At 34.5% G+C, this 70,645-nt stretch overlaps 8 protein-coding genes across 12 annotated transcripts in view; 5 read left to right on the top strand and 3 right to left on the bottom strand.

Moving 5' to 3' along the window:
* The window catches only part of LOC117930731 (T-complex protein 1 subunit zeta 1), an 8,826-nt gene extending 8,715 nt beyond the window's left edge, over positions 1 to 111 (top strand). The window contains exon 15 of the mRNA XM_034851397.1: positions 1 to 111. This exon is cut by the window's left edge and continues 375 nt beyond it. The gene's annotated coding sequence lies outside the window, so the exon portion shown is untranslated.
* Positions 112 to 16,741: 16,630 nt separating this feature from the next.
* Positions 16,742 to 23,355, bottom strand: LOC117929646 (uncharacterized protein DDB_G0275933-like). The gene is made up of 3 exons (XM_034850002.1): positions 23,216 to 23,355; positions 18,753 to 18,900; positions 16,742 to 17,363 (listed from the first exon to the last, which is right to left on the bottom strand). Exons 1-3 carry the CDS (start codon positions 23,268 to 23,270, stop codon positions 17,285 to 17,287), a joined length of 282 nt encoding a protein of 93 aa, XP_034705893.1. The 5' UTR covers positions 23,271 to 23,355; the 3' UTR covers positions 16,742 to 17,284.
* Positions 23,356 to 30,028: 6,673 nt separating this feature from the next.
* On the top strand, positions 30,029 to 34,504 carry LOC117930823 (14-3-3-like protein A). The gene is made up of 5 exons (XM_034851573.1): positions 30,029 to 30,133; positions 31,844 to 32,357; positions 32,491 to 32,613; positions 33,495 to 33,606; positions 34,207 to 34,504. The coding sequence occupies exons 2-5, from the start codon at positions 31,872 to 31,874 to the stop codon at positions 34,272 to 34,274; spliced, it is 789 nt and encodes a 262-aa protein (XP_034707464.1). The 5' UTR covers positions 30,029 to 30,133; positions 31,844 to 31,871; the 3' UTR covers positions 34,275 to 34,504.
* A 2,104-nt stretch (positions 34,505 to 36,608) lies between these two features.
* LOC117930124 (ultraviolet-B receptor UVR8-like) lies at positions 36,609 to 51,607 on the top strand. Its single transcript, XM_034850596.1, has 10 exons — positions 36,609 to 37,029; positions 37,134 to 37,244; positions 37,354 to 37,414; positions 37,891 to 38,009; positions 45,383 to 45,468; positions 45,606 to 45,807; positions 46,486 to 46,539; positions 49,251 to 49,361; positions 50,288 to 50,344; positions 51,099 to 51,607. Exons 1-10 carry the CDS (start codon positions 36,853 to 36,855, stop codon positions 51,306 to 51,308), a joined length of 1,188 nt encoding a protein of 395 aa, XP_034706487.1. The 5' UTR covers positions 36,609 to 36,852; the 3' UTR covers positions 51,309 to 51,607.
* Positions 51,608 to 52,007: 400 nt separating this feature from the next.
* On the bottom strand, positions 52,008 to 58,909 carry LOC117930123 (RHOMBOID-like protein 9, chloroplastic). Of its 3 annotated transcripts, none has more exons than XR_004653848.1 (8): positions 58,764 to 58,909; positions 57,435 to 57,954; positions 56,789 to 57,005; positions 56,480 to 56,645; positions 55,803 to 55,973; positions 54,441 to 54,595; positions 52,406 to 54,154; positions 52,008 to 52,321 (listed from the first exon to the last, which is right to left on the bottom strand). XR_004653848.1 is itself a non-coding variant. In XM_034850594.1 (7 exons), the coding sequence occupies exons 2-7, from the start codon at positions 57,946 to 57,948 to the stop codon at positions 53,917 to 53,919; spliced, it is 1,461 nt and encodes a 486-aa protein (XP_034706485.1). In that variant the 5' UTR covers positions 57,949 to 57,954; positions 58,764 to 58,909; the 3' UTR covers positions 52,008 to 53,916. The 3 variants fall into 3 exon arrangements, 1 of the variants encoding a protein (XP_034706485.1); XR_004653849.1 differs by having other exon boundaries at positions 52,008 to 52,745; positions 52,829 to 54,154; XM_034850594.1 differs by having other exon boundaries at positions 52,008 to 54,154.
* On the bottom strand, positions 52,199 to 52,961 carry LOC117930439 (membrane protein PM19L-like). Its single transcript, XM_034851102.1, has 4 exons — positions 52,829 to 52,961; positions 52,568 to 52,745; positions 52,406 to 52,454; positions 52,199 to 52,321 (listed from the first exon to the last, which is right to left on the bottom strand). Exons 1-4 carry the CDS (start codon positions 52,959 to 52,961, stop codon positions 52,199 to 52,201), a joined length of 483 nt encoding a protein of 160 aa, XP_034706993.1.
* Positions 58,910 to 66,863: 7,954 nt separating the features above from the next.
* Positions 66,864 to 67,931, top strand: LOC117929607. Its single transcript, XM_034849941.1, has 2 exons — positions 66,864 to 67,276; positions 67,356 to 67,931. Exons 1-2 carry the CDS (start codon positions 66,872 to 66,874, stop codon positions 67,752 to 67,754), a joined length of 804 nt encoding a protein of 267 aa, XP_034705832.1. The 5' UTR covers positions 66,864 to 66,871; the 3' UTR covers positions 67,755 to 67,931.
* A 1,808-nt stretch (positions 67,932 to 69,739) lies between these two features.
* Positions 69,740 to 70,645, top strand: part of LOC117929990 — a 14,653-nt gene continuing 13,747 nt past the window's right edge. For all 3 annotated transcript variants that reach the window (XM_034850440.1, XM_034850439.1, XM_034850438.1), the window contains exon 1: positions 69,740 to 70,027. The gene's annotated coding sequence lies outside the window, so the exon portion shown is untranslated. The remainder of the gene's footprint in view (positions 70,028 to 70,645) is intronic.

Below are 70,645 nucleotides of genomic sequence, written 5' to 3'. Positions count from 1 at the left end.
CTTCTGTCAATTTTATGTTTGGGAGACAATAACTTTTTAACAATAGGCGATGAGGCGCCTTTTGTATCTGGATTGTGAAAATCTCTTGATGTTATTGTTACAATTTCACCTTGTTATAGTCTAAAATTTTTTGCGCTTAAAATCTTCATTTATTTTCTCCAAAAATATGGGTAAATAATGTTATTAAATAGGCAGCGAATTTAAAAATGGAGGCCGTGATTTTAAAAAATAAATAAAATAAACGCGGCAGTGTGACCAAATCCTTGGTGCGACTCTTGATTTAAACTTGGGGGTGGTGGGGGTTGGCGATGAACAATGGTATCTGATACGGGATTTATAAGCGTTTAAAACGGCTGATAACAAATTAGCTATTTTTGTCATAAAAACTGAACGTAGAAAATTGCATAAGATTCGCAGAAACTTCCAATACGTATTTTGTAACTTGAGCTTGTTTTGATTCTTGTGTAGAATCATTGGTTCATGTTCAGGAGGATTCTAGCTGGCCGCACATCCGTGTATATTATCTCCTATCTCGTAAAGTCTTTCATGCGGTAAATCCAATTCCCTGCTTCTGAGCAAATGGAATTTGTACAAGAAAGATTGAGCCAAACACCCACAAGCTCAAATAAGTGTTAAAAGCGGAGAAAAACGCTAAATTTTTCATTGAAATTCCCCAACTCTCCACCACATTGCTGAAGATAGGTAAGGCAGTGTAACTGGTAAATTCATAAAACTCAACCAAAGCTCTGCAAATATGCAATCCTACAGTGAATGTTTTTGTGATTTCACCTTTTTCAAATGACTCCCTTTTTATTTCCAGAAAATAACTACAGTTCAAAGTACATTTCAGAGATGCAGGGAAAATCAATAGAAGCCATGAGCACTGCTCCAACAATCAAAAAGTGTTATAGACATACACACCAATAGACACGATCTGCAGTCCAGATGCTGATTTTGCTGATTTGAGTCGCTTCAAAGAACAGGTCATTTCCCCTGCCCTTGACCCATGTATTCTTTCTTCATTTTTTCAAAAACGGTGTCATTGTTGCTGCAAACAAAATTATGTGTAAGATTTTCAATCAACAAGTAATCAAAGTTAGTCGCAGTCTTGCTCACATTTTACAACAGAACTTGAGCATGAAGGCAATAATTAATATTAACAGAACTACCTACCATAAAAGAAGAGCAAGTTATCCCTAAAATTTTCCTTTTTTTGGGGGGGATTTCTTTTCTCTGAAGAAGGTTGCAAAGGCGAGGAAAGTGATAGCATACAAACCGAAACCACTAAAGCCAGTCAACCCACCTCCAAAGTCACAGCCACAAAGCCAACTCATTCCCTAAGGAAATGTGGAGGTAATCAACAGGCACTGCCATTAGGCTGTACTTGCTCCACTAGTCACTGACATCAAAATCCACAACCTAAGACATGCATGGGTAGGGTCTGGCTCCTTTTAACAAGCTTAAATTTCTGCTCCACTTGTTCTTGGCCCCCTAGATGGCAACAAAATTGTATGTGGCTCCAGTATCGACTGTAGCCAGTATTCTCTGTTGACAATTGTTTTCAACAATATGAAGCTATTTGGAGCAACGACCTTCTCCAATCAGCTGTAGTCAGGACATGTTCTTGCTGTTAAATTTTTAAAATCCAATTGCTACACACTCTAACTCTGTCCATACACTTAACGCAGGAACTCATCTCACCCTCATCCCATGGCACAAAATAATTTGTTTGTCCAAATTATGATTGCCTGAAAAACCTCTCACAGTGCCAAACAACTTGCAACTTTCCTTGTTCCATCAACCATCAAGATGTTCTTTTAAGAAACTTTAATCAGTCTAGACAACAAAATGGTTGGAGGCCTCCTGCATCTCCAAATACAATAGGAGCCTAAATGGTTATCGCAAGGTTTAATCATCTTAGGCATCAGTATCACCGAACTCTTGATTTAAAACTAGAAGCATGATAAAAACAATTCTGAAATTACGCGGGAATAAATGGGCAAAAGTTTGAATCTTAACGACTTTGACAATCAATCCTAATATTTCTACAGAAACTTCCTGAGGAAAAAAGGGGAGGATCTTCTCAAAAATGAATCCGTCAAACTAAGAAAACTATGTCATAGAGGGTAAAACTCAACCAAACATTTTGAGAGCTAAAGTAACACCCTAGAGTCTAGAAGCTAAGGGCAGCCTATGGAGAGATCCAAGTGATTTGATTATTCAGGAACCTTTCAGAATGTAGCTGATGTATTAAGAACACATGCATGTGCCTGTATGCATTAACCACACTCCAGTAAAAGAAACTTCTAAGGAAAACCATGTTTTCTATCTCACGAATTTATTTTATGAACATACATTCATCTACTTTCATAACGAAGTCACCTGTAACTGCTTTAGAATCATGGTTTGCTCATACACAAGTAAGCCAAGCGTCCAGATTTGTGTCAAAACTTCATATAAACAATACGAAAATCATTTGAAAAGATAAAGAGAACTACAAACAATAATGGCACCAAACAAGCGTATGATATATAATTGAACTTACTATTGATGTAAGCAATTTTTATATTCTTTAGATTGCTTTCTACAACGCAAAATACGGACGAGGTATGGATTTTCATCTGCACATTGATCAAATTTTGAGAGATATTGCCTGCATTTCTCTTCCGCTGTCTTCTCCATATTTTTGCGTAAAGCTGGAAAATTTTTAGAAGGTATTAATATATTTTCCATGGCTAAAGATATAAGCAGGAAAGGCAAAACACAGCTATTCAAATTTATGATATATGATTGTTATGATAAAGATAAATTTTATGATTATGTCTCTTTGTACAATTTACATGCAAACTATACTAAAAGCCTTCATCAAAGACTAGTTTGATGCTAGGAAATACTTTTTTCCGTCTCTTGCTTCCTTCTGAGTTCATAAATGCTTCCTACCTGTAGGTGAATTATTGATGGCATACAACTTCTTAGATCTAATCTTTGCAAGAGAATAAGAATAGATCGAAGTAAAGTAATCAAGTGAGATTTTGTGAAAAGTCTAAGCAAGAGAATCAGAATAGATCAAAGTGTATGTTCACTTCTTGTTCAAGAACAGCCCGGTTCAAAGCCCAATCCCTCCCCCCCTTCCCTTTTTTTTTTCTTTTGGCAAAGGGTGGCTCAAAGTGCAGACCCAGCACCACGCCCCAACAGCCGCTTGCCCCTAGTAGATTAATGTGGGTTTTAAAGTCCTTTAAAGTCTTCTCATCTCATCTCTTGGGTTTCCGATGTGGGATCACCGGAATGATTGATTTTAAAGAAAAAATTGCATTTATAGCTGTGAGGGAGCGCTTGAACCACTGGTTCAAGGTAGATTGGCCCACACCATTCTGCTACACTCACCAAAAAACCTGATAAATTACATATGTTATTAAAAAAAATATATATAAATAATATATAAATAGAATTACACAATACAATTTTTCTTCCATTTTTTTTTTATATTTTCATATTTAAATATTATACATATTTTATTTAATAAAATTTAAAATATCAGTATATTTAAAACATTGATTTTTTGCAAGAAATGTTATCTATAACAAAAGCAATTTTACGCTTCATTTGTACTATGCGAGAATATAATAACAAGGATGACTAAACGTTTTAAACAGCAGCCTTCAAATTCCTTTCACAAAATTTATTAAGCAATCAAAAACTTGTTTGTTCAAGTGATAAACCAAAGAGATTCGCCTCTGGAAGATGATTTATGTATCAATTTGTTAGCTTTCCAAGAAGACTGAGAATAGGGAGTGGGGAGAAGCTCATAACCAAAAGGGACCATGCAAGAAAAATAAGATCTAAAAAAGAATAGATCCGCAGAATCGTGGGGTCGCTTGCTCACCTTGCGTTCATGCTAATACACAAACTACCCTGGTTTCAGGGTTTTGACCCTCTTTGGAACCCATGTTAGCACTTTGAAAACATCACTCAAATAAATAGTGATTATTATACATACTAGAAAATGAATGTACAGATTAAGGGCCCGTTTGGTCATTCCCTGAAAATTGAATGGCACCATTTCCGTTTACATAGATGCCATATTTTTAACACTGGGAGCTGATTTTTTCTGTAATCAGATATTTCCCATCGAAATACCATTAAAGCCAAAGCACAGTTTAAAAGAAATCGGTTTGCCACGTAAAAGTATATAACCCACATGATTCATATGACTTGAGTGTTTCTGACTCATTCCCCAAGGTCCCTTGTCACTGAATTTGCCATTGATCATAAGTTTCACTCCTACTAGCACTAATTGAAACAGTAGACAACATAAATGCACAGTTTGGTTGCTGAGAAAATGAGGGAAAAAAAAGAAAAAAATCAAAGATCATAAATTCTGATTTCTTTTTGTTTTGTTATCCCACTGTTTCTCAGTCGGCAAAGGAAGAATGAGAATACCTTTCTCCACTTCCTTCTCCTTTTGATTTTCTCCGGCTCCTTGAATGTGACCCATTTCACAACTCTTCAAAAGGAACAAGCTTTTCTTCTACTTCCGAGTCTCACAATGGACCTCTCTTTCGGTAGTTACAGGGTTATTTAGAGTGGTGACCTGTGATGATGGTGAAATTGGCCTACCTCTTAATATCGGACACATTTCCATCTTTTTTATTTTCCTCCAAAAAATACAAATCCCTAAAATTTCTATCTCACCGGTAGCCAGACCCACCTCTTAATCACAAACATGACCTTGTCTGCACACTTTTACCCGCATTTATTTTCCTCCAAAAAAAAGACAGATCCCTCAAAATATCTATCTCACGGTAATCCTGACCCATCTCTTAATCACATACATGACCTTATGTACATTTATACCCTTAATTTATTTTCCTCCAAAAAAGATAGATAATTTAAAATAACTATCTCACAAGTAGTCCTAGCCCACCTCTTCATCATAGACATGACATTACTTGCACATTTTTACCCTCATTTATTTTCCTCCAAAAAAGATAGATCCTTTGAAATAACTATCTCACAGGTGGTCCTGACCCACCTCTTCATCACAAACATGACCTTACTTACACATTTCTACCCTCATTTATTTTCCTCCAAAAAAGATAAATCCTTTGAAATACTATCTCACAGGAGGTCCTGGCTCACCTTTTCATCACAAACATGATAGACATGACCTTACTTGCACATTTCTACCATCATTTATTTTCCTCCAAAAAAGATAGATCCTTTGAAATAATTATCCCACAGGAGGTCCTGACCCACCTTTTCATCACAAACATGACAGATATGACCTTAATTGCACATTTCTACCCTCATTTATTTTCCTCTAAAAAAGATAGATCCTTTGAAATAACTATCTCACAGGTAGTCCTGACCCACCTCTTCATCACAGACATGACCTTACTTACACATTTTTACCCTCATTTATTTTCTTCCAAAAAGGATAGATACTTTGAAATAACTATCTCACAAGTGGTCATGACCCACCTTTTCATCACAAACATGACAGACATGATCTTACTTGCACATTTCTACTCTCATTTATTTTCCTTCAAAAAAATAGATCATTTGAAATAATTATCTCACATGTAGTCCTAACCCACTTCTTCATCCTAGACATGATAGACATCACCTTACTTGCATATTTCTACCATCATTTATTTTCTTTCGAAAAAGGCAAATCCCTTGAAATATCTATCTCATATGTAGTCCTCACCCACATCATAATTGCAAACATGATCTTATTTATACATTTCTACCCTCATTTATTTCCTCTAAAAAAGATAGATCCCTCAAAATATCAATCTCACCAGTAGTCTTGGCCCACCTCTTAATTGCAAACATGACCTTGTTTACACATTTCTACCCTCATTTATTTTCTTCCAAAAAAGACAAATCCCTCAAAATATCTATCTCACCAATAGTCCTAAATCTCTCAACCCATCATAAAAAATAAGCTAAGAGAAGAGAGACGAGATGAGAAAAAGATATGGTGAATATTAATTTGGATTAAATTGTATTTATTTTTACAATTTCAAGTGAAATTGTTTTTATTTTAGATGTTTATTTGGATTAAATTTAATTTATTACAAATTTAATAAATATTAATTTCATGTTGGCTTGAACCCCAAAGGAATTAAGTTTGATTTACAAAAAGCTTAACTAGGATTAAGTTATCAATTATAATGGTAACCAAAACTATACAATGGTTTCATTTACGAATAATTTAACTAAGGTCAAAATTTCAATTTCATGTACAAAGAATTTGGTTACAATGAAATTTTTGTTTTTATCTAAAAAAAAAAAAAAAAAAAAGAACTTATTAAATTGTTCATATAGATTTAAAAGTTTGAACTTAAGGCTATGTTTGGTTCCCGGAAAATACAAAGGAAAGAAAAAAAATGTTAAGGAAAATGATTTTCTCATGTTTGGTTGTCCTATGAAAAATATCAAAGAAAATCAAATATAATTAAAACTAATTAAAAACTTATATATTTTTAAATTATTTAATCTTTATATTGATGAGTTAAAATAAATAAAATGAGTTTGAAGTAACAAAAAAAAATAATTTATCAATTTTTAATCTATTTTTTTATTTTCCTTCACTTTTTCTTTCCTTCTACTTTTCCTTTGTATTTTCTTTCCCTCGCATTTTCCCTCAAATTTTCCGGGAACCAAACATAGCCTAAATATTAGATAGCCAGAATTTCATCTTCACATTTTAAAAGTTTAAATGAAAAAAAAAACTAATAAAAAAACTACAAAAAAAAAAAACCCAATAAAAGACAATCATAAAAAAAAAAAGTAAAAAAAAAAACCTCAACCAAGATCCCAATAGAAAACAACTTAAAATATAACAAAAATTTTCCATTTTCCCACTTCCACTTTTCCTTTTAGGGAGTTAGGCTCATTGTCCAGCAGTGCCTTGGGTTTGGCCCAATTTATGGGCCCAAATGTATGTTTGTGGTGGATGAATTATCTCGACTAGGATTGGGCTAAAACCAACCATGTCCAAAATTTGCTTGAATTATGAGGCTAAGAAAAGAAAATATAGGGCACTCCCTATAATTAGAAAAATAATCTCCACTTTCTAAAAATTATAAATATAACCTCAAATTCACATTTTTATCCATATAAATTTTTCTAAAACACTGTGTGGACGTGCGAACTAGGGATAAAAAATTGGCAAAGGTATTTTTGTCTAAAACGGATTATGTCATGTTTCTTAAGGATCAAGATTATTTTTTAGGATACATGATTGTTTTATCCTATTCAATGAAATAGCCCATAATAAAAACAAAAAAAACAAAAAGTTCTTGAGGGCATTGTACACACAAATTTCGTGAAATCCTACAATGTAAATAGAAAATTATACAAACAAAAATTTATTAAAATTAATAATTATATGATACAATCTCTGTATTAATATTCTTTACAGAAGAATATTTTCCAACAAATGATAATAAAGATATTTTCTTTGTTTTAAAAGTCAATTAAGGACGTAGAGTGATTTATTCTTGAATGACTTTGTCGAAAAGCGAAAAAAACATGTGTAGTTTTTCTGTGATTTCTCGAACTTCTAAGGAGATTTTGTGAAACTTTTTTTTTTTTTTTGTGAAGCCTCTTTTCCCCGTATGAAATTGTTTTTTGTTGATTCAAATAAGTCCCCTTATGGAAAGAAGTCTCCTCTATTTATTAGTGAAATTAGAAAATTAAATTTGGAATCCCCTAAAATTTAATTGTTTAATTTAGAGAATTTGATTTTTTATTTTATTTTAGCAACTTATCTTCTTTATTAAGGAAATTTGTCAACAAGAAAATATTTATTATTATTTTTAGTTCTTTTTTTTTTACTTCAATTGGAAGATTTGATTTTATTTGTAAGACCAAATTTTGAAACTTTCAAAAGTTTACCATGTGTCATCTTTTGAATATATATCACGTGTCAAATGTGTGTATGACTCATCACTTGTCGAGCTCAAATTTTATTGAAATGAGAACACTATTTTGTTTCTTTCCTTTTTTTTTTTTTTTTTTTTTCCATTTGGTATCAAAAGAGGATCTTATGTTAACACGGAAGTTTCTAATTTAAATATTCACTTTCCTTTTTTTTTTTTTTTTTTTTTTTGTAGGCATTTTTCCTTATAATTTATCCTCTCTATTTTTCTATATAAAAAGGACAAAAATTTGATAAGCCCAACTTGAACTTTCCACGAGAAGTCTTTCACCCTTAGTGGATTTCTAAGCTTGTAAGTCTTATTTCTTTTTTAGCTTTATGTTATATATATATATATATATATATATATATATATATATATATATATATATATATATATATTTATTTATTTATTTATATATACGCAAGCATACACATACATGATTGTTTTTTTTATAACCTTTTTTTAAAACACTTGTTGACTTTCATCGTTTGTAGAGACAAATTTGCTTTCAGGTAATCACATTAACACTTGAGGAAGAATTTTAATGAACTTAAATATTAAAAAACGAAAAATGAATATTTAAAGTTTAACCCTCATGTAATCAAGGTGTAATCCTAATGTAAAGTGGTATCATATTTTCAACACTCATGTGCTAAAATCTTCACCCATATGAATTGGTTTGACTTGAAATGCATAATGATGTCCAAGTTTTAACATTTAATTAAAACCAAAATTATATTTAACACTTATGCAAACAAGTTATGGCTTTGATGTCGTGCAATGTTGTACTTTTGACACTTAATGCGACTTAAGTGCTAAGATCCTCACTCATATGAATTAGCCTGGCTTGAATGCATAGTGGTGTTCAAATTTTAACAATTAATTAAAGTTAAAATTACATTTAACACTTATGCAAACAAGTCATGGCTTTGACGTTATGCAATGTTGTACTTTCAACACTTAATGCAATATATATGTTAAGGTCATCACTCATGTGAATTGGCCTAACTTAGGTGTATAATGAAATTCAAACTTTAACATTTAATTACACTTAACAACTATGTAGACAAGTCATAACCTTGACACTACACAGTGTTGTACTTTCGACATTTGATGCAGTTTAAGTGTTAAGATCTCCACTCATGCGAATTGGTTTGACTTGGGTACATAGTAATATTCAAACTTTAATATTTAATTAAAATTTGAACTACACTTAACATCTATATAGACAAATCATAACCTTGACACTGCACGGTGTACAACTTTTAGCACTTAATTAATATTAGACCCCCACTTAATATACATTTTATTTTCTTTTGTGTCATTCATAGTTTAAGCTCATGTGGGCTAAGAGTTTCATGCAATTTAGGCTTGTGCATTCAAAAGCATCACTTGTCTTGATTTGGATCCAAAGGCGATGAATACATGCTTTTTGAAACAAAGTTTAACTGAGGGTAAAAAATGACTTATTCTCAACCAAACTTATAAAAATTTTTCTAAAGTATTTTGAAGAATAAAAGGTCTTTTGAATTCATCTTGATTTTTAGCCTTTAAAGGTGGATGAATGACACTTTTGTATTGTGTTTGATATTATTCCATAAGCTCATTAAAGAATGTGTCAAGCTTAAACTTGATTTTAATTTAAGGGTGGTAAACACGTGTTGGTTTTTCATTTCCATCGTTTGTGGGGGTTTTCCATGTAAAAATCTTGTGCATCATTGCATATCTTTTTATTATTGCTTATATTCTAATTGATGATATTGATAATCTTATGATTGATTGGTTAGTTAGTTATTGAGGTTGTTGGGTTGGTTATACCTATAACCAATCATTGTTTTCCTAACTCCTCTTAGAATATATTTTGTTCGATTTGTTGAGATTGTTATTGAGTTTGTTAGGATAGTTATTCTGGTGAATATTATTATCTCTAACATATCTCAATATATATTTCAAATATTGTAATTATATTATTTTATCCTTAACAAATCACAATGTATCGATTAAACATAAAATTAAAGCTTTTATCAATAAAGATATGTATCGATTAAACATAAAATTAAAGCTTTTATCAATAAAGATTTGGGGTAAACTCTTTTTTTGGATAACCTGAATATCCCTATAATATCTTGGGATATGAAAAAATGAATATAACATATAAATCTTTATTTAAATTTATAAATCACCCATTCACACCCCCCTCTATATATTCCTTATTGGACTTTTGGTAGTTTTTCAAGTGACATCAAGGGTTTAACCATTTTTCACATACTTTGTGAGGGTCCACCATACTGCACTTTAATGGTATTAGTTATCATGTCCTGAAATAACAGTATCACTGAGGTAAATTCAATGGTTTACCTTCCAATTTGCACCAACTTAGACATATGCAATGTATCACCTAGAGATGCAATCTTTGGAAAATAAATAAGTCCTTGACTTAACTCAATCATACTTTGTACTTGTGTCTCAACCTTGCTTATGAAGGATTCTATTTGTAAATATTTCTCCTTGATGAGCTTGGTGAGTTTGGTGATGATACAAGTCATCTTAGTTTATTGTTCTTCTACGGATGTAGTGTACGTTGTCATTATCAACATAGTCACTATGAAGGAAGAAGTAAAAGAGTCGGAATGGTTGGAGGAGTTGTCCTCCTTTGACCTAGTTGATGATCCAAAGTGTGAGTCAATACTGGCATCAACAACAAAGCAAGGGGATTTATCCCTAAAGTCCTTAAGTGTTGACAAATGTTTTCCCCAACCCTAAGGACTTTGGCCTTTTACTCCTAAAGAGGTTAAGGTGATTAGCAATTGATAATTGTTGCATGTCCCTACCGATTTTAGCAAATGAGTGTGCTTACTCGCTAGCTTTGGTGAAGGTGTAGTAGTCGATTTTGCTTTACCATGAGTCATAGGGGCCGTAGAGGTGTTATGTGTTGGTTGAGTAATGACAATCTTGTCATCACCCTTGTTAACATGCAAAACTTAAGTTTTTTTAGATGTCATCGTCTTAGAAGTGATCACTTTCTTAGTGGAAGAGATGAGAGGCCAAGAAGTCCCATCAGGCATGCTAGCAATTTGTACGCACAAATTTCGTAAAGTCCAACAATGCAAGAAAAACAATAGAAAAATATGTGAAACAAAAATTTATTAAAATTAATGATTGTGGGGTTCAATATCCGTGTTAATATTATTTACAAAAGAATATTTTTTTTCTCTTATTCTTTCGCTTTGATCATAATCTAACAAATGACGATGAAGATGTTTTCTTTGTTTTAAAAGTAAATTAAGGGCCTAGATTGACTTTTTCTTGAATGAGTTTGTCCAAAGGCAAAGAAAACATGTGTAATTTTTTTGCGATCAAACTTATAAGGAAATTTTGTAAATTTTTATTTATTTATTTGTGAAGCCCTTTTTCTCATGTGGAGTCATTTTTTCCAATCCAAAAAAGTCCCCTTATCGAAAGAAGTCATCCCTATTTATAGGTAAAATTAGGAATTAAATTTGGAATCCCCTAAGGTTTAGTTACTTAATTCAAAGAATTTGGTTTCTTAATTTTAGTAAATTATCTTCTTCATTAAAGAAATTTACCACCAAGAGAATATTTATTATTTTTTTTTTTAAAAAAATTATCTTTTGACTTCAATTGAAAGATTTGATTTTATTTGTAAAACCAAAATTTTGTCACATGTTACCTTTTTAAATATATGTCATAGGTCAAATATGTGTATGACTCATCACTTGTTGAGTCCAAATTTTGTTGAATTGAGAAGCCACAATTTTGAAGATCAATTTAATGATAATTTAATTCACTAAAAATTTTGATGTCTACAGGTACTAAAATGAAGATACCCTTTTTTTAAATAACAATTTTATTTTTTGAAAATGAAAACCAAAACATTGAAAGTACTAAAACGAAGATTTTTTTTTTTTTTATAATAATTTTATTTTTTAAAATAAAAACAACCAATGTTTTGGTTTGTGATTTATTTTTAAAGCACAATTTTAAGAAATACTCGATGATCATAAAAATTACAATTTAAACTTAATGTTGACACCAAACCTAATATTTAGAATATTTAATATGTAATATTACTAAAAATAATAAATTACCTAAATCATATTACACCCGAGACAATATAACTAATCATAGCAAAATGAATAAATAAGGGAAGATAAATCATAGGATAAAATCTCCTCAATAGTACAAGCTCTCAAATGTCTCAAACCTAGGGTCATTGACTTCTCAAATGTCTTAATTCTCATTACAACTTTTAATCTTTCATACCCTACTAAATGAAAATAATAATAATAATAATAATTGAAAGTGAATCTCAATGATGGACTACACTTAGAGAGGGGTGAATAGTTGTTTTTTGAACAATTAAAAAAATAATCCCAACACAACTTATCGAACCCTAGACTTGTTCACAATTTTCTTTTCTCTTCAACTGTTTTCCAATACCAAGTAGAGATCACATGCAACCATGAATGTTGTAATACTCCCTAATATAATTCAAATGCAAGTCACATGCAAATGCATCAATACTCCCCAACATACTTAATAAGATCAGTTTTTCAATAATTCAAATTTCCATTTCTACAAAATATCTTTATCAATAATAAGTACAAAATTTTTTTAGAATAACCCAACAACAAAACACATATGTCATCCCATTGTTCTTTTATTCAATTTAAAACCACAAACATTAAATAAACAAAGCATGATTGAAAATAAATCAAAGAGAAGAGTGAGAGAGAGCAACTGTGACACCAAATTTTATGTGAAAAACCTCTGAAGAGATAAAAAATCACAGACCTATAACCGATCGAAAATGTCCACTATGAAGAATAAACACTAAATACAAGGTTTTACCTAACTCAAGCCTATTAATCATTCTCAGACCACGTAATTAGCACCTTTAACTTTCAACTGCACACCTTTTTCTTTAGGAATACACTTGGAGTCCACACCAAACTTGATCTCAACCTCTTCTTAAATCCCCATGAGAAGAAAATGAGTTTTACCCAAACCCAAATAGATCAGAAATTGAAAGATGAATGAATGAAGAATCAACCTATTTTTTTATCCAAAAAATCCATTGAAAATAGTTTGGAAAACAATAGGAAAGTTAGATTTTCTTGGCAACCAAACACCCCAAATTAGGAAAGGAAAAGAAAACTAAAAGAGGATGGCTACTATGTCTTTAATATTCTCTTTACATAACAAGAAGCAATTTTAGGGTTTTTTTAAATGAAAAAAGCCTTAGATCGAATAGTTGGAATTAAATTAAGAAAGTGTAGCTTGGATCAATCCAACCTATTCCTAGATTGATCTTGGAACAAGACATTTTTAACACTTAATAAAAAATAAAAAAAAGGCTTCCCAAGCAATGTTTTAAAAATTAGACCGGACCGACCGATCTGACCGTCGGCCGATCATGGTTCTAGCCCGGTCTTGTCAATGGGACAGGGGTCAAACCGCCTGAACTGGAGTAGGATCGCTTGAACCGGTGGTCCAATCGTTGAACCGGACTAACCGATCAATTTGGAGGGAACCGATCGGTTCAATTGAATTTAATTGAAAAAAAAAAAAAAACATCAAAATGACGCTGTTTTGGAGTGTATATAACTATATGCAATTCCAACCCTTTCCTCCTCCACCCCCCAGTTGCAGGCATGCTGCTCTGCTCGCCATCGACGCGTCGTGCACTGCGACACTCAGACAGCTCCCGTCGGCAGGCCGCGACACCTAGACAACTCCCGCTGGTGTTGGAAAACTCCCCACCCACCCCCCCGCCCCCTCCTTCTCCCTCCCGACTGGTAGCACCCCCACTCTCGCGACCTGGTACACCCCCCTCGCCCGGCGATTGGGCAAGCTTTCTTTCATTATTTCATTTAGATTGTTTTGTTATTTGTTGGACATCATTAATTGGGGTAAATCCCTAACTTGAAATTAAATAATGGCTTGGGTTATCAGATTATTGATAGATGTGATGGATACACACAAGCCGAAGCCCATTTTCTCATTTTTTTTTTTATCATTTTTGAGTTTCGTGCGTGCAAGATCTTACTACATTGCTTGGTGATTAAAAGGAACTTTACATTGCTTGATCATTTTTCTGTTTTTCCAAGTAAGTTGTTGGATATAAATTATTATTTTTTATTTTTATAATTATTTAAAATTTTAATAATTTATAAATTGTATATTTATGACGTCACCGGTTCGACCGCGGTTTGATCCCCAGTTCGACCAATGAACCATGAACCGGTAACTTTTCCAGTTCAATGACCGGTTCGGTTATGAAAACATTGTTCCCAAGCCTTCCTAACTCCTTAAAAAAATATTTCAAATAAAACAATATTTAAGTAATATGATTGGTTCAATTCCATCTAACTCCCTCAACTACATACCTTGTTAGCAAATTCAATGTCTTGATCTTCATTAGGTAAGTAGTCCGAAGAAGGATTTGGAAAAATCGAGTTAGGAGACTCTTGGGAATTTTATCCAAAATTGACAACCTAACTAAACACTCACAATAATAATAATAATAATAATATTCTCTTATAAAAAAATCTATTAAAGTTGAAAAAGAAATTAATCATATTAATGTGTGTATGATTTAGATATGTAAAAAACTATAATAAAACTAGTAGATTATATGTGATATCGCACATCAAATAGGGGAGAAAGTTTTTGGCGTTATATAAATATGAGTTTCTCTTAACCATATAAACGCATTTAAAGTTATGAGAGCCCCTTTGCGTCTAGAGCCAATAATATTTCGCAATTGGCTATGGATCGTTAAAATGGTATCAAAGCCGATTTTCGACTCCCGTGTAGGATAAAATGAGTGTTTGTCTGTTTGACCCTACAATCTCATGTGACATAACAAGGAAAGACATTATATCTGTATAAGGGGTGTTTGTTACATCTCACATCGAATAGAGGAGAAAGTTATTAGAGTTATGTATGTATAGACTCTTTTTAATCTTATACACGCGTTTTAAAACCGTGAGAACCTTTTTAGGTTTAGAACAAATGATATTTAGACGGTTGAGCGTGAATCGTTATATTATACTTGATGAAAAAGATTAGAGAAGAGAGTGAAATTTAAATTTTATGAAATATCATCACTTTTAAATTCCTTAAAATCCTTTCTCACTAAAAGAAAATAGAAGAAAATTTGGTTGGTCATGAAGTAGATTATACAGCAATCAAAGGTGGCTTTCTGACTTGCTAAATGTCTTCAAGACTAAACAAAGCATCTTCCTTTTCCATAGAAAACAAAGAGTGTCCAGTTCCAACCTATGAACCTACTCTATGTTCAAGGGATTGACACCCATGTCAACAACCATCTGTTAGTAAACTTTTGACCCATGATTGCGTTTCCTACTGCTTTTAGAAATAGTTTTTTGTTTTTAAGAATAAAAAAACACAAAATCATATTTAGTTGTTAATTGTTTTAAAACAAGATTTTTGAGAGTTACTTCAAATATTAAGTATTTTTTTAGAACATATTTTTAATTATTTTTAATTGTTTTTATTTAGTCTATAATTAATTAATTAATTTTTGCAATTTTAATTGTTCAAAACATTAATCATGTCTCAATTAAAAATCTATTTACTTAATGAGAGAATTCAAAAAATATAATTATGTATATATGAAAAAAAAAAAAAGTAAAGTCATGAATCTTAATTTTAGTCTATTATACTTTTGTAGTCATTACTTTTAAATTATATTAAAAAAAAATCAAACTGATTAATAATTTCAATACAAAGTCTTGCTTGTATTGAAATTCATTTCTAGGTAAAAAAACAAAAAACAAAAAACAAAAAAACAAAAAAAAAAAAGGAAAAATATGGTTTTAGGCAAAAGAAAAACAATAATCATTCAAGAAGAATTTTTTCCCCCCATAAATTTCTAATATTTATTAGATTACTATTTGAGTTTTTAATTATTTTTCAAGATTATTAGACTCCTTACATTAAGTTTTACTTAATTTAGAGTTTATTTAGTTAGTGAAAAAATTTACAAAATTATGATTATATATAAAAAAAAAAAAATTAGCAAAATCATTTAAAATGAATTTAAGTTTTTTACTTTCCAAAAGTAATTTGATCAATTTTGAGTTAATGAGACTTTCTAATACTAATTAGATTAATTTTTTACTTTCAAATTATTTTAAAACATTAATAACTTCTTTTTTTTTTGCATTAAGAGTTGTTTGATTTAAAAATTATTTGTTTAATAAAAAAATAAAGAAGTTAAAAGAAATTTATAAAAATATATATAATTTAGAGGAATATCATATTTTAATTTTCTTTTTATTGGTATTGGGTGATGGGAAGATAATGAAGAAAAAAAAACCTATCCTAATTTACCTTATTTTATTTCTTTATATCTTCCATTTATTTTTAAAAACAAAAGAAAACAACTCTTATTTGTTTTCTAAATAGTATTCTCCATTTCATTTTGCTTTTTTAAAATTATTACCAAAGAACAACAACTATAAACTTTTAAAAACAAATTTTTATTTTTAAAAATCAAACATTGTTTTGAAATGACCGATCAAATAAGATTTTATCATTTAGCAAAAGATAAAATAAATAAATAAAAAACATTTTAAAAACTCTCAAAAGATTTTTTTTAAATGAATATATATATATATATATATTTTCCATTTTGATTTCCATTGTTACTAACATTAAAATAGAAACAAATAATCATTCCAACCTTACATTCCTAAGTGCATCCAAACACAAAATTAGTATCACCAAATTCATTTCTATTCAAGGAAAAATAAAAATGAAAACAAAATATTCCTTCTCATTCCCCTTCCTCGTAAAACAAAAATAGCCGAACTCTTTCGTACAGTAATTCCAATTCCCTGCTTAGGAGCAAATGGAATTCGCACGAGAAACACTGAGCCAAATACCACAAGCTCAAACAAGCGTTCAAAAAAGAGAAAAACACTAAATTTTTCATTGAGATTACCCAACCCTCCACCACATTGCTGGATATAGCCAAGGCTGTATAACTGGTAAATTCATAGAACTCAACCAAATATCCTCTGCAATTATGCAATCCTACAGTCTGAATGGTTCTGTGATTTCAACTTTTTAAAATGATTGGAGTCTTTTCATAGAGGGTGAACTTAAACTATAATCTTGAAAAATAATTAAAGTCCAAAAGTACATTACAGCATCTCAGAAATGCAGGGGAAATCAATTGAAGCCATGAGCACTGCTCCAACAAGCAAAAACTGTTACAGACATACTACACAGCAATAGAAACCATCTGCAGTCCAGATACTGATTTGTTGATTAGAATCTCTTCATAGAGGGTGACCTTAAACTATAACAGGTCCTTTCCCCTCCTGTTGAGCCATGTATTCTTTCTTCATTTCTTCAAAAATGGTGTCATTGGTGCTGCAAATAAAATCATGTGCAAGATTTTCAATTAACAAGTCATCAAAGTTAGTAACAGTCTTGCTCGCATTTTACAACAAAATTTGACCAAGATGGCAGTAGTTAATATTAACAGAACTACACCATAAAACAAGGGGAAGTTATCCCTAAAATTTTCCTCTCTTTTTTTTTTGGGATTTCATTTCTCTGAACAAGGTTGCGAAGGTGAGGAAAGTGACAGTATACAAACCAAAACCACTAAAACCAGTTGACCCATCTCAAAAGTCACAGCCACCAAGCCAACTCATTCCCTCAGGGAATGTGGAGGTAATCCACAGGCACTGCCATTAGGCTGCACTTGCTCCACCAGTCACTGGCATCAAAAGCCACAACCCAAGACATGCATGGGTAGGTTCAGGCTCCTTTAACAAGCTTAAATTTCTGCTCCACCTGTTCTTGGCCCCCTAAATGGCAACAAAATTGTATGTGGCTCCAGTATCAACTGTAGCCAGTACTTTCTTTCCGTTGATAATTGTTTTCAACAATTCAAAGCTATTGGAGCAATGACCACCTCCAATCAGCTGTAGTTAGGACATATTCTTGCTGTTAAATAGAAAAAACCAACTACTATACACTCTAACAGTGTCCATACGCTTAACTCAGGAACTCATCTCAACCATGCCATGGCACAAAATCATTTGTTTGCTCAAATTATGAGTGTCTGAAATACCTCCCACAGTGCCAAACAACTTACGAATTTCCTTGTTCCATCAACCATCAAGATGTTCTTTAAAAAAACTTTAATCAGCCTAGACAACAAAATGGTTGGAGGCCTCCTGCATCTCCAATACAATAGGAGCCTGAACAATTATAGCCAAGGTTTAATCATCTTAGGCATCAGCAACACCAAACTATTGATTTAAGTCTAGAAACTTCCTGAGAAAAAAAGGGATCCTTCTTCTCAAAAATGAATTGGTCAAACTGAGAAAGCTATGTTGTAGAGGGTAACCCTCTACCAAACATTTCAAGGGCTAAAGTAACACCCTAGAGTCTGCAAGCTAAGAGCAGCCTATGGAGAGATCCAAGTAATTTGATTATTCAGGAACCTTTCAGAATGTAGTTGATGTACATACATGTGCCTGTACGCATTAACCACTCTCCAACAAAAGAAACTTTTAAGGAAAACCACACTTTCTAACTGAAGAATATGTTTGATAAACAATCAACTATTTTCATAACAAAGTCGCCTGTAACTGCTTTAGAATCATGGTTTGCTCACACACAATTGAGCCAAGCATCCAGATTTGCTTCAAGACTTTATATAAACAATACCAAAATCATTTGAAAAGATAAAGTGAACTACAAAAAATAATGGCACTAAACAAGTGTCTGATATATAATTGAACTTACTATTGATGTAAGCATTCATTTAATTCTTTAGCTTGTTTGCGACAATGCCAAACAACAGATATTGTTTTTCCCGCTGCACATTGGGCATATTTTGAAGCATATTGATGGCATTCCTTTAGTGCTTTCTGCTTCATTTTGCTGCGTAAAGCTGGAAATTTTTTAGAAGGTATTAGCATATTTTCCATGGCTAAAGATACAAGCAGGAAAGGCAAAACGCAGCTATTCAAATTTATGATATATGATTGTTATGATAAAGAAGAAATTTTTTTTTGCAAGTATGATGTCTCTTTATACAATTTACATGCAAACTATACTATTTTCTTTTGGATGATTTGGAAGGCAAGGAGGTCCTTCGACGTTAGTTAGTTTCATTGATTGGCTGGGCTCTCATTGAAGGTGGGGTTTTTTTTGTACCTCCTTGTTGACAACTGTTTTTGTTCCAGTTGGGTGGGGATTGGTGTATCTTTTTTGTTTACTTTGAGTCTCCGTTTTGGCACCTCTTTTTTAATATATTTTTCCCTCTCTTTACTTATCAAAAAAATAAAATATTATTTTTTTTATAGACAACAAGAACATGCATTAATAAGTGCCAAAAAAGGAGGGGGTGTGCCCCACGTATATAGGTTGTATACACAGAAACAACCAACACATGCCTCAAACAAAGAAAGCCCACACAAACAAACAAAGCAAAGTTAACCACAAAAAAGAGTACCTAGGAAAATCAACATAGAGGCGAAATCCAACTCCAAAGAATCCCTAGTCCACTCAAAAAGAATTTGAAAGAAGAGATCCTTTAAACCTTGGTCGGAGAGTTCTTCATCTTTGAATATTCTTTGATTACGCTCTTTCCAAACACACCAAAATAAGCCAATGGGAGCCAAGCACCAAACTGCTCTATTCTTCTTTTGAAACCCCTCAACTTTCCATTGAAGAAGGAGATTTCTCACCGAATCTGGAAATACCCAAGTCACTCCAAAGAGGGCTAATAAAAAGATCCAAAGCTCTCTTGTCTTGGCGCAATGAATCAAAATGTGATCAGTTGATTCTTCACTCTCTTTACAAAGATTACATCTATTGACAATTTGACATCCCCTCTTCATTAAGGTGTCTACAGTTAAGATCTTCCCCCAAACAGCTTCCCAAGCAAAAAAGCAAGTTCTAAGAGGAGCACGGGATCCCCAAACCTCCTTCCCAGGAAACTATACTAAAAACCTTCATCAAAGACTAGTTTGATACTAGGAAATACTTATTTCTTTCTCTTCTGAATTCGTAAATGCTTCCCACCCTATAAATGAATTACTGATGGTGTGCAACTTCTTAGATCTAATCTTTGCAAAAGAATCAGAATAGAACAAATTAAAGCAAACAAGTGGGATTTCATGAAAAGTGTAATGTAAATAACTAGATCATATATTTAAATAGTTCCCTCTTGTTCACTTCTTTAGTTGATCTGGAACAGAACATCAACCCTGTGGAAAAAATATAACCTGAAAATAGTGTTCACTGGTTATGATGGTAATGATGATCAGACTGTGATAGTTAATAGATAAATGATTTGCAAACTTGGGACCTGCAAATAATTTAAGGGTTCCTCATAAATGGATTTAGCATTACATTGGAGGTAGCAAGGGAACCAAAAACACAACATCTTTAACCTGCTGCCCATATTTCTTTGATTTAATAACTTACCAAAATATAAAGAATAGTTATGAATATTGCCATCTTACAACAGCTTTTCGAAGAATATTCAAAACTTCCATTTATTACTTGCTGTGAAAGTAACATTCCGAAAAAGTGGATCCACAAGATAATATTCTAGTCTGTTATTCATGTTCCTTTACATTGATTCTTAGCTTTACATGTTATAAATTGATTAGTGTTTAGTAATACTTTTTTTTTTTTTTCTGTATGAAAATTTATGTATGCCACAAACAAGAGAGAAATGCCTCAGTTACATTGAAAATGTACAAGAGAACAACGATGAACAGTCTGCTAGATACAAAAATACAGAACTCTAAATAGCAGTACCAGAAGCTTCAAATTGCCAACTTGCAACTATTGGAAACATCAATCCACCAAATGCCCATAAAACATAGTGTGCACAAAAAGGTAAGAGACAATGAGATGGGTAAAGAGTCCACAAAGGAAACCCCAATAAATAACACTCTGCCTTTGTGCAACTATTGGAAACATCCATCCACAAAATGCCCATATAACATAGTGTGGACAAAAAGGTAAGAGACAACGAGATAGGTAAAGAGTCCATGATGGAAACCCCAGTAAATTACACTGCCAATTTCAAGCTTCTAATTTCATCCATGGGAAATATCAATCCACTTAAAGAATTTGCACCTTCACATAAAACATAGTGCACATAGAAAACCAAGAGAGAATGGAGGGTCAAGCATGAAAAAAGGGCAGATGATCCACTGTTTTTGCAGATCTTTTGTTTATGCAACATCGACTTGGATATGATGAATACTAGTTAACCAAATCATTTGCCTTCAAGATTCCATTCCAAACTACTGCCGCATACAAATGCACAATAGAACACAAACGATAACAAAGAGGAACACCTTTGGTAGAGCTAGGGAACTCCACAACCACCTTAAAGGGGAAGAAAATTGCATCTCTTGTTCACTATCCCTCCACCAACAACCTAAATATTTCTTCAAACATAACCATATTTCTTGTATTCTGCACTCAATCTCCATTAGAACTTTTTTCTACTAGAACTCTACATCAGAATTTGGGTTGCATAAAATGCAACAAGGACAGTGGGAAAAGGGCAGGAGGTTGCATGACGTCAATCTCTCTGTTTTCTACTCGATCTTAATCAAAATTCTTTTCTATTTAGAACTCTCCATCAGAATTTGGGTTAAAGAAAATGCACCAAGAACAGATGGAAAAGCAGAGGAGGTTGCATATTCCTCTCCCTCTATCTCCATCTCCCTCTCCCTCTCCCTCTCCCTCTCCCTCTCTCTCTTTATATATATATATATAGATAGATAGATAGATAGATATAACATGTGAGTTTCTTAGTGCTTGACACACACAACTCTATATGGCAGAAAAAAGTGATGGAAAAACATATATATGATTGGTTAAGAACAAGATAGTCATTAAATATAATTAGTTAATGAATCTAGCTCCAAAGCATATAAAATACTCCAAGTCTTTATACAGAATACTTTTCCCAATCAGAAATCAGTACAGTAGGTGCTTAAATGCAACAAAATATGAAGTTAATAGCTACTATTTTATGTTTTCTTAGTAACTCATGTTTTCTTTCTTTCTGCTCTTAAAGAAGCTTTCCTTAAAATTAAAGGAATATATAATTTTTAATCATTTTCCTCTCCCAAGAGGTGATGCATGTGTGAACATGGAAATATAAACGCACACAAGCAACTATGCAGCTGTTAATATTCTAAATCATTCAGCAACACAGTTTTTCCCAAGGAATGTTATCAATAACAAAAGCAATTTTAGGTTTCATTTGTACAGTGCAATGATATAATAATAAGGATGACTAAACAAAGAGGTTGATCAATCTGCATTAAAAGTTTCAAACAGCTGCCTTCAAATTCCTTTTTTACAAAAAGTTATTTCCACTAAAGTAATGAGCATTTCAGATAATATTTAAGAAAATTCAAGCAATCAAACACTTGTTTGTTCAAGCGATAAACCAAAGAGAATTTGCCTCCAGAAAATGATTAGTGCATCAATTTGTTTTGCCTTCCAAGAAGACTCGGGATCGAGAGGGCAGAGAAGCTCATAACCAAAAGGGACCATGCAAGAAAAATAAGATCTAAAAAAGAATAGATCCGTAGAATCGTGGGCCAATCCTACTTCACCCCATCATCCCTTGCCCACCTTGCATTCATACTAATACACAAACTACCCTAGTTTCCCTCTTGGAACCCATGTTAGCTTTTTGAAAACATCACTCAACTAAATAGTAATAATTTTACATACTAGAAAATGAAGGCACAGATTAAGGGCCCGTTTGGTCATTCCCTGAAAATTGAACGGCACCATTTCCGTTTACCTAAATGCCATATTTTTAACATTTTCATCAAATTCAATCATTTCATTGAGAGCTGATATTTTCCGTGGTCACACCATTACCCATCGAAATACCATTAAATCCAAAGCACGGTTTACAGTAAATCGGTTTCCCACATATCAGTATATAACCCAGGCAGCACATTATTCATATGACGTGAGCGTTTGTGACTCATTCCCCAAGGTCCCTAGTCACTGAATTTGGCATTGATCATAAGTTTCACTCCTACTAGCACTAATTGAAACGGTAGACAACATATATGCCCCGTTTGGTTGCTGAGAAAATAAGGGAAAAAGTAAATCAAAGATCATAAATTCTAATTTCTTTTTGTTTTGTTTTCCCATTGTTTCTCAGTGGGGCAAAGGAAGAAACATAGGGTTTTTTGAGATGTGAATACCTTCTTCCACTTTCTTCTTCATTTGATTTTCTTTGGCTTCTTGAAAGTAACCCATTTCACAACTCTTCAAAAGGCGCAAGCGTTTCTTCCACTTCCGAGCCTCACAATGGGGACCTCTCTTTCAGTACTAGGTTACACTGCAAAATTTTCCATTTTCCCACCCCTTTCGGGAGTTGGGCTCATTGTTCAGCAGTGCTTCGGCTTTGGCCCAATTTGTGGGCCCAAATGTATGATTGTGGTGGATGAATTATCTCTGGGCTGCGCTTGGGCTAAGACGGCTCAATTTTAGGAGATATTTGATATCATAAAAATTTCAATCAGTCGGTTTCGATGATTTTAAAAAACGTTTTTAATTTAAAAAATTAGTTATTTAGTAAAATTTTAAAAATCACTTATAGTATTAAAAAATTATTTATAGTGTTTTTTAAATAAGCATTTGATGGATATTTCTTTTAAAGCACTAAAAACATTTTAAATAAAAACATTATCAAACATATTCTTAATATCCATACAAAACCCGATATTTAGAATATTTAGCATAAAATATTAGTAAAAATAATAAATCATATCACACACAAGACCATATAACTAATTATAGTAAAATGAATAAATAAGGGCAAATAATTATAGGATAAAATCTCATCAATAATAGAAACTCTCAAATGTCTCCTAGGAAGATGAAAGAGGTGATGAAACAGAGGAAACAGAGGGGAAAAGATGCTGATATTATTTATCTCAGTGGTCTTCTACAATAACAGAGCAGACATTATAAACAAGCAGAAGATACACATCTTAACCAACTGTACACGTGGAGCTAAAAGACTAGAGAGAAAATAATATCCTATCTCATTACATCTTTAGGCTTAACATCCCCCCTCAAGCTCATTGGTCTAGTGAGAATAGTGAGCTTGGAACATAGAGTGATGAAACGTTGGGTGGAAAGAGGCTTGGTCATGCAATTAGCAAGCTGATCATCAGAAGGTGTGAACTGGACAGAGAGAGAGCGTTGAAGAACACGTTCCCGGACAAAGTAGTAGTCGATTTCCACATGTTTGGTTCAGGCATACAAAATAGAATTGGTAGCTAAGTATGTTGCACTAATATTGTCACAGAGAATGAGAGGAGGTTGAGTGAGAGTAATGGAAAGTTCACAAAGAAGAGATTTAGTCCAAGCAATTTCAGTAGCCCCATTTGCTACCCCTCGGTACTCTGATTTGGTGTTGGATCGGGATACCACTTTTTGTTTGGAAGATGACCAAGAAACTAGATTGGAACCAAGAAAGAGGTAGTAGCCATTGGTGTAGGAGGCCCAATCGGCATCTATATAACAAGTGATGTTGAAGTGTAGGGAAGGCTGTAGGAAGAGACCAAAATGAGATGTGCCCTTTAAGTACCGGAGAATACGTTTAACAGCCTGCCAGTGAACATCAGAGGGATGGTGCATGGATTGACACTTTATTTACTGCGAAAGCTATATTTAGGCGTGTCATGGTACAATACTGAAGGACACCAACAAAACTGCAATAACCTGAACCTTTTTCAAAAGTCACACTATCATGAAGAGAGAGATTTGTGTTGGAGGACATAGGAGTGGGACATGGCTTGGCATCCAACATAGCAGCTCGAGTAAGGAGATCAGTGATATACTTTGCTTGGCTGAGGTGAATACCAATAAGGGTGCGATGAACCTCCAAGCCTAGAAAATAGTGTAGAGGACTAAGATCCTTTAAAGAAAACTAATGATGCAACTATTGGATAAGGTGAGTAACTTGAGTATAGTGGCTCCCAGTGACGATTATATCATCCATATATACAAGAACAAGAAGTAACCCATGAAAAGAATGACAAATAAATAAGGAAGAGTCATTCTTAGAAGTAACAAATCCCAAGTGTAGCAGAGAATTACTGAGCTTAGTATACCAAGCCCGGGGTGATTGTTTAAGGTCGTAGAGAGACTTATCCAACTTGCAGACATGAGTAGGATAGAGAGGATCAACAAATCCAGTCAGTTGTTCCATGAAAACGTCTTCAACCAAGTCGCCAAGTAAAAAGGCATTATGAACATCCAATTGTCTAATACACCAATTCTGTGAAAAAACAAGGTTGAGCACAATACCGATAGTAAGAGGCTTGACAACAGGGCTAAATGTTTCGAAGTAGTCAATACCTTCGATTTGATGATAACCCTTAGCTACTAAGCGGGCCTTGTATCTCTCAATTTGGCCATCAGGCTGGAGCTTTAGCTTATATACCCATTTACAACTGATTACCTTGCCTGAGGAAACGGAATGAACAAGATGTCAGGTCTTGTTGTGCAGAAGGGTAGCAAATTCCAATTCCATGACCTGCTTCCATGAAGGATCTTTAATGCTTGGAGAAAGGAAGTAGGCTTAGTGAAAGAACCTATGTGATGAGAATCAACAAGCATTCAATGATCCATTGCATGTTCCAGTTGGGCCTATTACTAAAGCAAGATCCAAGAAGATCAAAGAAGCACTTAATGGGCTAATTCAAGAGATTTGGACTAATTCTAACGCATGACATTCCAAGCTTAGCCCAAAGGAAGATGAAGGTGTAATAAATTTAATCCAAGCTATTGAGGGCTAATCTGGCTTGATTGGGCATGATTTATAGCGTGGATTAATGACTGATTGACTTTCCAGCTCCATATCAGTTAATAGACATTTTTCCTATTTTAGAGCTTCTAATTTTAAGCCAAATCTACCTTAATTTTAGCCTTTTATTATTTAGAACGTTTTTTTAGCTATTTTCCTATTTTGGATCTGCTAATTTCAGAACAAATCAACTTTTATTTAGGGTTTTAATATTTAGTAAGTTTTTTTTCATGACATATAAATAGCATGAACTCATTGTAATAGGGAATAATTTTATTGAATAAAAAATCAGAAAATGTGAGGCTTTGCTCTTCTTTTGGTTCTTCAAGAACTATGAACTTATCAGGGATTCTTCCTTGTGGCGTTCAAACTTTATACCTTCAGTTCGTGATTCCATTGTAATCATTGGGTCAAAGTCTGTTACTTATACTTTTATTTCGTGTTTCACTTAAAAGCGTTGGGTCAAGGTTCTATAAAAAATCTGTATTTTAGCTTTCTTGAGCAATTATTCCAATACTGTTTGTTGGGTCTCAAAGCGTGTCGATTGAGGTTCGCATCACTATGGAGACACTCAACAACAATTTAGGCTTATAGATACTAGCCTTAGACCTAGTCACCATAGCATGAATATTGTGAGTGCGAGAAGAAGCAAGTGAATATGTATCCAGACTAGGTACATGTAGGTCCACCCTAGGAGGAATGGGAAAATGAGGTGGAATAGATGGAGACACAGAGTGTGAAAAAAAAAAAGGAAGTGAGGTAGGGGCAACGAGAGGGGAACAAGTACTAGAGATAGAAGAAGAAAAAAAAAAAAAAAAGGTATAGATGGAGAATTAAGAGGAGATGGGGAGATGGGAGGTAAAGGAATGGACAGAAGAACTGATAAGAAAGAGGAAAAAGAAATAGATTGAGAGAGAGAAGATGACAAATTCTTGAATGGAAAAGAATCCTCATTAAAAATCACATGGCGAGAAATATACAACCTACCGGAATGAATGTCAAAGACACAAATAACCTTTGTGGTGTGAACTATAATGAAGAAAAGCACACTCCAGTGACCTGTATTGGAGTTTATGGGTATTATAAGGGCGCAAATATGGAAAATAAGAGGAACCAAAAACCTTAAGATAAGTATAAGCTGAGAGTTTGTGATAGAGTGTGAAGTAAGGGGATCGATGGTGCAACATAGGAGTGGGAAGACGATTAATAAGGTAAGTGGTAGTTTGAAAGGCATAAGGCTAATAAGATAGGGGCATACCTGAGTGAGCAAGAAGAGATAATCCCATTTCAACCACATGGCGATTTTTTCACTCAACCCGCCTATTCTGTTGTGATGTGTATGGACAAGATAAATGATGGAAAATGCCTAGATTAGAAAACAAGATGGAGAGAGATCGAAACTCACCTCCCCAATCAAATTGGACAACCTTAATCTTGGTATTAAATTGATTTTCAATGAGAGCTTGAAACTTGAGAAAAGTAGGATAGGTTTATCTTTTATTTTGAGCAAATAAAACCTAGAAAAACGAGTATGATAATCAATAAAAAATAAAAAATAACGAGCACCAGAAATAAAGCGAACAGGAGAAGGACCCCATAGGTCTGTTTGAATTAACTCAAAAGGTTTTACTGCAATAGATGGAGATGGAGAAAAGTGAAGCATGTGGCTCTTTGCTAATTGACAAGAATTACAAAAATTAAGACAAATTTTCTATGTTCGAGCAATATTACAAGAATCCAAGATTTGATTAACAACGGATAAAGTTGGGTGGCCTAGTCTCTTGTGCCATAGATTTGGATCCTTGATGACTATGAAAACTCGAGGAGAAAAGGAAATAATAGAAGGAAAGAATGATGACTGGACTTTGTATAAGCCATTATCAAGTTGACCCTGAAGGAGAACCCTCTTTGAAACCTGATTCTTGACAAGAAAATGAGTGGCATAAAATTCAACAAAAACTTTATTATCACAACAAAATTTTGTAACACTAATAAGATTATTTGAAAATTTTGGAGTGTGATAGACCTGATGTAGAACAAGAGGAGAATACGAGAATGGTAGTTTTGCAGTACCAGGATGTGAGATATAGAGTTGCTTATCATTCACAATTGTCACCTGATCTAAACCACTAAATGGTGTCATAGTGTCAAGCATGTTGATGTCTAGAGTAAAGTAATGTGTAGCACCTGAGTCCTTGTACCAATTTGTATGAGAAGCAGTTTTATGTGTAGCAGCAGGATGAGCCATAGTAGGGTAAGAAAATTTCAGAGGATTGGAGAGTTGGGAATTTGTGGTGAGAACAGTATTGAAAGATTTTGGAGAAGGTTGAGGTGGATAGTTCAAATTTGTGAGATAAAAGCAAATAAGAGTAGTGTGTCCAAATTTACCACAAATTTGACATTGAGGCTTTTGATTCTAGATTGAAAAATGTGGTTTCCATTGAGGTTGAGGTTGTCGTGGTTGTGGTTTGCCCAAAATGCTGGGTTGATATTGACTAGTTGTTAGCTTAAAAGGTAGAGGAGAGTATCTAGGTTGAATGTGAATGTGATTGAATGTAGGTTGAGGTGTTGATTTATAAGGTTTCTTGTTCAAATGAGCCATATGGACTTGGGCGGAATTGAGAGAAACAGAGTTTTGCTGTCCAAGACGGAAGTCATAGCTAAGCAATAGGCTATGGATTTGCTCAATAGTTGGTTGGTTAGATTGATTTTAAATGGAGGTAACAGAAGGATTATACTCACGATCTAATCCACTAAACAAATAGATGAGATGGTCTTTCTCAAAAACTAGTTCACCTATTGTTGCAAGACTGTTGCAGATGGATTTGAGCTTTTGAATATATTCACCAGCCGAGAGTCCATTTTTCCTAAGTGTTTGAAGCTTGGTGTGAAGCTTGGTAACCCGCACCATAAAAGAGGTAGAGTAAATCTGATTAAGGGAGTTCCAAATCTCCACAGTTGTTGAATACCCAACAATCTAAGCCATTATATCTTCGAACAAGGATGCGTACAACCAACTCATCAGAAGTCGATTGTATCTCTACCAAACCGAGTACTTTGGATTGATGATTTGTTGTTGCAGATCGAGGAATCGAGGAGGGCAAGATCGAGATCTGCCAATGAAATCATCGAGTTCGTTAGCGATGATGACATTTAAAAGCTGATTCTTCCAGATGAGGTGGTTCTCATTAGCCAATTTTATTATGAGAGGTTGATTCATAGACGGGAAAGAAAAAGAAGGTGTGGTTACTAGTGGAGGAAGGTTGTTTGACTGAGATAATGGGTTTTGCACATTGACAGTGCTAGCAGAAGGTGATTGGAGGTTTCATTGAAAGAAGCCATGGAGGCTCTGATACCAAGATGAAAGATGTGATGAAACAGAGGGAAACAGAAAGAGATGAGAGGAAAAGATGTTGATATTATTTATTTATCTCAATGGTCTTCTATAATAATAGAGCAGACATTGTATACAAGTAGAAAATGCACATCCTAACCAATTGCACATGTGGAGCTAAAAGACTAGAAATAAAATAATATCCTAACTAATTACATCTTTAGGCTTGACAAGGTTTATTGCCTTCTGAAATGTCTTAATTCTCAACCGTCTCCATATTGGATTTTGGAAGAACGTAAGACAATTTGGTTGGTCTAGAAGTTAGATTAGAAAGCCATCAAAGGTGGCTAAGACAATTTGGTTGGTCTAGAAGTTAAATTAGAAAGCAATCAAAGGTGGCTTTTTGACTTTCTCGACGTCTTCGAGACCAAACAAAGCTTCGTCCACTTCCATAGAATTCAAAGAGGATTAAGTTTTACAAAAACGTTTTTAGTTTTTAAGAATAAAAATATAAAAATACAGTAGTTGTTAATTATTTCAAAAACAGGTTTTGAATAATTAAAAAAACAAAATAAAATTTTATTTTAAAGTTAAAATGTGTTTTTAAAAACATTTTCCAGAAAGTTCTGAAGTCACAGAAAAGGTTTCAACTTCTTTGACCCAGTCCCATGGCAATCCAAGGACTTGGAGGCCATGATGTTGAAGACCCAGCAGGCCAGGCCCAAAGGTGAATTAATAAATCAGGTAAATTAATAATTGGAGTTGGGTGTATCGTTGGTCAACGCCAGGCTGTGAGGGAAACAGGATGAAAGTGCAGGGAATCTCCGTCACTCGCCATCTGTTGCCTTCCTATTGGACCACTCTCACCCCAAAACACACGGGCGACCTTTTTAAAGTTGCGTCTACTCTCAGTTTTTTAGGTTGCAATCCTATTCACTCCCTGTGCTTTCCTTTCCCAACTCACATTTGGTACGCATCTTCAACATCTCTCTCTCTTTTTTTTTTCTTTTTTTCTTTTTTTGTTCTTCTAAGCTATGACTTAGATCTTCGATTTTCTGCTTTATTTCCCTGTTTTTTTTTTTTTTCCTTTTGTTATATTTTTGTTGTTGTTTCAAGATCGGTAATCACTTTTGTTTGATTTGTTTGTTCGTTTGTTTTTATTTTTTGGTATTGTATTGTTGAGTGTCTTTGTTCAGATTTTGTGTTGTTGATCCGATCTGATGATACATAGGTCTTATTACTCCGTTAGGTTGCTGGGTAATTGTAGGAAAAATGAATGGAAGGGGATCAACAGTTCGAACTTTTATGTTTTCCATTGTTTGAATACCTGGGAACAAGATACTTCTTAGTGAATGACTTCACTAGGGTTTCTGTGCTTAGTTGGGGTGAGTTGAGTTTTTTAAAGAGACCAGAATTTTCATAGAAGTTGAGATTCAAATTAATAGTTTATTTTGTTTTTTTTTTTTTCAAAATAAGTCTTATGGATCTGTTTGATTGCTAGGAAAATGTGGGAAAAGATAAGAAGTAAAAAAATTCAGTCTTAGGTATCTCAACATTTGAGATGTGAATGAACAATTATGTTGTCATCTATCCTTTTTGATGCATTTGTTAGGATTGATTGAACTAAACTCATCTTTTTGTCGCATGAAAGAAAATATCGAGATTGGGAGAAATCCCAAAAAATCGGCGATATCGACTATTTTTCCCGATATATCAGATGGTCAACAGTGGGTCAAAATGCCCTTTTGCTATTAAGGGGACTTGAACCCCAAACCAAAAGGTTTGGGGTTCAGCTCACTTACCCTTAGGGCAAGCTTGCCCCTTGTTAAATATTATGGACTAAACATATATATTTAAAGTCATTATATAAAGAAAATATTAAAAGAATATTTTAAAGAGTAAATTAATTATAATTATTTTATAATTAAATGCAAAAATTTCTTTTAATCGATTACAAAAAATATAAAAATTATCATGATAATTTTCTTCATAGTGTTTTTAATATCATTAATAGATTAATTAAATATTAAAAAATTGTACATATATCACAATTTATTTTATATCATTTAATACAATTGAATTAAATGGATCATAATTTTAAATTTAATATATATTTTAAAATTAGACATATTATAATCAAATATCATAATATTATTATGAAATAATATTTGATGTAATTTAATAATAAATGTACACTTATAAAATTCATATTTTTATCGATGCATACGATATTATTATCAAATATGATAAATCACATTATATATATATCAAATTATTTAATAAAACAACTTAAAAATATCATTATGCTTCTAATTACATTTTTATGAAGTTTTTCTTATATTTTTATAAATTTTGATTAATTTTAGGTCTATCAATATTTTTTTTCCAAAATATCCACCGATATATCTTCGATATATCCGTAAAATCGAAGTACTGATATATCCGTGAGTACCGATATTTTCATCCTTGTTTGGTAGAACCTAGAGCAACATAGAGCATGGATTCAAAGTTCAAAATCATTTCTTTGGATCATTATGGTCTTCAACCGACCAGAGTATTTCTTGATGAATGCTTGAGAGTTTTATTTGTTATGTTGAAAGGTAGTTTGATAACATTGCATGTTATCTCATGAAGCTTGTTATTAATGTGATAGAATTGGTTGGATTTTCTTATTTGCAGAATTAGGTCTTAATTTGTCATAACAAAGATGTTGTTGACCGAATCATCTCGGGAGGAAAATGTTTACATGGCCAAGTTGGCCGAACAGGCTGAACGATATGAGGAAATGGTAGAGTTCATGGAAAAAGTTGCGAAGACAGTTGAAGTCGAGGAGCTGACAGTGGAGGAAAGGAACCTCCTCTCTGTTGCTTACAAAAATGTGATTGGGGCTAGGAGGGCTTCATGGAGAATTATCTCGTCCATTGAGCAGAAGGAAGAGAGCAGGGGAAATGAAGATCATGTAGCGATTATTAAGGATTATAGGGCAACAATTGAAGCAGAGCTCAGCAAGATTTGTGATGGGATTCTAAGCCTTCTAGAATCACATCTTATTCCCGCAGCCGTAATTGCTGAGTCTAAGGTGTTTTACCTCAAGATGAAAGGTGATTACCACAGGTACCTAGCTGAATTTAAGACTGGACCTGGTAGGAAAGAGGCTGCAGAGAGCACTTTGTTGGCTTACAAATCTGCTCAGGTCAGTCATTACCGTGTTGTGTTTTCAATTTTGCTCTTTCACATGCATGCATACATATATCAATTATTTTTTTCTTTTTTCTTCCCTTAATAATATGTACTGAGTTTCCTTTTTGTTTTTTCTTTTGATGTAGGACATTGCTCTTGCTGAACTAGCTCCTACCCACCCAATAAGGCTGGGGCTTGCTCTTAACTTCTCTGTCTTCTATTATGAAATCCTTAACTCACCAGACCGTGCTTGCAATCTTGCAAAGCAGGTAATTTCATTTAGCTGCTTGTATCTGTTCTTTTCTCTGTTGTTTGATGAATTTCCTTTTTTTTGGGGTAATTTTAGAGAGTATACACACACACACACGTGCGTATATCGATATATAGATACTAAAAAGATATAGATTTTCTAGGCTGATGACAGGGATTCAGAGCTTGCAGTTTTTTTAGAATTGCTAAATTCCTACTGGTTTGTACTTTGTAATTTGATGGCATGGTATATAATTTTATGGAAATTACTTGTATTGTACCATTTCATGCTCCATAACATTGTTAATGGCTTCTCTTCAAGGTCTACTAGATGGCCATTGATTTGGTTGGATCATTTTGATACTAAGTTACTTGTAAATAGCACATCTTTTTACTTGGTTATGAATGCTTCAATAGTTTGGCTTTGATTTTGATTGGGTTATTTGGAGCCTAGGTTGCTTGTACAAAGTGCACCTTTTAGTTATGAACATTCAATAATTTGGCTGTGATTTGACTATTTCACGTCATACTATTTTAGCAATTTCATTATTGGAATAATGTAGGTGAAACTTCAAAATATTCTCTAGCTTCAATTTGAGGCTGATATTAAGTGTCATGGTGGCATGAGATGGAATCAGAATTCCCTTACAATGCTTAATTGGGGTGCCAGTACTGGGCTTCTGCATTTCACTGTGGCTGCTGGCTGACTCACGAAATAGATTTTACTTATCTTAAGCCTGAAATTTTGATTTGCTTTTGGGCTAGAAGAATTGGATGTGCAGGTCTACAAGGATCTTTTGAACCTTGACTAGACAAAATATCCATTATGCTGGACGTTTAGGATTGTGGCTTAATCATTCATTTTGTTCCTATCTGACTGGTAATTCTATTTGCAAAGCAGGCTTTTGATGAGGCTATCTCTGAGCTGGATACGTTAGGTGAAGAGTCATACAAGGACAGTACATTGATCATGCAACTTCTCCGAGACAACTTGACTCTGTGGACTTCTGATATCACGGTCTCTCTCTCTCTCTCTCTCTCTCTAAAGCTAATTGATCTGAATATATACCATAAAAACTGAAGTGGATGTTATTTTTTCCTATCATTGTTGCTTATTTTATTTTATTTTATTTCTATTTTGTACACTACCCACAAGTTCAACTTGGTTTGGGAGCAATTTTGAACTGGATCCCAAGGTCCAGAGCATTTAAGTCCATTTCTGAGTCGAATTGAGCTTAAAACAAATAGGCTCAATTAAGACCTATCCAAGATTAAAATTATTGATCTCAACCTTACCAAGGCCAATTAAGTTTCTACATTTTGCGTGCATTGCTTAATAGTATTAGAAATTCGTTTGTGTTCTTCATTTTCTAGCCTATCAGCAGATCGAGAATTCCGGCTTGTTTCTCCATCTGTGAGCCTACCAATAGAAGGATTTTTAATTAAATAATAAATCAATCATAACTGATCGATAGCTCGAGTGACAGTTTTGACTGATCTAGGTTGCACCTTGTTATTTTCATATGGGTTGATGCATCTGTGTTTCTCTGCTATGAACCTTTCCTCTCTAAGCTTCACTGCTCCTTTGCTTATTGTATTTTGTCAATTTGGTTTCACGGATGATGCTGGAGATGACATCAAGGAAGCATCAAAGCGTGAATCAGGGGAAGGGCAGCCGTGATGAATTCATCATAGAAGATGTGCTCTGTACTATTCAGTCTGTGACCCTAATATAGATGCCATTTGGGTTGTTGTATAAGTATTTACTTAATGAAGTCGAACATCTTTAGTGCGGGTGGTGCTCAGGGTTGAAATGTTCCCAAATTATAATTTGTTTTGTTTCAATCTGGTTTGCTTCCTTCAAATATTTGTTTTTCCTATATTCTTCAATTTGACCCATTTTAAGTGCCAGAAAGTGTATCAATTTTACTCTTTCTGGGGAGCTCTGAATTGTTGTCCCCCCATGGCCCACCTTTCCTTACTAATCCCCCATAGCATCGAATTGATAAAGCTGGAAGTGAGTCACCGAACGCATCTTTGTTCCTCTGGAATTTGTTGAGTGGAGGCAGGCAGGGGTGGCGATAACCGGTAAAGGCATTAGTGTGAATGCGACATGGCTCTTACCAGTGCTCATTGCTTTTCTCCATGACTCACCAACATTGAAAATTCTTAGTCGCACTATCATTTTTATAGCAATTTTTGAACCGTTGATAGTGGGTGATTGAATCCCATTTGCTTTTAAAAATGATGGCCCAATATGCTGACTTTTATCAAAGGGGTCGCTTTTCTTTTGTTTAATGGTCCATTATCCCAATCCTTTTGTTTTTTTATTTGATTTAATAAAAATAAATTAAGGGTTTATTACACTTTATCTCTAACGTGTTTTGCACATTATCCCCTTAAGTTCAAAATCAAGCAATGTACTTTTTATGGTTTATAATTACATGTAATGTTCATTTTTTTTAGAGACGATGTCACATTTTTAAATGGAATAGTATGTGTTTTCCGCGTGATTGAGGACAAAATGGTCATTCCATTTTTAAAACCTCAATTTGCCGCCCCTTTCCCCTTTCCCTGTTGCTGCTAGTGAAGCCCTCCTTCCTAATTTTTTGTTCCCTTTGAAGCCCTAAAATCACAATCCCACGAAGCTACTATCAAAAACCCACATAATTTCTCCTTGTTCACGAGGGTGGAAATTTGTAAAATCCCCAAATTCTCCAATCCTAGAATTCCACATAGCTCCCTAAAGTTGCCATTGAAGCTGAAAGTTTGTCCATTGAGGTTGAAGATTTGTGAAAGCAAACGACAGTTACAAGATTAATGGATCCTTCAATCCATTGTTATTGTGGTAACAAAGCTCGTGTGATGATATCATTGACAAATTTAAATCTTGGTAGAAGGTTTCTGGGATGCCAAAATTATAAGGTAATATTGTGTTTGTTTGTTAAATTTTTATCCTTGGTGTTTTTGTAAACATATGCTTAGATTTGGTACAAAAGTACTGAGGTTGTAGATTCTTCCTATGGTATGATGGTCCCATGTGTGATAGATTGAAACATATAATTCCTAAATTGTTGAATGTTGTAAGGAAAAAGGAAAATGAAGCTATGGTAAATCGAAAAAAGGTTAAACACATGTTTTGGATGATGATAATATCATGAGCAATTTGTTTGCTTTTTTTGGTTGTCCCAATACAAAGAAATTGTGTTCTTTTGGATCAAGACTTATTGAAGTTACCTGAAAATTAGAAGGCTCTCTATTTGGTTTGAATTTTATATTTTGTGTAAACATTTTGAATAAATAAGGAGATGAACAATTTCTATAAACATTTTTGTGTAAACAGCATGTGGGGGCGTTAATGGAATGATTGTGTAATTTTGTGGTTATTGGAATGAGTGAATTAAATTACAAATTTGCAACTTAGTTTTTTACATTTTGATTTTTAAGTCATGTTATTCAAATGATTTATGTTGGCACTTTGCATCATGCATTCTGGGTAAATGTGATTGTTTGAAACATACAACTCACCTTCAAGTTTAATATGCAACATTTTGATTTATTTCCTTGAGCTATGATAAATTTTCTATTGCCCCTATTTACAACAAAAAAAGACACTTTTGCCCTCAGATAGAGAACGCGTATCATTTCATCTTAATATGTGACGCCGACTTAAAAAAAAATGGACATTGCATACAATTAAAAACCATAGAGGATATATTGTTCGATATTGAACTCAAAGGACGTAATGTGCAAAACACGCTATAGGCTTAGAAGGCAAAGTGTAATAAACCTTAAAATTAAATAACAAATTTAATGCAGGGCGTATACAGATGCAAACTTTTACAAAAACTATTTAAGAATAAAAAGGAAAATAAATATATTTGTATTTGCACTATCATAAATAATTGACCCCTTGTATTTTATGAAAGCAAAAAATTCATAATTTTCCAAAGTGATCCATCTGTAGGAAATGGTTTGAGACAGCCAGACAGGATCCTAAAAAGATTGTTGTGGATCTTGTGGTTTTCTTTACTAAATTTCCCCTTCGTCGTTTTCAATAATATAATATAATTTCAAGAAACCGATGAGCAAGCACCGGTAAAACGCCGTCGTTTTTTCAACATTCTCAAACACACCCCGGCAGAATCAGCTTCCAATTCCCCAACTTGCGTCACAAAGCACTCAGCCACTCACCGCAATAGCAGCATACATAACAGAGGCAAGGCAAACTTGAAGCCTTCCACTTTTGAGTCCCAAAAATGGCCTCCAAACCCAAAGCCATAATCTCATGGGGCTCCGGCGAAGACGGCCAGTTGGGAATCGGGAACAACGAAGAGAAGGAGTGGGTTTGCGCCGTCAAAGCTCTCGCCGCCCAGAATGTTTGCTCCGTTGTCGCCGGCAGTCGCAACTCTCTCGCCATTTGCGAAGACGGCAAGGTTCCTCCACTACTCACTCACCCACCCCAACTTCACTCTCTTTTTGTCTCTGTAATTGAGTTTATTTAGCCCTGTTGTGTTGCTGACTTGTGGGTTTTTGTTAGTTGTTTACATGGGGATGGAACCAAAGAGGAACTCTGGGGCATCCGCCGGAGACTAAGACTGAGAACATTCCCAGTCAGGTTAAGGCTCTTGCCAATGCTAAGATTGTTCAGGTGTGTTTGCTTTTGGATTTTGAAATATTTCCTTGGTGTTTGTTTGCTTTTACTTTCGGGTTTTCCTCTTCTTTTTTCCCGGGTTTAATTGGTGTGGTGTTGATTTCAGGCGGCTATTGGTGGTTGGCACTGTTTGGCGGTTGATGATCAAGGCCGGGCTTACGCTTGGGGTTGTGTTGTAGTTTCTCTTTGGTTGGGCAGAAAACTGGGAAAAAAAAATTAAAGAAAATAATGGCCATCTAGCATTCTCTAAAATGAAATCTGTTGACATGTTTCAGAACTGTTTTTCTACTGTACTTTTCGGCTCCTATATTGTGAAACAGAGGGCCCAAAAACAGTTTCGAAATAATTTTGATCCCTTTTAGCAAACAGAAAATAGTTCTCTTTTTCATTACCAAGCGTGCATTAACATTCTGAAATCTTATTTGTTAATTAAGTCCACCCAATTCCGCCGAATAAGTGATTTGTTTGCTTTAGGTCCCAAGTAATGGAAAATAGGAACACATTGAAAATTTAGCATTTTTTTTTTATGGATCAAAATTTAACAAATTCTCTGGTATCAAATGGAACATTGGGTGATGTTGTTTGTCTGTTGGAATTCGTCAGCTGTTATATGTCATTAGTATAAGTAGTCTGTTGGGTGCAGGTGGGAATGAGTATGGTCAATGTGGTGAAGAACCTGAAAGGAAAGATGACACTGGCAGGCCTTTGAGGAGAGATATTACCATTCCTCAGCGTTGTGCATCAAAACTTTCAGTCCGCCAGGTGATTTACTTGTCAAATTGTCAGCATCTCATAGCCACCTTTTATTTTCTAGTCTTCCAAGTGAAATTACTCTAACAAAAATTATTGGTTGCTGTAGATATGAGTTTACAAGAATATCTTTATTCTTTTTTGTGTTATAAGAGGTAAAGGCACAAGGCAGTATGTTAAAAATACCTCTCTGCCTACTTTTTGTTGGCCTTGAGGTGTGGAAGCCCAACCTCTGATTTAAAAATGAGATGAATGTTGGAAATGTTTCAATTATTGAATATGTGTATCAAATAATTCAGCAATGGGATGTGCAAGAAAAATGAATTTTCATTCCTACTGCTAGTTGTTTAAAAATCAGGAAAAATCATATTGCTATCTCCCTCAAATTCCTTCAGTAAGGTTATCCATAATGAGAAATGCATATTGAAAAGAGTTTTTGAAACATTAACTGCATGAGGTGTATGTCTTATATATTAGGATGGTTTATGGCATTTGATGTGTACTCATTTTGGGATAGATGATAAAAAACAGTGCATGTACCCTTGATTTAAAATGAATACTCATAGGAGTGGTTCAAACTTTTAGTACATGAGGTTTATGTATTATATGGAAGACAGTGTAGTTATGTGAGGTGTGGATACAACTTGGAAATGATCAATGGAATTTTTATAATTTTAAGGGCATGACTTGTATGTCTAATAGATGTGGGTAGCAATGAATTGGTGGCATGAACTGTGTTCATGTGCACCTTGTTCTTTAAGGAATGATGGACTTCTAAAATAAATTCTTATGTGTTTCTTGCTTCAGCCTTGCTTTAGCTTTGATTGCTCCATAGGTTGGTCTTACAATGGAGAGAAGTGTTGAAAGGATAATGAGAGTTAGAGCGTCTTCTAGAACTGTTGTAGTAGTTTCAGAAGATGCCAATAAGCTCTTCTAGTTTCAGAGTATAGCCTTGTCATCTTCATTCTAAACTGCATTTGTTAGATTATTACAATTCAGTCATACCGAGTGCATAACTAAAATGGAAATCAAGCCTCTAAAAATGCAAATAGAAACCAAAATTCCTAATCAAAACCAAAGAAACAACTAGGGTTCCCATGTCTTTTTCATTTTATTGGTTTTGTATATTTTTGCAAATGATGTTGAGAAACACTTAAGAATCAGGTGACCTGGATTGGTGACAAGGTTGACCATATGGGAGACTAGTATAGACTATGGCAAAAAGGAAGGGGAATGAAGAATCATTGGTCACCAGATGCTCACTAATGATTTTTCTAAGCTCTAAATGATTCTTTATCTTTGACATGATGCCATATACAACTTGTGAAAAGAGAGAAAAGGGAGAATCCCTAATTTTTGTTATTAAAAAACTGTTAATGATACACATTGGACTTGGGTATATATATACATGTTAGTGGGACCCACAATGCAATAAGGGAAGAAAAGGAAAAGTAAATACCTGAAATAACTGTACACTATCTAACACTCCCCCTCAAGCTGGAGTATATATGTTATATGCACCAAGCTTGTTACAAATGTATTTAATTCTAGGACCTCTGAGAGATTTAGTAAAAATATCTGCTAGTTGATCATTTGAATTGACAAAACTAGTCGCTACACATCCTGATGCGATCTTCTCTCTAATGAAGTGATAGTCAACTTCAATGTGTTTGGTCCTTTCATGGAAGACTGGATTGGATGCAATATGCAAAGCGACTTGGTTGTCACAGATGAGCTTCATCTGTTCATCATTTCCAAATCTCAACTCTCGAAGAAGATGTTTCAGCCATATGAGTTCACATGTTGCCAGAGCCATAGCTCGATACTCGGCTTCAACACTAGATCTGGCCACTACATCTTGTTTCTTACTCTTCTAGGATATTAGGTTACCTTCAATAAAAACACAATACCCGGAAGTGGAACGTCTATCTGTGGGTGAGCCAACCCAATCTGCATCCGTGTAACCAACAACTTGTGTATGACCTCTGTTCTCGTACAACACACCTTGGCCTGGTGTGCTTTTGATATATCGAAGAATGCGGATTACAGCATCCCAATGGCTATCACATGGTGATTGTAGGAATTGACTAACAACACTCACAGGAAAATAAATGTCTGGACGAGTAATGGTGAGGTAGTTCAGTTTACCTACAAGTCGCCGATATCTCCCAGGATCTCCTAAAGGCTCCCCGTGTTCTGGTATAAGTTTGACATTTGGATCCGTAGGAGTGTCTACCGGTTTACAGTCTAACATACCAGTTTCTTCCAAGATGTCTAAAGCATACTTCCTTTGGGAAAGAACCACACCGGAACTGGATTGAACTATCTCAATCCCTAAGAAATACTTGAGTTTCCCCAAGTTTTTAGTCTGAAAGTGGGTGAAAAGGTGTTGCTTTAGTTTCTGAATACCATTCTGATCACTGCCTGTAATGACGATGTCGTCCACATAAACTACCATATAAATACATTGCCTCGAAGAGTTATGATGATAGAAAATGGAATGGTCTGCTGTATTGTGAAACATGCTAAACTCTTGAACAACAGAACTAAAACGGCTAAACCATGCTCGAGGAGATTGTTTCAAGCCATATAGAGAACGACGTAACATGCACACTAAACCAGACTCCCCTTGAGCAACAAAACTAGGTGGTTGCTCCATATAAACTTTCTTAGCAAGATCCCCATGAAGGAAAACATTTTTAATATCTAACTGATAAAGAGGCCAAGAACGCATAGTAGCCATGGAGAGCAATAGACGAACAGAAGCTATCTTGGCAACAGGAGAGAAAGTGTCACCATAATCAGAACCATAAACCTGAGTATAGCCTTTAGCAACTAAGCGGGCCTTAAGGCGATCAACTTGACCATCAGGGTCAATCTTAACTGTGTAGACCCAACGACAACCAACTGTAGATTTACCAAAGGGTAAAACAACAAGATCCCAAGTGCCATTGGAGTGTAAAACAGTCATTTCATCTACCATTGCCTGTCGCCAGCCTTGATGGGAAAGAGCCTCAGGGGTGCTCTTGGGAAGAGAAACAGAAGATATAGTAGAAACAAATGCAGAATAGGGTGAAGATAATCGATGGTAACTCAAAAAATTGTAAATGGGATGAGGATTACGAGTAGATCGATTACCTTTTCGAAGAGCAATGGGTAAGTCAGCAGAAGGAGGCAGAGCCGAGGTAGGAGAAGCCGAAGGGATAGGAAGTGAGTCAGCAGGTACCTCGGCCAAAGAAGGAGGAACAGTGACACGATGACGGCGATGATAAACCTGAAGTGGGCGAGAAGGCACTACATCAGCTGGGGAGATAATGGGAAGGGGTAAGACTTCAGAAACAGGAAGAGACTTAGAGGTGGAGAAGAATGGTGAGTCCTCAAAGAAGGTGACATCAGCAGAGAGAAAGTAGCGATGAGTCTCAGAGGAATAACAACGATAACCCTTTTGAAGTCTGGAGTATCCCAAGAAGATGCATTTTGTGGCTTTGGCAGAAAGTTTGTCTTGTCCAGGAGTGAGAATATGAACAAAGCAAGTACAACAAAAAACACGAGGAAGAAGGAAGTAAAGTGGTTGGTCAGGGAAAAGAAAGGAATGAGGAATCTGATCATGTAATACAGATGAGGGCATACGATTAATCAAATAACATGCTATAAGAACAGCGTCCCCCCAAAAACGAAAAGGAACATTACTATGGAAAAGGAGAGTACGAGCTGTCTCAACAAGATGTCGATTCTTACGTTTAGTTACCCCATTTTGTTGAGGAGTATGAGCACAAGAAGACTGATGAAGGATCCCATGTTGGGACATAAATGAAGTAAATGGTGTAGAAAAATATTCCCTAACATTGTCACTGCGTAACACACAAATAAAAATATTGAACTGAGTTTGGATTTCAATATAAAATTTCTGGAAAATAGAGAATAACTCAGCTCGATTTTTCATTAAAAATAACCCAGTACATCGAGAATAGTCATCAATGAAAGTGACAAAATACTGAAATCCTAAAGTAGACGCGGTCCGACAAGGACCCCAAACATCAGTGTGGACAAGTTCAAAAGAAGACTTTGCCTGATTATTCAAACGCTTTGGGAACGAGATACGGGTATATTTCCCAAGCTGATAGGACTCACACGCAAGCGACGACAAAGATGAAAAACGAGGGACCATTTTCTGGAACTTGGATAGACTAGGGTGGCCTAAGCGACTGTGGATGAGGAGGGGAGCATAAGTGGAAATGCAAATTGCAGGAATTGAAGGCAAGGTGAGGTGATAGAGGCCTTAAGACTCACGTCCTATGCCAATCGTCTTCCTCGTAATCCGGTCCTGCAAGGTTACAAATTTATCAGAAAAAGTAATAGAGCAGTTAAGAGTACGAGTGATTTTGCTGATGGAGATAAGATTAAAGGAACACTCAGGAGTATAAAGGACAGAAGTGAGAGGTAGAGAAGAGGGAGTATGTGCCAAACCAATGCCTTTAGCCACAGTTTGAGAACCATTAGCTAAGGTAACAATAGGTACGACAGAGGTAGTAGTAATAGAAGAGAAAAGATCCTTATTACCAGATATGTGATCAGAAGCGCCAGAATCTAAAATCCAAGGTCTAAGAAAAGATGTGTGGGTAAGACAAGCAGAAACATTACCAGTCTGGGCAACAGAAGCAACAAAAGCTGACTTGGTGGCCTGATAGTGGAGATAGTCATCATACTCACTATCAGTGAAGGAAATACCCTGAGATGTGGAGGAACTCGGAGGCTGAGGCGACTGAAGATCAGATGATTGGGCCACGTGGGCAGTGCGGGGAGGCCGCCCATGTAACTGATAACACCGATCACAAATGTGGCCAAACTTATTGCAATAGGTGCAATGAGGATGTTGACTTCTACCTCGGTTACCACTGCGTCCTCCTCGAGAGTTAGTTTGAGAAACTAACACATAAGAATCTGAAGTGTTATCAAATGGCAAAGTCTGAGTGGTGGAGATACGGAGGAGGCGAGCAAACACATCATCCAAGGATGGAACGGAGGAATTGCCAAGAATCTGATCGTGGACGGTCTCAAGATCTGGACGGAGGCCAATAAGCGTAAGAACCATGAAGAACTTGTCAATCTGTGTTCGTTGATCCCCAACATCAGTAGTAAGAGTATCACGGTCAAGAATTCCTCCTTAAGAGAGGCAATCTGGCCAATATAAGTAGATAAATCCATGTCTTGTTGTCTGACATTGACAATAAAATAAGCCACCTTATAAAGACGTTGGATATCATTTGTGTATAACCCTTTCGCCTGATTCCAAAATTTAAAGCATGTTTTGTAAGCCTGAAGATGAAGTAGAATCTTAGGATCAACTGATTGCCATAACACACTACATAACTGTGCATCTATCTTCCTCCATTGTACTCTGTCAACCTCAAGGATATTCGCCTCCTGCGTGACAAGGTGATCCTCATAACCTTGACCCATAAACCAAAGCTCCACAGAGGCAGACCAGAACAAATAATTTTCACTGCCAACCAATTTTTCCGAAGTAATCATAGGAGATCCAGATATAACAGAGGAAAAAATGGAACTTTTAGTAGCCAAATCTACTTATTTGGAGAACAAAATATGTTTGGATCGAAGAGAGCCCTAATACGGCTTTAGATCGCGGCTGAAAGAAGAAAAATTGAGGATCCGTAGCTGTGAGAGACCAAATAGTAAAGAAAAACAAATGTGGCACTACTGGAAGGGTAGAAGAACACTTCTTAAGACACGTGCAGGGCTCGGGGTGGAGAGGAAGTCACTGGAGGTCGTCGGAAAGGCTGTTTGGAGGGTCAGCGGAGACAAAAAACCCTAAAAAGGCACTTGCAGGGCTCGGATGGTACAAGCACAAATGGAGAGTGGCTAGACGGCGTCAGGCGAGGCTGGAGGTGGAAGCGCGTGGCCGGAAAGTGCTCCACGCCCCCTCATGTGCCGGTGCGTGAAGTTCAGGCCGCCGGAGAAGAAACGCGCGTGGCCGGCGAGTGACTGAGAATCTCCCTCCGGTGCTTTGACAAAACTTGAAGATCTCCTCCTTGCGCACCTGATGGTATGGTTGGTGTCGGAAAAGGACTTCGCCGGAAAAAGTCGCCCGCGGTGAGAGGGTTTTCTGACGGAAATACGGTTGATCGGAAAGCTTTAGGAGATGGGAAATGTGACCGGAATGAAACACGGTCATTGAAAGGTTTCCCAGAATTGATTCACGGATAAACCGGAAATAATAGGTTTTTTTTTCTCCCTAGGCTCTGATACCATGTGAAAAGAGAGAAAATGGAGAATCCCTAATTTTTGTTATTAAAAAACTGTTAATGATACACATTGGACTTGGGTATATATATACATGTTAGTGGGACCCATAATACAATAAAGGAAGAAAAGGAAAAGTAAATAACTGAAATAACTGTACACTATCTAACACAACTCTTCCTCACTCTTGGTTTCATTCATTCTTCTAAAAGCATCAAAACACATTTGTTAACACAACAGGATTTTTGTACTGATTGGTTATCCTTGCAAAATGTATGAATCCTTCTAAGTTTCTCTCTGGTCTCCCTTTTTCTAAGGAAAGAACAGATGCTTATGTTATAGTCACCATTCCATCCCTTGTGCTGCTCACTACTTTTAGCCTAACCCTGTGGAAAGGCTATCTTTAAGTCAGTCAAGAATTGACCCTCCACAGGAATTGAGTGATGGCATCATTTGAGTATCATGGCCTTTAGTACTTACAAAGATGTTACATTTTATCAGAAAATAAACTTTTTCATTATCTACTCTTGAGTTTGGCCTGGGTGTTCCGAGTATTGGCAGGAATTTTTTATGGAGCTAGCTGTCTTATTATTTTATGGATGAATGAGATGCAACTTCATGGTTGAATTATAGTTGTAATTTAGTGGAGCAAATATGTACAGTTCATCAAATCCTGACAGAGCCATGGGAATTTCCTCGGTTTCTCTATTATTGCCTGACAGAAGCTAAAGTTTTTCCATCACTGACATGATGCAGTTTTGAAAAACTTGCTATTTGGCTAATCCATTTATCTTTGAACTGTTTTTATTCTTTGCTGCATCATTTGCCTAGATAGTTTGTAGTGGCTGCATTCTCTGTGGAATATGTAAGTATCAGTCGGTTTAATGGTTTGTATTATTGCTATTTGGTTTCTGAGATCTAGGTGATGTACAATTTTGCCACAGAAATTTTACATGCATGGATAAAGAAATTACTTTGGTTCACATAGCCTGGGTAATTAGTTTGTCTTACTGCCATATCATAGGAAGTTTCCTTGGCCCACCTTATCTTTGTATTTTCATGGAACTGCTAAGCAACATGCCAATGAAGTTGGTAATTAATTCTTTTACTTGCTTTCTCATTAGGTGGCTGCTGGGGGTACTCATTCAGTGGTGCTCACACGCGAAGGACATGTATGGACATGGGGACAACCATGGCCCCCTGGTGACATGTATATCTTCCTTAACTAATACTGCCTGAGTTTAGATTGTTTCGCTGGTGCCTTATTATGTTAGGAACCCTTTTGGAGCGTATTTTACTCCTTTTGCCATAGCTCAATTTTTATTTGTTAATTTGTTGATTTCATAGAAAACAAATTTCAACTCCTGTGCGAGTACAAGGCCTTGAAAAAGTGAGGCTAATTGCAGTTGGGGCATTTCATAATCTGGCTCTCTTGGAGGATGGAATCTTATGGGCATGGGGTAACAATGAATATGGACAACTTGGAACTGGTGATACTCAACCAAGATCACAACCCGTTGCTGTTCAAGGGCTATCTGATCTTACTTTGGTTTGTATTATAATATCTGATCACTTCCTGTTCTATCCTTCATTTCTGTTAGGGTCTAGTGGTTAAGATTGCCTAAAAATAAGAAATAAAAGTGAGAGTAGTATTTAAAACATGTTCTCTGTTAGTTTTAATTTGAATATTTGATTACTGAAATGTCAATATCTTTAAATGTTTTTTTTTTCTTTTATCATGTCAAGCATACAAAGGACAAGTTTAGGATTTCTTATGAAAAGGAGATTGAAGTCCTAGCATAGTTTTCAATAAAAGGGGACAAATGATGTTCCATTCCAAGTTATCCTTCACAGGCAGTGGAATGGTCTATAATGAAAATAGGGTGATAAATGTCAAAATTGGAGTTCTTTTACTGGATGTGGAATGGTGTATGATGAAAATGGGACAATAAATGTTGCAGTTGGATATCAAAATGTCTTTTTCATTTCAAATCACTTTGGAGTACCTCTATTTCACAGCTCCAGGATTTTGTTGACAACCTATTTCCACTTAAGCATCTACATCTTTTTTAAACTTTATTTTTTTAAAATTTATGCATAGCCAAGGCAGAGATTCTTGGGTGTGCTTCATATATCATGATGGTTTAACTGTGTAGATCTACTTGGTTATCAGTTGTCTATGGTTTTAAGAGAGTCTGATAGGTGTTTTATATGTACGATTATCCAGGTTGATATTGCTGCGGGAGGATGGCATTCTACAGCATTGACAGATGACGGAGAGGTATCTGCTCTTTTTTATTTGTTCAAAAGCTTTTGTATCTGGGTGTAATGTTGGAAGGAGGGGTGTGTTTGAAGCAGTTTATATAATTTCATTAAACTCCTACATGGCAAACTTATTTAAATCCAATGCCTAATTGCATTTTTCCTTCTAGATCATGTTTGACTAAAATTAGCTAAATTGAATAAGATCCTGGAATCTGGGGCCACACAATGTTAAATTTTCTTTAATATGTCCTACACTGTTCAAAGAGGTTAAAAAAAATGAGATGATTGATGTGTGTAATCAAGATAATTTTTTTCTAAAATTTATCTGCGAAAAACTTTTAGGTTTTATTGGCTGCTCAACAATGGTGAACTTAGCTCAGTGCACTGGACCTGTGCCCCTAACCACATAAATTGTCTCATCAAACTATCCTTGAGCATGTGATAGGTTACATTTGGAATATATCAAGACTGTAACTAGGGTTCATCTGCACTGTGTTTTGCACTTTTTGGCATTCACTTCTCTCATTTCATTTTATTTTATTTATTTTTCTTTTTTCTTTTTTATTTATTTATTATTCAACTTTATTTTATTTTATGTTTTTTGGTTGGGTGTTGTAGAGTTGGGGGAAGGGGGGGTGGGGCTGGTTGGTGGGTGTAGGTGGTGGTGGGTGGTGTGTTTGGGTCTTGCACTAAATATTGTGTGCATTTCACATATTTTTCTTTTCCCTTTTTGAAGCAGTGTGCCTTAGAATTTGCAAAATTGAAGTATGTTTTTTTCGCAGGCCTAATTTTGTCGCATGACTAAATTATAGTTGATGTTGGAAAGCTTCACATTAGTTTAGTTTCATGATAAGTTCTTAATTCAGATATATTGCTGAGTTATGAACAATTGGAACCCCTGAGGCTTGGCTCAGGTGGCAAGGGTTAGGGAGGTTCCAAGTTTGATTCCATTTACCCAGACAAAAAAAGAGAAGAATTATCTATATGAAAGTGAATAGTTGCAATGCTACCCTTTGGATTGTATTTTTATTTTTTAGAATTGTAGCTGAATTTCAAAGCACATGACAATTTTGTAGCATAACAAACAAGCGTTGCTCTTCAATTATTTGTTAATCAATGACAAATCAAACTTTTATTAAAATAATTTTGTTGCGAGTTACTTTGTGCACCATGCGGAGATGATTTCTTAACTGACAAGTTTTGTCCATCTTGCTGCAAATCAAGAGCTCTGCTGTGGTTGAGGTCTGTGATGTGATTATTTGTTATTAAGATTGCCTTTTTAGGATCTACAGTGAAGTTTGACATATCCCATTTCTAATGTGGTACTACCAAGATAATAAGATTAGTAAGAAGGTGGAGTGGTGCCTTTTCTGCACTTTAGGACCTCATCCACAACCAGGGCAAAATTTTAACTGTCTTTAATTATTTTTCTTCTCTTTCTTTTCCTCCTGCTGTGGTGGTTGTCATTTCAGGTATCAAGAATGCTTGTAGGTTATCTCATCCTAATAGTTAAAGCTCTCTGTCATGATTTTACCTTTGAAGTATTCTCTCTCTACATGAAGAAGCATGACTGATTTTTTGCAATGTGGCCAGAAATCATTTGAAGTTTTTCAGCATTTTCTGAAAATGCTTAATGGGGGAATGGAGATACAATTTCTCATTTTCGCTAAGCATTTCCATAGTTTTTCAAGTCAAGAATATTGTTAACCTAGCTAGGCTTGAGAAGGTGCCATGACAATGGTGTTTTTTCCTATGCTGTTGCATGTTATGAGAACTATTAGGGATCTTTTAGGTGAAGGGACTTATCTTGCTTGGTGAACATTCTAATATACCATATTTTAGAAACCAGACTGTTCGATTATCTGGAAATGCGGCTGGCATGCAGTTAGGGTTTAAAAAAAATTCAGTTCAAGTTTTTCCTGATCGGGGAACTTCATTATGGCATACTGGGTTTCCACCTGTATTTTATGTTCATGTTAAATGTACATAACTCACTTCAACAAAGTCTTTATCCCAATTTCAGACTTGACGGATAATTGATTATGAGGCTTTCCTTAGTTAATAGATTTCTGAATTAAGTTTGGGAGCATATAATTTGAACTTTTATCTATTAGTGTCGGTTGCAGGGTTCTCTAATTGAACATGCAACACAGAATCTGTTTTTTCAGAAAATAAACAATAATTATTTAATAATCAGAAATAGGCAATGCAGTGAACTTTTCTTTTTTTGGAGTCCATTGATCTTGGGTTTGGAAGGGGAATTGTTGTTAAAGATGATTTTTTGATAGGGTCTGAGTTTAACTCTGAAGCTGTAAATCTAAAGGAATTAGAAAATTTGATAGGGTTAGGATAAATTGAATTGGGGCTTTGATTAGATCAACCCAGGAATTAGGTGCTAGGACATACTACAATTGGCGTCTAGGAATTGAGACCCAAGATTTCTGGAATCAGTACCTCAAAGAGCCATCAGTGGAATGTAAAAAATATCTTTATTTAATCTACAGTTATGTGGCTGTGAGTAGGCTTATTTATATTTTTCTTTTACATTTTTTAAATACTTTGCTTTTCATAACAACCTCCGGTTGTTATAAAGGTTGCATATGCACACTAAACATTGCTTTTGGTACTCTAGCCCTCCTAGGGATTTGAAAGCAAGATAACATAACTGAGTTGGGAATCTTTTGGTATCTAGACTTACTTCTTTATTTTGCATGCCTTTCATCACAGGTGTATGGTTGGGGTAGAGGAGAACATGGAAGGCTTGGATTTGGAGATGACAAGAGCAGTAAAATGGTGCCCCAAAAGGTTCAACTTCTAGTCGGGGAGGACATAGTTCAGGTAGAACTTTCTGTATCAACTATCTAATCAACTTCATTGGATATAGGGGGCATTTGGTAATTATTCAAACGGATATTTGGCATTTGGTAATTATTCAGAACAGATATTTTCCAGTCTTTTCCGTTGTTGTTAGAATGTAATGATCACTAGGAAAACAAGCCATTTCATGGAAGGGTTCCATTTGCAGTAGTAATGATATAAGATGGACATTATACATTTTTATTTATTTATTTATTTTTAATTTTTAAAGTCATAAACATAATGGGCTCAACTTATTTTGCTATGGAAAATGAGCTGATTCATTTAAAATGTTCAGACAATAATGTAGTTACCCAATGGCAATCCAAATTCATTTGATTGATTTTTATTCTACACTTCGCTTTTGAAAATGCTGGACAGAGCTATCTTTATTAGCTCACAAAAAACTAAATCAGAAATTATGCACAATTTGAGTTTGTTATGGAGATGAAATCTTACCAATATTTTTTAGTTCACTCTGAAAATGAAAAAAAAAATAAAAATCAAACATTTGCCCTCTAATAGCATTAAGATTGAGTTTAGTTCTTATGATGGATTGGATAATTTTGGCATTTTATGATGTTTTGAATTTCTGCAGCAACTTCAGGGAAAACAGTCTTTTTGGCTCTCTAATAGCATATCTCGTTTATTCTTTTTGTTCTTGCCTTGGTGCCCTTGTATACATTGTGTGTAGGCGCTGTTAATATATTTTTTTCTTGCTTTCAAAAGAAAAAAAATCTAAATAGGCCCTTCATTTTCCTATTATGGTTTCAGCCTGAGGGATGGATTTGTTCCTTATATTGCTACTGAGATTCATTGTATATTGGTGAATGGAATGTTCAAACACCCCTGATATTTTTCCTGCTTATGAACTATTTGAAGCTGAACTTGTTTGTTATGTGGCTCAGATATCTTGTGGGGGCACTCACTCTGTTGCATTAACACGCGAGGGTCGAATGTTTTCCGTAAGTATTTTGACATTCTTTATGCCTAAACCAAGATTGTTAAATCCAACATGTAAAGAAAGTTGAAAGGAGAGCCCTTTGTATCAATATTGGTAACTGTTATTGAAAACAGAACAGAAAAAAGTTTTATAACTTAGAAAACATGTTTGACAAGTTTTTGATAAAAAACAAAATTTTCATAATTTTTTTTGAAAACAGGTTGTTTTTTTTGAACAAATATGAAGTGTTTTCAATTATTTTTTATAGAGTGTTCTGAGTAATAATTAAAAAGATAGAAAATATTTTAGAAACTACTGCATTATATATGTGTATGGTACCTTTATGGAGAATAGCCTTAGAAACCTACATACAAGTGTATTATGGAGAATAGCTTCAGAAAACTATTTTTCATATTTGAGTTCTCAAATGGGATTTTGTTCTTAAAAATAATTGAAAATTGTTTACGAAAACATTGCCAACTAGACCATTATATTTTTGTAGCTTCTATTGTTTGATGGTTTATCGCGGCATCTTCATGCCTTCCAACACACTTGCCTTGATTTGTTGCCATGAAATATGAATTTCCATTTTTCTTTTTTCTTTTTTCTTTTTAATTATTATTTTGATATTGTTCTCATTAATGTTTTGAGGTCCTATGTCTCTGATTTATGGTTTTTGGTTCCCTTGTCATCTTTCTGATTGGCAAAGAGTGATTTCTTTCATTAGAAGCAGTTGAAATATCAAATTTGCTGACTGTCTATATCCTATTTGACAGTTTGGGCGAGGGGACCATGGGCGCCTTGGCTATGGGAGGAAGGTGACCACTGGTCATCCGATGGAAGTACCTATAAACCTCCCACCGGCAACTAATCTCAGTGGCAGTGGAGCTGGAGGACATTGGTGCTCCAAACTTGTTGCTTGTGGTGGTCGTCATACTTTGGCAATGGTAGAATGGCTGGCCCATGAACCTGAACAGTTGATATGAAAGAACTGTATCGAGGTCTAGTCTACCTACAAGCCAAACTTTTATATGACACACATACAGTCAAAGAGATTAAACTCAAAATAAAGTGATATAAGAAAGGACATTTATATTTACTGTCAGCTTTTTTCTTTTCGAACTGTTTGGCTGATTTCTTACCCAAAACTTCTATGCTCTGCTCTTATATCGTCCATATGGGTTTTCAGGTTTTGGGTTCTTGTTATTTTGTCACCTTAGCTACTAGACTTGTGGGTGAGCCACTTATTGTTGACATCAATATCTTATGGGACTGCACTTCTCTATGTGACTCTGGTTCTTTGCATTAGGTACCAATCATCATGCCTCTGTGTTTGTGTTTGTATGTGCATTTGGGTGTATTTATTTTTTTGGTGTTAAAAAATATTAGTGTGGTGGAGCTGTTATTTGTTCTTTATATTTTGGTTTACACAAGAGTATGGAGCTTTCTTAATCATCCTTCCTTTAGCCATTGTGAACAACAATGGTTGTTGGAAGTCTAATGATTTGTATTAACATGATGATAAGACTTAACAACTCAAAGCCTAGGAGGATTAATGAGGGAATGTAATGCAAACTTGTGTGCTTATCCTCAGTTAAATTTGAATGCCTCTGTTATGTTTGTTTCCTGAGAATTCACCAAGGCATTATTCACTTGGATAATAGTAGTGCAATAGAAATTTGCTATTACTTTTCCAAATCGACCCTAAAGATTCAGTAGGCACGCACACAAGATTCAGAAGCAAGCATTTACAAAGCACAGCTGGTTGTTCTAGTTGTACATAAAAGCATGTTAATTAAAAAGTAGATTACTTTCAAATAACATCCCGAGCGGCAGCAGCCTTGTGGATTTCTAGATCTGTGTTGATGCCGCCGTACTAAGTGCCATAGCTGCTGCTGTAACCTGGACCATACCTTCTACTCCACAACCCAGAATGAAGAAGCACCAGATACAGTAACTGGCTCACTGTTGATACTATGATCAGGGCTTCCAATGTTTGCTGCAATTCACCACTATTATTGTATTAGTCCTTCAAATATAAGCATATGCGTATGCACATGCAAATTAATTTTAGTCCTCTTACCAACCGCTTTCCTCTGTACCCTCCCAATATGATCTCCTTGCACACCAGACTGTATTCAGAAACCCAACCAAAGTCATCAGAAATCGCTACCATTGTACCTATCATAAGCATTCAGATTCTCAATATTTGGGGTTCAATTCTATTCAATATTGATGTGAATACCCAACGGCTAAGGCTGTAATGGCCCAGGAGATGATTGCTGAAGAAGCTGCAGCGGCCAAACTGTCACTTGTCCATGCTTTATAATGCAGGAACCCGGCCACCACACAACAGGCACCGGTGACCCCAGCTATCAAGGCAAATATCAGCATAAAGCTTGTTGATGGATTCCCACCTAGATCTGAAGGTACAAACATAGAGACAGCCACAAATAAGTAAACCCAACTTCCAGAAGGCTCATATGTGAGAGAGGTGGGCTCTTACGTGGGTGATTCTGTTCACCATCTATGTACTTATCAAGAGACCAACCGGCCAGTCCAAGTATGATGAGATACACAACAAAGTTGACTGCTAGTAGAGGACCCATCAGGCTTCTTCCACCCCTTCCAGTCGCCATCATCTAAGCCTCAAGCTCAGCTGAAGCTCATGAGAGAAAGAAGCATATGTGAGTCTCTGGAGTTGATAGAAGGGGGTCTGGTTACGTGGTGACTGGTTGAAAGCTTCAATATACAGGTGTTTGTTGAAGAAGAGAGACTGCTTTAGACGTGGAGGGTGCATGCGGAATCATCATACGTCGGACGCATCTCACTCTCTGTATACGTCTCAGATCAACTGACATAACCGACCCTCTCTCAGCTGCGTTACATAGTGATTTCAGAACTTTGGTTTATGTCGGAGACACTGGCAAAGTGTCCTCAGTGGACACGTTTGGACACGTGGAAACATGCATGCGTTCACATTTCCTGGATTTTCCTTTCCCAGTCTGCAATTCAATCCTCATCCTGAAATGGTAAAAATCAAGTAAACCAAACCCAAGTCCAGCATAAAGAACCCATTGACCTATAGGGCAATTGCTCTGCAGTGTTGGCTTCGCTTGTTCAATGGTTAATTTAAATTTGCAGAGTTGAATGTTGTTGGACTGGTAGAGTTCTTTCTTTCCTCAAAACTTGTTCATAGCTTGTATCAAACTCAACCACTAGAATTCAGGACCATGCAAATGAAAACAAGTAGCTGAATACATCAACAGTAAGGATGATCATAGACAAGGAACCAATCAGCCTGAATCCTAGCAATTACCTCCAAACCACATGAATTTCACTTGCTGTGGATTTACAGAGAACAATACCCAGTTTGATTTGATTGGTTTTTAACTAATTGATTTTGATATTCTTTGGTTTTGTTTGCTAAAATGAAGTTGCAGTAATACTTTCAAAAAGGGTACAGGCAAAGTTCCTTGTACATTATTCTATAAATAGACACCTTATTTGCTTCCAACTCAGTGTTTCCTGCCTAAATGCTAGCTGCAAGAGCTCAAAAACACCAACTTCTTTCTTCCTGTAATCCTATCTCCTCTACTCAAAGCTACTGAACACCAGTGTGTTGAGGGGAGGTTCGATAAAGAAGAGCACGCAAATTAAGACAAGGACGAAGAGAGTAAATATAATGAGTGATTTGCAAGGATCAGCATATCGTCTAACAAGTGTGATTCCTTCTTTTTGGCCAGTTTTTGAGGAAGTGTGATTGAGTTGTAGCGTTGGGCATGTGAAATATCCATATGCTATACCTGTAAAAGCCGCACCGAAATGTGTCCTGCAGCATTAAACACCCAGAAGAAAGAAAATAGAATTAGGAATGATGGTCTTTACATTGTTAATAGAGCCTTTGAAACTCATGAGAAAATGTTAATATTCCATATTGTTTTCAGTCATCTTATTTAGTAGTCTGCCAATGCCTCTGGTTTACATGAAGGGCTTTAACCACCAAATGTTTTGAAAATTTGATTTCCATGAGGTTTTTAGATGTCTCTTGTGATGATTCTGAAAACAGGAGAATTCTCAGTTGAAGGTAGCTAAAGAGTCCAGTAGCAGAAACTAACCAATCATCAATTGGACAGAAATGACTTAATATTGAGCTCAGAGCAGTAGCAATAATCGCCTTCTCATACATACTCTCCGAAACATCCTTTGCAATGACATCTTTATTCTGGATTTGATGGATGACCCAAGCCCCAATTATGGCAAACACCGGTCCCTGCACATCTTAAGAACTCGTAAACAAAGGAGAGTTCAGAAAGATCTTGTTCAAAGACTAAGAAAATAACTCATTGCTTATTTCCACATGCAGGAATGCGACATACTTGATGTATTACTCCCATTTTATGTAACAAAAACAGTAAGCAATCTTTTGATACTAAACAATTGTGCTTCCATATAAGATGTGGTCAATTTCTTCTTGAATTTGTAATACAAATGAGGTAAAACCACTAGCTCAACATTAATGAGGTGAACCTTATACAAAACCAGGAAGGTTCTAATCTACTTCCCTAAATCACCATATATAGCTGAGTTTTCGGGTTTCAAAAGTTAAGTATTATTCTCCAATTTATATACAGAAGCAGCTTGAAGGACACTCTACTGACTTGAGTAATCCCTTTTAAGAGGATCACCCACTTCTCACAACAGACTACAAGTTGACCTTGGAGTTGTAGCTTTTGCAGTCAATTGTTCAGGCAGAAGTAAGGGTCAATTGAGCAAATATATGAAAATTCAGAAGCTGTGGGCTCATATAGAAGTGATGCGAGATTAAGCTCATCCCACAGCAGAGCAAAAAGCTCTTGATAGAAACATGTATACTGATGAGATATTCATATATTTTTTTTTGATAGGCAAATAGCAAAAAACATATATAAAAGACACCTAAGCAAAAGGCACAACAGCATACACACAGTGTATACATTTGACACCCACCAAAGGCACGCTTAAAAAGGAGAGAAACACAAAAACAATCTCCCTCTTCTTACTCTAAGCTAAGCCAATCAACAAAGTCAATCATTGACAAAGAATGATCACCTATGTACACTCTAATCTATTCCGAAAAAGTATTCATGAAACCAGGACTTGATTTTCTGATCAGGCCGTTCAGAATTTTCAAAAGACCTATTTATTTCCTTCCACAATATAGCGCAAAGGGGCAGTCCTCTATTTTTTATTTTATTTTATTTTATGTTTCCCCCTTTTTTTCCCTATGAAAGATCTGTGCCAACTCAATAGATTTCCTCTTACAATGGAGTGCATCACCCAAGTCAATCAACTGAATAGAAATTCATATTTTTCTTCTTCCATTCTTATGATATGTGCATGGATATCATATTAAAATGTGATGTATTTATGTATTGTCAGCATCCTAAACCTAGTAAAAGGAAAAGAAAGAAATATAAAGAAAGAGGAATGTTGCTTACTGTCCCGCCGACAGTCAGGTCAGGTGTGTGAAGAAAGCTGGTCAAGTTGCCAGAGATTCCTCCCAGTATATATATCAAGAAAAATGTAAATGAACCATATCCTCTGCAAACTTGAGGCCCAAATGTAAGAAGCACCCAACATCCAAGAGCTACATGAAAAATTCCAGAGTGCTACACATACCAAATATTTTCATTAGGTATCATTCAAAATTTTAGAACCCAAGATAAAATTAATATAAAGGTGCTCAGAAATATCACAGAAGTTAAATAATGGGATTGCCAATTGCATGTGTGTGAATGAGTTACTTTTTGTTTCATGCGACATTTGACACTAGCCTATTCTATATCATGTGCCATACCATTCTTAGGATTTCTAGATATGGCATTGTGTCTTATTTCTGTAATAATGTTTAATCATGAATAGCTCAATATATCTTTCCAAAAACTACATTGTTAGAATCATTTCTAAAAGATTGATTTGTGTCTTTTAGTGACATTGTTCATATTAGGACTTGCCAGGTTCTCCCTAAATCAGTGATACATCTATCAAATTTCATCAATTTAACCAATTCAACAGATTGAGAGGCACAATTCTTAAGCGATCACTTCAGAGACAAATGAGATAATACTGAAACAATAATAGAATGGAAACACGAACCCAATCATCAATCTTGTACCAGAAACATTGGTGTCACTAGCCTCCACCATTCTCCAACTAGGATCAAATCATTTATCTTTGCTCCGTACATTAATGGGAGAGACGAGAGTTCCAAGTCAGAGTTCCTAATTGGAGATGCTAGTTCAAATAGAACAACTGCAATGTTGATAGACACCAATATACTTCTGCATTCGAAAGAAAAATACAATAGACATCAGAGACTGTTCAGTAACAACTATGGGTACCCAACAAACAAAATTAAATGCAAGGTAACAAAATTCATGCCAACTCTAGCATAAGAGTTCATTAAGAAGGAAATATTGTTTACATCAAATAAAGATCAGAAGTTTCATCATATGGTTGTTGCTCTCGAGAATTCTTTGGACCACTGTCACCATCCTTGTTTCTTAACTCAGCATAGCTTTTCAGTTTTCCTTCATCCACTGGATTAACATCTTCAGTGGTAGAGAATGGTTCAATGTCATGCTTGTCTTCATCAATTTTGTCACAAGGAGAAGATGGTAAGTAGTTTTCTGAGGTTGCATCTGTAGGGAAGAAAAAATATTAGAAGATCCATTTACTTTGCAGGGAGAAAATATTCAGAGACACAAGATGAAGGGGCATTTTCTTGTTGTAAAACAAAGAACAAAAAATAAATTCTATCCAATGATGGGGATTATGTGTACTTTGCATCTCAATTCATATAATGGGATATCAAATGAGAGTGGAAGGGTTCAAGGAGTCCATCTGGTGTTCTCTTTATTTATCTTTCTTCTAGAAGGTATGCACCAAAGCCACTTGGCCCTCCTCAAATGGTTAAAAGGAGAGATAAGCTATCTGAGTGTGAACTGATGATTCATTCTTCTTTGTACTAAAGTGGTACATAGGCTTTTTGTCTTCTCTCAAGGCAGTGTGTAACCCTGACAGCCACCAAAAAGGGAATATATATATCTGGGACAATGCAATGTTATTACCTTTATTAATTTTGCCAAGATGATCTTCAAGAGATCCCAGCCCCTCTTTTGGTTTGAATTGACCACTTTGATCCATTAACTCTGTCTTTTTGTCAGAAGAATGTAAAGAAGACCCATCATCTTCATTGTGGAGCTTCCCAAAATACAAATCTAACAATCTCAGTTGCTTCTCATTGGTACTAGATTCTGATGCAGACCAAACTGTGCCCAAATTTTCTCTTTGTGAAGCATTTTCTGAAATGGATCTCAAACAGCTTTCTGTGTAAGACATCCTATGTAAGCCATGCAACTCAGTTCTGTGGCGAAACTGCAAAAGGCTTCTGTTATGAACCCTTGCCTTCAGCTTTATGGATATACCAGTAGAATCACTGCACATTGAAGAAAAGCACCCTGAACCCTCTTGAATGCCAATACAATCCCAGCCGAAGCCTTTCTCACTCTGTCTGATTATTTTTTGAATTGGATATGCTTGGTCTTTGTAGGACATTTTGTGGCATACTGGAACCACAGCCATGCTACTCTGAAAGAACAATAGAAACAAATCATACCATCAACTATCATGCATACAAAGAAAGGAACTCTCAATCTATATATGTTCAAGAACTTAAACATCTTAAACACTTATATTATCCATGATAAGTTAACATTTTAAGTCCTCTAAGTGAAAACAATTGAAATGGAACTGCAACTATTTTGGACTAATGGCTCAATCCCAATGTGATAAAAATCTTTTCCAGCAACAATAACCATTCATCACTGCTAATAGATGTTTGGACAAGTCAAAGATGAATCTCATATCTGGACTTGTGTAAGAGAACAACAAGTAGAACAGAGAGAATATACCAAACACTAGAACCATCCCATCCCAGTACTAGAGTCTGAAAGATCCAACTACAACTGCAAATCCAAGAATGGCTACCTGAATAGGCTGAGGCAATACATGACCCTCATTTTGTAGAAACTTTCACCCGTCATTATTCAGCATGCCATGAAGAAATTCAGCCAATCTATTCTATTCACAAAGCATCTTTCATAAACTACTATTAGGGAATCTTCATTTCGCCCAAAAGTTTAAACTATCGAAGGGACATTAAAGCAAACACTTCAGTCTTGTTTCCAACTTCATCAACAATAAAGGAATCCAACAATCCCAAGCTTATTAAGAATAAAGAGACCACCTTTCTATATATATCAATTTGGCAAAACCATTTGCAGGAAAAGAAAAAGGCTTTTCATCAGATGGAAATCATGTGGGTAATTCCATATCAAAGCTAGAAATCATTAAGAAAACAAAAAAGGGAGAAGGAAAAATGAAAATAATAAGTGTACCTTGAGAGAAGACAAAAAGGGGCAACGGAAGTCCCAGATAGTTGGAGGTGATGGCTACTATATTATATACTTATGTCAGATGAATATGGGTTGAAGAGGCATGCGGTTGCAGGGATGGTACTTCCATTAATGGAGGGTTGGTCCAGGACCACTGTGACAGTGCATGAAGTTCAAATCAGATTCTTCCTTATCCAATTTGGCCAATCGGGCCATTGCCACGTCTCATTCAACGGATTCGTAAGGAAGCGCTTCCCAGCTCCTGATTGCTGGAATGGATTGCATGGGCCCACTGGATGAGAACTTGTATAACTCTGCCGTCAGCCTATCACCCACCCACGTGTTGGCAACATTTTTTAAAGTCTAATATCTTGTGAGGGAGAGTAGTATTTTTTTTTTTTTATCTTCATTTTTTTCGCACATATTTAGGGGCTTAAAAAGCTTGATAAACCCATAAACCTAAAAGAGAATTAAGTGGAACTAAATTAAATTAAGTTGATTTTATCAAAATATAAAATTTTATTAAATTATTAGATTGTTTTGGCAGAAAAATTTTTTTTTTTTGACTTAAATGAGTAAAAAATTTGATAAAATATCCCTATGAAAAAGAAAAATCAAATCACTAAATTAAATGTATGCTTAGATACACTCCCCAATTTCTACCTTTAAAAATAAAAATAAGAGTAAATTCTATATAAAATACAATAATACTTATAAATTTACAATTAAAATCTAATGATTTCAAAATTTTGTTGAAAAAAAATTGAGGTATTAAAACTAATGGTTGTGCAAAGCAATAATTGAAAATATGAAGCACATTTTAAAAACTTTGCATTATATATAAGTGCATGATACCTTCTTGAAAAATAAGTCGAAAAAATTGTTTATTGAGTTCCCAAACATACGGTTATTCTTGAAAATAATTAAGAATTGTTTTTGGAAATATTTTTAAAAAGACCCTCATTTTCTTATATTTGGAGGAAATGAAACGTGAGATAGAAAGAAGATAGTAGAAAAAATTTTTAGAACAATCTTGAAGAAGTGAGGAAAGTTTGAGAAAAATACATTTCTTAATAATAATTTTTTTTCTCAAAATTTCTATGGACAACTAAATAAGAGAAGCTTTCTTCATCATTTTCTTTTCTTCTATTTTTTTTTTAAAAACTTTAATTTCTACGGACCAAACATGGTATTGAATAATATAACTTTAATAAGCAAATCAATGAAAATAATTTACAACAAAAAAATCTTATATAACATGGATAATTCATAATAAATACAAATAGTATATTACTAATTTATTTCACAACAATTTTTGTTTTTATTAAAATCATTTAAAGATACATGATCATGCCTTCAAATTTTTTTATAACCATTTAATAAAAATAGTTCTTATACATGAATTGAATAAAATTTATTTAGAATTCTAATGTTATTTTATTAGAGAATTAAAAATGAAAATATTTTATTTTAAAATAAATTCATTTAACTTTGCAATTTATGGGGGATGGACATAATTGTGAACCATTCAATTTAGTATATCATATAGTGGAGCACTCAAGCAGACAAGGCAAACTTTTTTTAAAGGGCAAATCAAAATGCACCCGGACGACTGCTTTGCTCATTCCACACCCCTTTTCAGCTAAAATTTTGGTTAACGAGTGCTTAAAATAATTTTAAATTGAGAAAAAGAAAAAGTAATTTCTTTTTGGTCCATTATTTTAAGTTAATTCAACTTTAAAATATTGTCGTCACTTTTTTTTCTTTTTCTTTTTTATAAGCGCTTGATAACTTAAATTAATTAAGATTAAGTTACTAAAGTAATTTATTGAACACCTCTTAGGATTGTACATGTGTCTAGTCTATGTTGTCCATGTGTAATGCATGTGAAATAAGCAAGTTCCAAGTTCTAGAGTGTGGTTCTAAATTCAATTGCAATTGTAATTTGAAACAGGAAGCATCCCTATGAATGATCTTATGCATTTGGAGCCAATTATCCTTCCATGCATATTTATATGAAAGAAGTTCATTGCATTTTACTCTACTTTAAACCACTTAGACATTCATACCTTCAAAATCCTATTCTTTTACAATGTTGGTTTGATTTGTCAATGGTAAAGCAATTTAATGCTCAATAATAATGGTTTATATTTAAAGAGTTAGTTATGTCTATAAATCTTCCAATTCCTTCTAGTAGAGTGCAATGTATATGAAAGAATGCTTCCATGTCCTTCTTCCACGATGATCATGTGCACATGTTGGGACCCTTTGCATGGGCTAAGTTCTTTTTTGTATTTGAATTTAGGAGTTTTAAACCAATGAGTATACCAAAACCAATATCAAGAGAGAAAGGGAAGTAAATCATATGGAATACAATTAACTAGAAGAATGAGCTAATTCGTTATGAATTTAGCTATGTTCCTCGTAATGTTGATGGGAATAATAAGAGTTGAATAAAATATAATAGAATGATTCATAATAATACAATTAGAATGTTACAACAACAACACAAAGTAACAATGTTACAACAACAACACAAACTTATAGAAGATGTTCCCCAAGGGTGTTTATCCTAATGTAAGATATAGAATGGTATCCTTATAATAGTTGAACTTCACAACAATTGTTAAAATTAGTTCAAAATTAGTTCTAATGACATTAATAAGTCCACATCATATGATTAGAGAGTGAGTGATGTTGTTGTTGGCCCATTGGCTATTCTTCATATTGATGTAGTTATCAAATAAAAATTGATATTTTTAAAAATTCCTTAAATTTTTTAGACTTTTTTTAACATTAAATTCAATTATTAATTTTTCATTACTTAACTAAATGCAACACTATATACTTACCTTTATTTGTTTTACTTTTTTTAGTCTTCAATCTTATTATTGAAACCAACAAGTCTTGTAAAGGTTTCAACTAAATAGAAGGTTGAATAATGAAGATACGTACCTGACTCTAACTTCTAATGCGAGCATAATTGTGCAAGTAGTGGAAGATGTTACCATAGTTTTAGAAAATAAATATCTTTTAAAACTCAAAGATTGCTTTTTTGTACCTAGGTCTAAAAGGAATCTTATTTTAGTTTTTAGTTTAAATAAATGAATTATTCAGTTTATTTCAATAAAGAGGTTATTATTAGAAAGAATAATTCGTTCATTTGCTTAGGCACATTGGTTGACAATCTTTATCACAAACCTCTTCTATTTTACTTTGTGTTAAGAATAATCAAATTTCTCTAAAGAGGAAATTATGTAACACTAATCAAACTTTCTTATGACATATTTACCTAGGTCATATTAAATTAAATAGAATCTAAAGATTGGTTAAGTTTGGATCATTGGACACTTTGATTCCAAAAAGCCTTCCAGTATGTGAATCATAGAAAGTAGAATAACAAAGAAACCCTTTATTGCTAAAGGACTTAGAGCTAAGGAATGTTTGGATTTGCTGCATTTTGATGTATGTGGACTTTTTAATGTCCATACACATAGAGGATATAAATATTTCATCATCTTTAGTGATGTTTATTTTAAGTATGGTTATGTTTACCTTATCAATAGGAGATCTAATGCTTTGATAAATTTAAGGAATTTAAGGTGAAATTGAAAAGACAATTATGTAAATACCTCAAGGGACTTTGATATGATCTAGTTGGTGAGTAAATGTCTAGTGAGTTTGATTCTTTTCTAAAAGAGCAAGTGATTTTATCTCGATTGAGTGCTCTTAGAACTTTACAACAAAATGAAGTAGTGAAAAGAAGAAATAGAACTCTAATGGATATGGTAAGATTGAAAATGAATTTCTTAACTCTCTCTATATCTTTTTAGGGATATGCCTTGGAAATTACAAGATATTTTCTTAATCTAGTTCCTTCTAAATTAGTACATTTAACTCTTGTGAAAATATGGACAAATTGTAAACTTAGTTTATGATGTTTGTAAATGCTTGTACATGTGCTAAAGTCAATGAGAGATAAGTTGAAATCAATGTTAGAAATCTATTAGTTTATTAGTCAGGTCAACTAGAAGGTATTTGTTACAAAAAATGTTAGATTTTTAGAAAAAAATACTATATGATAGGTAATAAGTTTAGGAGTAATACCAATCAAAGAGCTCTAGAGCATAGTCTCACAATAGACCAAAATGCTATGAATCTAACTAGATCGTTTTAGTACTCAAGCACCTTATTGTAGTAGAAGGGTTGTTGTTAGGGTTGAGCCATAGAAAACATGACATGATGCAATATATTGAGATCCATTTATTTATTTATGTTTCTTGATTTCTCTTTATTATCCCATTTGCATTAATTTGTTATTTGAGTATATATATTCATATCACTTGTATTATACATGACTTTAATGTATTAAGAATTGTACAAAAGGATACAAGTCATTAAGTTGTTCACAATTGGTTAATGGATTTGGGCAATTCGGTCGAGATTGTAGTATACTACCTTTTAATTGGAGAGATGACTTGTCTTGATTATTGGAATGAGTTCTCATGGTTAGTGTATTAATGTGTATGGTTACATATTAGACAAAACTTCTAGCAAATTACGATTTAAGACCATTAATTATCACGATTCACCAAACTATTATATTACATGGACTCTCAACCTTAAGAGGGTATTGTGTCTATACCAAAATTAACAAGAAGTTTTGATCTATGGGTAAAACCCTAATGTGGTTATATATCTTTATACATTGAGTCACTATTGATGAAAGATGGTGGGAATAAATATTCTCAATAGAGACACCATGATATATCATGGTATTAAGATAGTGTATCATTTTAGGAGATCTAAAGGACATGTGATTTAGAAGACTACTGTCATAACATTTTATTTAGTAAAATTTGACATATGATCTTTGGAGCTAAAGTATGTCAATTGGTTACATAATAAGGAGGATCTAACCTAGGGTTGGAGAAGTAATCTTGATAGGCGATAACACTATCTTGTTAGATTACAAACTATACACACCAATTTATAAGAAGTGCATGCTATGGATACTAGGTCACAAACTTGAACTTTGTTTTGTTATTATTTATATGGGGTATTGGAGTGTAGTTGATTCCTTATAGTGAGATATTAAATTAACTTCATAATTAGATTCTAAAGGAGTCAGTACTATCCTATGGGTCATATTGGTTCCTATTTAAACTCATATACCTTGATGACATGGTTATAATGGTTGAAAAAACTCTTAAGTTCACGAATTTACATAAGGGTGTTTTGGTAATTATATAAGGTTGTGTAGGGTTTAGTGAACAATATCTCTGGATTGTATTAATTGATTAATTGGATCACCCTTTTAGATTAATTAATTAATTATGACTTTTTTTGAGCTAGTTTAAATAACTTAAACTCATGTGGGTTTAAGTTACTTAAGCCTAGTAGGGAACCCTATAAATACTCTCTTAGGAATTTGACTTTCAAGTTAAGTTGTCTTCCATCACTTAGAGAGTAAAGAGAGTTTTGATTTCAACATTTTCAAATACCTTAATGTTTGAGTGCTAAAGATTAAGGTTGAGTCATCAAATGGAAGATCGTGGGTTTACAAGGCTTTCGACTACTTAGATTTATATCTTCATTAAAATGAATTGATTTGAGAATATCCAAATCGATCAAAGATAAAATTTTCTAATGCACAAATCTAGATCATTTGATTATTAAAAATATTGTTTTTTGCTTCCGTTGCATAGGATTTAGTGACCTAGGAAGTTATTCATGCTCCTAACCTAGTCCTAGGATAGGGAAGAAAGAGATATGGGATTCCCTATAGTTGTTTCACAACTAGATCGATGTACTTGGAAGAGTTTTTTGAAATAATTCTAGGGGAACATGGAATTAATCCATAGGTTACAATGAACCCATGAGTGATGTGGATGCTCATTTATGGTTAGAAGTTACAAAGACAAGTTAAACTCTATGTATTTTAACAAAGTTTGAGATTTTATAGAAGCACATTAAGAAGAGAAAGCACATTAAGAAGAGAAAGATAAGAGTAGATGGAAAGTTGAGGCATATAAGATTAGACTTATAACAAAAAATTATAGTTAGAAACTTGGTTTTTACTAGTAGAAAACCTTTTCAGCAGTAGCATTTCTTGTCTTGAATTTCATGGAGTTTGAAATTTTGAGTTCAAACATGTAGAGTATATTTGGTAATGATTCTTGGAAGCATTTTTAATATTTGTAACACTTAAAATTTTTTATTATTTAAATATTCAAATATTAAAAATATTTTTTAAAGTCATTGTCAAACACACTCGTAGTGTCTCCTTGTAAAGTAGCTTATGTTTAGAGATGAATATTGACTTATACTCCTATTTGCATATTTATTATTATTTATGCTATTTGGGATTGTTTTTTTTTTTTTTTTTTTTTTTTTGTAATTAAACCGTGTTAATTTAATATTGGCTAACAAGAAAATCTCCCAAATAAAAAAATCCATCGAGGTGTGCCCTTGTAGTGATCCGTCCCTAAATCGAGGATGGATGCCCAATTATATCTTTGATATTTGGGGGCTTTCCTCAGTCCACTCCCTTTTACAAATGGGGATGGTGATTGGGAAGCCTTCCCCAACCCACCCTTCTTACCGTCTTAGTAGCTTGTAGTCGGATAATTATATAATTTTGGTATCTTAATTTTGACAATGAGGTGGAAGGAAGCAAACGTCATAAGAGGAAGGGATGCTTTGGTCTAGAAGTTTGAAAACAATTATAAGACAAAAACTTATGAAAAATAATTTAAATTGGATACACTCTCATACAAAAACTAGTATCCAATCAAATCAAAGAAAAGGTAACAAAGAAAAAATACAAATTTATTTCATAGTAATAGTAATAAATTGATGTTGTTATATCATCCCCTTATACAAATGAAATCGTAATTAATAATCGAGGCTTTGGTTTTTTTAAGAAGTCTCCAAAATTGAAACTTTAATTTAAATTAAAAGAAATAATTTTTAGTGAAATGGTACTACGTGAGGGCCATTTAATTTGAACATCCCAAAACTCCAAAAAGTTTATAGAATCTGAGGTCAGCAGCCGAAGCATAGCTTGTCTCTTAGAGAGGTAGATTTGACAATGCGTCAGGATTATGTTGTTGAAATCATTAGACTGGAAGATTTGGAATCCAAGCATTAAATGCATGGCTTCCTTCGGGCTGTCTTCTACTCCTCTTCCTACTGTTGAAGCAATTGAGCAGGTCTTCCCCATAAATCCTCCCTTCCTCCTCTCTCTTACGTATCTTTATGGCCTTAGATCGAGCGGAGGCCTTTCGGAAAAAATTTTCCATCGCTGAAGATATAAAGATCCGATTTCCTAATCCTAACGAGGAGTTCCGTTGCCAACATGGGATGGAAGAGATCTTTCTGCACATTTCTCACTTTGAGGCTGGGCTTCGAGTTCCATTCCCTCCATTAATCAGGCGGTTCCTTAATTTCTCTGGACTTCACCCATCTCAGATCCACCCCAACGTTTGTCGAGTGTTGATGGGTTGTTTAGTCATCAATCAAAATGCGGGCTTAGATCTTGGTTTGGCTGAAGTCTTGTACTGTTACTCCTTGAAGAAGAAAATTGAAAAACGAGAAACGTATTATTTGTCTACGATAAAAAAGTCTCATTCATTCGTCAAGGGTCTTCCTGATTGTAAAAAGGGATGGAAGAATGGATACGTGGTCCTCTCCGGTAGATGGGAGTTTGGGGCCTGGGAGGAACATCAGCTGTGGGCGACACCTCGAGTTCTAGGAAACCCAGGTACCATGTGACTCTCTCCCTGTTGATCTGCTCTCAGTATTTTTGTTTTTCTTTTCTCCTATTTTGTGTTCCTTGTGGTGATTGGTTTGCCTGGGCAGTGAAGAGAGGACGGTTGGTTCACACGTTGTCAAGCGAGCGCTCCAAGGTGGTGGCTCAGGCTTTTAAACTTAAGGGCAGGTCCGTGGAAGAACTCCTCACCCCTGAGAACGTTGATAGTGTTATCTCCAATCCCCCTGCTTCCTTTGTTGGTACCATAGACATGCTTGTTCCTTCACCAAGATGCCTTCGAAAATTTCCCGACTATCCTCTTCCGAGCCCATCTGCCTCAGACGCCGAAGCCGGCGAGATGGATGAGTTCTCTCTCCCTAGGGTTGTTCAGCACCATAACAAGATTGGTGATGGCCCTTCCTGGAGTTCTAAAAGGCCGGCTACTGCTATTCCGGTAGCCATACCTGTAAAGAAAGCTAATCCTTCTCAAACCCCCTGCAAGGCTAACAACATTGACCTTTCGCCTGATGATCCAGGTATTAATTCGCCTGGTAATTTTGACACATTGGAAACGGAGCCTCCAGTTCAGGAAACCCCAGCTCCTCAATCCCATGTGCGGACAGCTCCCTCAGATACTCAATCCCCAGTTCGAATGTCATCTGTTCCTAACGCATCTCAACTCCTGTTGACTATTTTTGGCACTTCGGCATCTGATGTTAGTTCGAATTTGCTTGGCCAGGGTTTTTCTTCAATGTGCAAAGCGGTATTCTACATTTCCCTGGCTTCGTATAATGTGTTTGCCTTGTTGCTTTCTCTAACCCGCACGCCTGGCTTTGTGGCAGCTAGATTTCATTTTCAAGGAATTGTCCCAGCGATTGCATGCCCGTAATTCTGAATACAGCGTACTTTTGGATGAGTTCAAGCTGACGAAGCAACTGCTGAGAGAAGAGAGGCATCAAAAACTGGATGCCCAGGCCAGGGCTGACAAGTTGGCTCTTGAGGTGGCGTCTGCTCGAAGAGCCAGGGAGAAAGCCTTATCGGATCTTGAAATGGTGGAGTCTGAACTTGCAGCAGAGAGAGCCCATGCAGCAGAAGCGAATACCCAGTTTGCAAAAGAGAAACGCAAAGCCATGTTTGAACTCCGTGATCGCCTTACAGTAGAGTTGGAGAAGCAAGTAAAGGAGGCCCAAGAATTAGGGTTTCGGGATGGTTATGCAGCTTGCAAAGCTGCTCGGAAATAGCATTTCCAGAACAAATTCAGAGGTAGCAAAAAAAATTGTATGCCAGAAGTTTCCTTTGCTTCTGGTACAAGAGGTTGTCTACTCATGAACAAATCCGCCCTCTTTTTGAGTAAGTAACTTCCAGACTTGCACCAATGTCTCTTCGCTGTTGTCTTGCTTTCCTTTTTGTAAATTGCTTCTGAACCAACAGGTGTAAATAACAAAAACTTCGTTCCAAATTCAGCGTATTTTTGGTATGCCTATAGCCTCTGCTATATTGTGTTGGATATATTGGCAAGACCTCAAAGTATCATATGTGGAGGGAGCAAAAATTAATCCCAAAAATTGTCTTAATTTGTGTAAAAAGTTGATGAAAGGAGTCTTAAGTGAAAAATGTTTCAAGTCTCATAAAAATAAACTTTTATTTTTTTAATTAGAGATTATTTTTTTTTCAAATATATTAATTTTGCTCAAAACCCTCAAAGCCAAGCATTTTGTTTTGCAATCATGTTTGCTATATTGAGGATTCTATTTGTGTAGGGGTTAAATGTTGATGTTCAATCTTGTAAAATTTATGTGGGTCAATTATAATGTCTCGTATGAATTCCATCATGATACAACATATTCTAAAACAATATTAGTCTTAGAGTGTATTTAACAATGATTCTGGGAAGTATTTTGGTCTTTTATCACTTGAAAATTTTTATTTTTCAAGTATTAAGATTTAAAGATATTAGAAACATTTTTTAAAATCACTATCAAACGCATTCTTAAAACCCGTTTGATAGTGATTCTAATATTTCTAACACTTTAATTTTTTAAGTTTATTCGACTAATATTTAAGTTTATATATTATTATGATTTTTTTTATAATTATTTTAGAGGGAAAAATGAATGTAAAAGAAAAAAAATTGAAGGATTTTTTAATTTAAAAAATAGCTATAGTTATAAAATGCTAAAAGTCTATTTTTATTTAAAGTAAAGAAATTATTACACTAAATATATAATACTATAATTAAGACAATTCACCTAAATATAAATTTTGTAGGACCTAAAATATTAAAGAAACTAACTTTACTTCCCTTATTTACCATACTCAATAGTACACTTCTCAATATATTTATATTTTTAACTTTACTATTATTTTCAAATATTTAACCTCTTAAATTTTGAAAATACCATTAATGGGTCTAATTTTATTTTAATATTAGTTAAATTAAAAATGTAATAGAATTTCTTTAAAAATTTAATGTTACCTTGATTATTATTTTAGAGTTGTAAAATTGGTTTGGAAAAATGCTTTTTGATTTTTATTTTCTAAAATTTTCCTATTTTATCTTTTCTTAAGTTATGTTTAATTAAAAACCCGCTTAACAATTATTTTAGGAAGTGTTTTGAGTTTAAAAAATATTTAAAAAAAATCAGGTGTAGTAAATTTTAGGAAGCAATTTTAATGATATGAAAATATGAAACATTTTTTAAAATCTAAAACAGACAAAACACTTTCAACACTATTAAACACAATATAAGAAAAATAAAAAAACTATTTTTAGAAAATAAAATTTATAAATTTTTGTTTGGTTTTGAGTTTTCACACAAATTTGAATTTTGGATAACATATATTTATTGTGACATCACACATTATTTGTGATTTTATTAAAAAAATAATATTACTATTTTATTTTTGCTAATGATAATATTACTATTTTTAATCATGTATACATTATGATATCACATATTATTTATGATTTTATTATTATAATATTAGATTTTTATTTTTATTTATTTTAAAATGATTTATTAAAATATTTCATGAAATGTTTTGTGTGATTTTATTTCCTTTTTTTTTTTCAAAATTTTAAAAATAGTTTTAATATTTTTTAAAATAAATTTAGAAAACGTGGGATTGGTGTTTGAGAATCGGGAATGTTTTGGGTTCCAGGGAAGCCTAATCTCATCCGGAGTCCCTAAAGCTCTAGGCCAGTTGGTACAGGAATTTCGAAATCGGAATCCAAATAGAAGTAGAGTTTTTTCCAAAATGGTGTGCTACTTGCGATCATACTATGAGAAGTATTTATGGAAACTCTATATAATTCGGAGAGATAAAGATTTTTTTGCCAAGAGATCTTCGCGCAATATTAAAGATAATCAACGAGAGAGTCGCCGATTTCCATCACCGCCGACCTCAAGTCACCGCCGCCAGAATCTGCATGTCCAATCCCCGTTCTCTGCCGGAACCATAGAGCGATCGATTCACATTGTCGTCGTCATGTTCGACCTCTTTTCGCAGCGAGGTACGTAAAGTTCGTTCTTTTTTAATGCTATTATTTTATTAGTTTAAGGTTATTATTTTATTTGTTTATGATTATTGTTTTATTAATGTAAATATTTTTTTTTAAACCCCAACCCTAATCGTAAAAAGTATCATAAAAGTACAGAGTTTGAAAGCAATCTCAGTGGGCCACAAACATGTACGGTGAAATCAAGAAGAGAGAGACAGGTCTCCCCCCACTTTTTTTTCTTTTTTTCTTTTTTATTCTTTCCTTTCTGTTCTTTTCTTGTTACTTTTGTCTCACGAAACAAACATTCGAGACTCGTACATATAAAACTCGACGTTTTTTACGTTGATCGATCGGAACCCTAAAGGACTAGGGTTTTGATTATTTGAAATTGGGAAACAAACAAGCCTTGGGATTGATGTGGACTATACTCTGGTTACCTCTGGTAAATTATATATTGTACACTGTTCTTCTCTGGGCTATAAAAAATTGAAGATTAATTTGAGAGATGTACTCTAATTTATGTGTGTAATTTTTTTTTTTTTTTTTTTACTCGGATATTTTGGGTTTGTGTTTGATCGAAATTCCCACATCCGAATTGGAGTTAATAAAAATTCTCGATAAAACATTCAG

The sequence above is a fragment of the Vitis riparia genome, chromosome 14, assembly GCF_004353265.1.
Source record: "Vitis riparia cultivar Riparia Gloire de Montpellier isolate 1030 chromosome 14, EGFV_Vit.rip_1.0, whole genome shotgun sequence".
Lineage (NCBI taxonomy): Eukaryota > Viridiplantae > Streptophyta > Magnoliopsida > Vitales > Vitaceae > Vitis > Vitis riparia.
The sequence above is the reverse complement of the archived record's forward strand: the minus strand, read 5'-3'. Positions and strand labels throughout refer to the sequence as shown.

Excerpts from the sequence above, each read along its gene's own strand:
- LOC117929646 (XM_034850002.1), bottom strand. The coding sequence starts at position 23,270 with ATGGGTTACTTTCAAGAAGCCAAAGAAAATCAAATGAAGAAGAAAGTG. Across the intron at positions 18,901-23,215 it reads GAAGAAGAAAGTGGAAGAAG|CTTTACGCAGCAAAATGAAG; the intron begins GTATTCACATCT and ends AAAAATTTCCAG. Across the intron at positions 17,364-18,752 it reads AATGAATGCTTACATCAATA|CACCAATGACACCATTTTTG; the intron begins GTAAGTTCAATT and ends TTTTATTTGCAG.
- LOC117930823 (XM_034851573.1), top strand. The coding sequence starts at position 31,872 with ATGTTGTTGACCGAATCATCTCGGGAGGAAAATGTTTACATGGCCAAG. Across the intron at positions 32,358-32,490 it reads TGGCTTACAAATCTGCTCAG|GACATTGCTCTTGCTGAACT; the intron begins GTCAGTCATTAC and ends CTTTTGATGTAG. Across the intron at positions 32,614-33,494 it reads CTTGCAATCTTGCAAAGCAG|GCTTTTGATGAGGCTATCTC; the intron begins GTAATTTCATTT and ends TTTGCAAAGCAG.
- LOC117930124 (XM_034850596.1), top strand. The coding sequence starts at position 36,853 with ATGGCCTCCAAACCCAAAGCCATAATCTCATGGGGCTCCGGCGAAGAC. Across the intron at positions 37,245-37,353 it reads CCAATGCTAAGATTGTTCAG|GCGGCTATTGGTGGTTGGCA; the intron begins GTGTGTTTGCTT and ends TGTTGATTTCAG. Across the intron at positions 46,540-49,250 it reads CATTGACAGATGACGGAGAG|GTGTATGGTTGGGGTAGAGG; the intron begins GTATCTGCTCTT and ends CTTTCATCACAG.
- LOC117930439 (XM_034851102.1), bottom strand. The coding sequence starts at position 52,961 with ATGGCGACTGGAAGGGGTGGAAGAAGCCTGATGGGTCCTCTACTAGCA. Across the intron at positions 52,455-52,567 it reads ATTACAGCCTTAGCCGTTGG|TCTGGTGTGCAAGGAGATCA; the intron begins GTATTCACATCA and ends TTCTGAATACAG. Across the intron at positions 52,322-52,405 it reads GGTACAGAGGAAAGCGGTTG|CAAACATTGGAAGCCCTGAT; the intron begins GTAAGAGGACTA and ends GGTGAATTGCAG.
- LOC117930123 (XM_034850594.1), bottom strand. The coding sequence starts at position 57,948 with ATGGCTGTGGTTCCAGTATGCCACAAAATGTCCTACAAAGACCAAGCA. Across the intron at positions 56,646-56,788 it reads ACTTCTGATCTTTATTTGAT|AAGTATATTGGTGTCTATCA; the intron begins GTAAACAATATT and ends TTTCGAATGCAG. Across the intron at positions 54,155-54,440 it reads TTCTGTCCAATTGATGATTG|GACACATTTCGGTGCGGCTT; the intron begins GTTAGTTTCTGC and ends TTAATGCTGCAG.
- LOC117929607 (XM_034849941.1), top strand. The coding sequence starts at position 66,872 with ATGGATGAGTTCTCTCTCCCTAGGGTTGTTCAGCACCATAACAAGATT. Across the intron at positions 67,277-67,355 it reads TTTCTTCAATGTGCAAAGCG|CTAGATTTCATTTTCAAGGA; the intron begins GTATTCTACATT and ends GCTTTGTGGCAG.